General features: G+C 35.0%; 1 pseudogene; it reads right to left on the reverse strand.

Annotated features, from left to right (window-relative positions):
- Positions 1-9,720: 9,720 nt before the first annotated feature.
- On the reverse strand, positions 9,721-41,908 carry LOC100473198 (annotated as a pseudogene).
- Positions 41,909-72,089: the final 30,181 nt, after the last annotated feature.

Genomic DNA, 72,089 nt, shown 5'->3' on the forward strand with positions numbered 1-72,089 from the left:
TCTCTATAAATATCAATGAAAGAACAAATGATTTTTTTTTCCAACAAAATCAACCAAGTTCTGGAATTGCATGCCAACCACAAACTCATTTGGTACTGTGGGCATTTTTGATGTTTCCTCAATGGGAACCTGGGACATAAATGAGTCCGTGGACAAAAGAAATATTGAGCAAGCCCAAACAGCCTGCCTGACCATAGGGAAATAACTGCAGTTAATATACATGTTTAATCATGAGACAGAAGGCAATAAAATCTACCAAAGAATAAGCAAAACAATAAACTTGGTTTCAATTAAGTGTTTTAAAATATTGATATGTTTAGTCCTTCCTTCAATCAGACTCAGATATGTGGTGGAAAAAAAATCTGTCATGTCGGGTAAAGTGTGACTGTTCAACTCACTAAATTGTTTAAAAAATGCTGTGAAATTCGATTAAAAGGAAAAATGTACAACTACAAAATATCAGGGGTTTGGAAACAAGTCTATCTCCTGATTCCAGACACCACAGTTTAGTAGAGCTTATAATAAACTTATATGTAATGAGGAAGCATTATACATATTTTTAAAAGTTAGAAAATGAAAAGACATGGAAACATGGCAAGATGTGAAAATTCTGGATATATAAATTCTCACAAATCTTCACAGCAAGAAATGGCACCTTTTACATTATAAGATTGTCTGAAAAGTAAATTACACCAATGTGTCATGGAATTTTAGTTTTAGATTCCCTGTCAATTGGAAATATGGTATCTTAAAAGGGAATTGTAAATAGAATGGTCTGAAACACAATAGTTTTCAATCAAGGGAAAATGGAAAAACCTAAAATCCTTAAAATAATTTGAAATATATATTTCATTTCTGCTACCAAACATCTCAATTTGTGACTTTTATATTAGTAAAAGATGATACAAAACAGCTTTCTACCTTTTGTATATCATAGATTCCGTGATGTGAATATGATCTGGTTCCCTCAACAATCTTGATAACAGATAGGTGGTATTTTTTTTCTTAATTAGAGTTTTTCAACAAGTATATCTTGTGGTATGGTATTCTTAGTACTTAGTCCTTAATTGTCATATGACCAAAACAGAAGTCATCACTGCATTAGCAATACTTACTGTCCTATGGAGAACAATTATTAATAGAACAACCAGACACATTTAATCCAGCAAAGTACAGTGGTAGGATTTTAAACCAAGTTTACCTGAATCCAAAGCCGATGCTTGTAACTAATGTATCTATGAATTCTGAAAACTTGCCCCGGGTTCAGACTCCCCATTCTCAAGATTTCTGACCTGGTTCTCTCACTTAGATGAAGTTTCCTAATAAAAAATAAGTTTTTTTTTTCTCTTCCATTCTGATACTCTAATGTTTTATTGCTAGCCTTTATAGGCTTTGATTTATCTATTTTGATAAGATTAGATTTATATTATTTTGTTTTTTAATACCTAAGTGTGTGGACAGAAATCAAGACTATTTAACAAAGAACATATTTCATCAATATCTTGACATTTCAAGGAATAGGTACAGAAATAAAATGAATTGAATAATTTATAACATGTTTTCAATTACATTGATTTGTAAGAATTAAAAATAAATCATATTTTTAGGAAAATATCTCAAAAATAAATACTAAGTGGTCCAGATAAGTTTTTAAGTCTTTATTTTAATTATGGTGGATTTTTTTATTGAATAAAATGTGAATGAGAGGATTTGTAAATTTGTCCTGAGTCCAAAACAATCTTGAATAAACCATTTAAACATGGATGCTACTAAAGAAGATTTCATCATTGGCAATGACATGAACAAAATAATTTCATATCAGAAAATACATGTCTGGAAGTTTGAAAATTTAAATATAGATCTATCATTAAGTAATGTGCTTATTACATTTTGTTTTCTTGCTTGAAAGATTTGTCTGTATATTTATTTCATTAAAATATGATACATTCTGTAGAAAAACCTTTAACATAGCATTATTTTCTATTATGCCTTTGAAACATACTGGACTTCCAATGGAGCATATATATATTCTTTGTTCTTTTGAATCTGTGTCTTATTTAATCCTTACAGGAGAAGGTTCTGTAAGTGTTTAACAATTCTGATCAAAAGTAGTAAAAGTGTATTTACTCTGAAACAGAGATAATGATGTCTGAAAAGTTGAATATTAACAATAAAAAAGCCACTGTATTCTAAGAAAGGCAACAACACCTCTCCTTTTCTTCTCTTCCACAAAAAGACAGCAATTAAATTGAGTTCATAAAATATTTACAACAATCCAAGATGATTTGGTCTTCATAAATTTTGCCCATTAAAACAGGTGAGGGTGAGGAACACTTTTAAAACCAAACATGGAATATGCTCTTAATTCATTCAACTGTTTTACTTAGATGCAGGTAATGTATTGTGTAAATCACTATTTTCAACGTATAAGGGATATTTGATTATGAACTTTTGTCATTTTTTTCCTAGTGTCATAAAGTGTTTATATTAAAACAAAAAGGAACACACTTTATTAAACTGCAACAAGGATAGTGCACAATGCACGCATAATCACATGCACAAACACATACACACACAAACATACACAGCCATGCTTCCTGAATTCAAAGAAAACAGTGAATCTGTTGTAATTGTGTCTATACATCATGCCCATTATATGTAATCATTTATTAGTTTTCAGTAAAAAAAAATCTTCTATTTGCATTTTTCTTTCCTTTGCATAGATGCATCCAGGTGGTAACATTTATTTAGATTAGTAAGACCTCATGAAAAGCAAATATATATATATATACATATATATGTATATATATATATTTAAGATTATTTTTATTTATTTGAGAGAGAGAGATAAAGAGAGACAGAGAGAGCATGAGTGGAGGGAGGGGGGCCAGTGGAAGGGAGGAAACAGACTCCCTACTGAGCAGGGAGCCTGATGTAGGTAGGGCTTAATCCCAGGACCCTGACATCACGACCTGAGCTTAACTGACTGAGCCAACCACGCACCCCTATATTTTTATATTTGCACATTTTTATCATCTTTGTCAATACACAAAATAATACTGCATTATTTAATTGTTAGGGCTGCTGATAATTAATGACTTTTGCTTATTTTAAAACTATCTGACTTCTAGCATCATGACACTAAATTATCTTTTTCTTCAAAGGTCCATTACCTTATTGCACATGCTTTGCCCAGAAGTGTATATAAAAATGGCACTGTCTTGTGTATACCCTCAGCACATCTGGTTAAGTTCTATATCATTCTCATCAAACTTATTCTTAAAAACTCGGACTTATGTTAGAAAAATGATCAGTAAGGAAGAAAATAAAGAAGCAATTTCTTGAAATATGTAGATTTAAAAAATGGATGAAGATTAATGATGACACATACTCATTTGAAAGACAATATAGTTTAGAGGTTCAGAAAGTGGGTTATGGAAACAGACTACTTAGATTCAAATACTGACTCTACTACTTAATATCTACACTTCTTTCTCTGTACCGAAGTTTTCTTTACCATAAAATGGTTATCACACTCCATTTCATACAGGTTTTTGGTGATTCAATAAATTTCTACACCTAGACCACTTAGGACAGCACCTGGTACACTGTGAGAGTTCAAATACTACTGAAAGCTTCCATTATATTTTTCCAGCTTTATTAAGATATAATTGATAAACAAAACTGCATATATTTAAGGTGTGCAATATGATTATTTGATTTATGTATACATTATAAGATGATTATCATAATCCAGTTAATTAACACAACCATCACTTCATATTGATACTATTTTTTTGAGAAGACTTACGATCTACTCTCAGCAACTTTCAAGTACACAACACGATATTATTAATTACAGTCATCATGCTTAGATCCCCAGAACTTATTCATATTATAACTGAAATTTTCTACTCTTAGACCAATATATTCTCATTTTCCCTACCCCTAGTTCTGACAAACACTGTTTACTCTGTTTCTACAGGATAGATATTTTTAGGATCCACATATAAATGAGACCATGCAGTATTTGTCTTCCTGTGTCTGGCTTATTTCACTGAGCTTAATGTCCTCCAGGTTCAACCATGCTGTTGCAAATAGTAGAATTTCCTCTTTGTTAAGGTTGGATAAAATATGACAATTTCTTTATCCATTCACCCATTGACAGACATTTAAGTCATTCTGTTATTTATTGTAACATAATTATTACAATCTCGTCTAAAGCAGATACTACTTGTTAAGCATTGCACTATTTATTTCATGTATGTTAAGTTAGGGGAAAAAAAACACTTCAAGATAAGTAGTTAGAAATATGCTTTCCATCTTGCCCACATCTTTTCCCATATGTTTACAAACCAGACATTTTTATATCTTCTTGAATGTGTTTTTATACTTTTTAACTAACTTAACCTCTTTATCCAAAATATATATATGAACATGGCTTTGAGTATGCAGTGGAATGAAGAAATATGAAGAGGATGCAAAAAGTCCTCGATTTTAATCTGTTCATTGAGTGATATAATGAGGTAGTGAGATTTTGAAGATCACACATAGAAACTCAGTTCATACAGTTTACCAAATGTATGAGTTTACAGAGGTTATTTACTTGCCAAACCTCAATTTTATCATCTACTTGTAATGTTTGAATAATAAAACAGGTGATTTTAGTTTTGCAGGATAAAATTTATTCAGCTTTGGGTTGCCTGGGTGGCTCAGTTGGTTAGGCATTTGCCTTCAGCTCGAGTCATGATCCCAGGGTCCTGGGATTGAGCCCCACATTGGTCTCTCTCTTCGGCGGGGAACCTGCTTTTCCCTCTCACTCCGCCTGCCGCTGTGCCTACTTGTGATCCCTCTCTCTCTCTGTCAAGTAAATTAAAATCTTTAAAAAAAATAAAATAAAATTTATTCAGCTTAGTCATTTGTAACTTTCCAATATTTATTCCATACTTATATCAGAGAACTGCCTATTATGATGTTGACAGTCTATTTAAAATTCTCCAGCCTGGAAAATGTTTAACTACACGTTTTAATTTAACTTAAACTATATTCTAGGAGAAGTCAGATATACTAACCAAAATTTAAGGGTGTTCAGCAAGCTTTTATCAGAAAGTTCAAAGCTTTTGGGGTGGAGTTAAGATGGTGGAGTAGTAGGGGGTCCCTGAGATTGCCTCATCCCTCAAACACAGCTAGATCAACATCCAACTATTTTGGACAACTAGGAATATGATCTGAGGACTAAGAAAACAATCTGCACAGTTGGAGGGAGAGAACGTGGTAGATGTGAGTTTCAGAGTAGTGAATTGGGGGAGAAGAAAGCGTCCAGCCACAAATAAGAGGGAACCCTTTTCCTGGATCAGTCAGGTAGAGGGAGAGAGCACAGTGGGTAGGGATCACATAATACACTGCAGTGAGGAGATCCTCTGGGTCACACAGAGAGAGTATATTTGGAGTATATTTGGAAGAGCATATTTTCCCTCTCCAAGGACAAAAGGACAGCTGGGAGCCATTGAGTGGCACTCAACAGCAGGATCAGAGGTTTGCACAGAGGGCAAAACCTCTTAACAGATTTTCATCATGAGCCACAATAGGCATAGACCTCAGTGTGCCCACCTAGTGGCTGATTTTCTGAGGCAGAGCTGAGCAGAACAAACACATAGGCAGACTGTGGTTAACATGGCCACTGTTTTTTTGCTGTGTGCCACAATAGATTCAAGCCTCTGTTCAACTGTTTTTGTGGGACAGAACAGAGGACTGAGTTATGTGCAGATGATAGATACCCTGATTCCAGGATTCCCTGAATATTACAATAAATTTTAGCTTCCGTGTTTAAACTGTTATGACTGCTTTTCTGGGACAAGACCATGCTAGGCATGCTGTGAGGCTCTCCTCTGGGGGAAGGTCTGAACCTTGCCAGGACCTTTAAAATTTGGAGTTTTGAATCCCAGCCACCAAGCAGAGATAAAATATAGGAGTTCTGTGGTGCCATGCATGCCGATGGTCCAGGCACAGAGCGGGTAAGGGCGGGGAACCAATGAAAGCCCAGAAAAAGGAAATTGTTCACTTTTCTGTGAGGACCTCCTGAACAGTGGTGGTCAAGAGTTCTCCTCCCTGGGGAAAAGAGGGTGGAGTGACATCATATTCTTCCTCCTCCACCACCCCAAACTCCCCCTCCCCCCAGCACAGTCAGACTTCAGATAGAAATACATTGTCCCCAGTGGAAGTTGAACTCTCCTACACTCAACCCTGGCCCCCCTGTCCCTGGCAAGGGCATCTATAAGAGGGCAAGTCAGCTTGTGAGCCAGCCCATCAGGCCTCTCCCTCAGAAGATCAACACAGACTCCCACATGTAACAATCTTACTGATTAAAGAATGCTTCAAAATGTCAGCTTCAGGTGGAAATAGGTCAGGGCTTGCTGCTTTATTTTTTGGTATCAGGGTTATAATTTTTTGTTCTTTTTTTGGTTGGTTTGTTTTCTTCTCTTATTTTTTGAATTAGGCTTCTTATTTTTTTTCTCTTCTTCTTTCATTACTTTTTTCCCCCTTCTTCCTTATTCTTTGGAATCAAGCTTATAGTTTTTTGTCTGTTTGTTTGCATTTTTGTTATTTTTTCCCTTTCTCTTGTCTTGGATCAGGCTTTTTTTTTATATACTTTTTTCTTTTCCAGGCTTATCCTAACAGCACACATAGTTAAAGGTCCAAAGACTCCCCACTACAAGCAAGGAGGAACTCTATAGAGGCTGGGCCAGTGGGAAAGAGCAGCTAAAACACAACAGCAGAGTATACACAGCACACACCAGAAACATTTCCTGAAGCTTTTGTTGGTATAGTTGTTTTTCTTTTCCTTTCTTCCTTGAGATCATACCATGCATATTTTTAGACCTCAAAGCTATGAAACTTGAAGTCAAACACAATAAGAAATTTGGAAGGACCACAAATACATGGAGGTTGAGGAATATCCTACAAAAGAAGGAATGGGTCAACCAGGAAATTAAAGAATTTTAAAAATACATGGAGGTTAATGAAAATGAAAACACATTACACGCCTTCTTCAAGAAAGAAGAGCCTCAAATACACAACCTAAACTTACACCTTAAGGAGCTGGAAAAAGAACAGTAAATAAAACCTAAAACCAGCAGGAGAAGAGAAATAATAAAGATTAGAGTGGAAATCAATGATATAGATATTAAAACAAAACAAAACAAAAAACAAACAAACAGTGGAACAGATAAACAAAACTAGGAGCTGGTTCTTTGAGTTAATAAGACATAAAACCCTAGCCAAATTTATTAAAAAGAAAAAAGAAAGGACCCAAATAAATAAAGTCATAAGTGATGAAACACTTATGAAAACACAACCAACACTGAAGAAATACAAACAAGTATAAGAGAATATTATAAGACTGGGACGCCTGGGTGGCACAGCAGTTATGCGTCTGCCTTCAGCTCAGGGAGTGATCCCGGCGTTGTGGGATCGAGCCCCACATCAGGCTCCTCCGCTATGAGCCTGCTTCTTCCTCTCCCACTCCCCCCTGCTTGTGTTCCCTCTCTCACTGGCTGTCTCTATCTCTGTCAAATAAATAAATAAAATCTTAAAAAAAAAAGAGAGAGAATATTATAAGAAATTATATGTAAACAAATTACGCAATCTGGAAGAAATGAATAAATTCCTAGAAATATTTCAACTACCAAAACTGAAACAGGAAAAAATAGAAAACCTGAATAGACCCATAACAAGCAAAGAAATTGAAACAGTAACCAAAAATCTCCCAACACAAAGAGTACAGGGCCAGGTGTCTTCCCAGGGGAATTCTATCAAACATTGAAAGAAGAATTAATACCTATTCTTCTCAAAATGTTCCAAAAAATAGAAATGGAAGAAAAATTCCAAATTCATTCTATGAGGTCAGCATCACCTCAATCCCAAAACCAGACAAAGACCCCACTAAAAAGAATTACAGACCAATATCCCTGATGAACACAGATGCCAAAAATCTCACCAAAATACTAGCCAATAGGATCCAACAGTACATTAAAAGGATTATTCACCACAACCAAGAAGGATTTATTCCTGGGCTGCAAAATTGGTTCAATATCTGCAAGTCAATCAATGAGATACTACACAAGTACCATATGATCCTCTCAATAGATGCAGAAAAAACATTTGACAAAATACAACCTCCTTTCTTCATAAAAACCCTCCACCATAAGGATAGAGGATACATACCTCAATATCGTAAAAGCCATATGCAAAAGCCCCATAGCAGATATCAACAGGGAAAAAGTGAGAGCTTTTACTCTAAAGTCAGTCTCTCTCTCACCACTGTTTATCAACATAGTACTGGAAATCCTAGTCTCAGCAATCAGACAACAGAAAGAAATGAAAGGCTTCTGAATCAGCAAAAAAGTCAAACTCTCACTCTTTACAGATGACATGTTCTCTTATGTGGAAAACCCAAAAGACTGCACCCCAAAATTGCTAGAACTTATATAGCAATTCAGCAACATGGCAGGATATAAAATCAACACACAGAAATCAGTAATAGCTCTATACATTAACAATCTGACTGAAGAAAGAGAAATGAAGGAATCGATCCCATTTACAATTGCACCAAAACCCATAAAATGCCTGGGAATAAATCTAACCAAAGAGGTAAAGGATCTGTACTCTGATAACTATAGAACACTTGAAAGAAATTGAGGAAGACACAAAGAAATGGAAAAATGTTCCATTCTCATGGATTGGAAGAACAAATACTGTTAAAATGTCTATGCTACCAAACACAATCTGCACGTTCAATTCAATCACTATCAAAATACCATCCACATTTTTCACAGAGCTGGAACAGGTAATCCTAAAACTTGTATGGAACTAGAAAAGATCCTGAGTAGCCAAAGGAAGGTTTAAAAAGAAAACCAAAGCTGGAGACATCACAATTTCTGGACTTCAATTTCTATTATGAAGCTATAATCATCAAGACAATATGGTACTGGCACAAAAACAGACACATAGATCAATGGAACAGAATAGAGAACCCAGAAATAGACCTCACTCTATGGTCAACTAATCTTCAACAAAGTAGGAAAGAATATCCAATGGAAAAAAGACAATCTCTTCAATAAATGATGTTGGGAAAATTGGACAGCCACGTGCAGAAGAATGAAAGTAACCATCTTCTTACACCATACACAAAAATAGACTCAAAATGGATGAAAGACCTAAATGGCAGATAGGAATCCATCAAAATCCTAGAGGAGAATACAGGCAGCAACTTCTGTGACCTGGGCCACAGCATCTTCTTGCTATACAGTCTCCAAAGCTAAGGAAACAAAGCAAAAATGAACTATTGGGACTTTATCAGGATACAAAGCTTTTGTACACCAAAGGAAATAATCAGCAAAACTAAAAGCCACCCTATGGAATTGTTGATAGAAGATATTTGCAAATGTCTTAGCAGACAAAGAGCTAGTATCTAAAACCTAGAGAGCGGAGTGGAGGGCAAGAGATCTGTTACTACCACTGCATCTGTGCAACTATTCCACCAAGGCTAATTTATTTATTTATTTTTCACCACCAGCAACCCCTTTAAAAAAATGTGGAAGGTTGCATGTGGGGGAAAGGTTGGGGAGTGAAATATAACCATCTATAACCACAAAAAAACTCTACATGTCTAGCGTCTGGCAGAAGGGAGGGCAGGCAGGACAGTGGTGGGCAAGGACAGCCCTATTTGTAGAGGATATCCTAGTGTACAGGCTGATAGAGGAGGTACACTTTGAGTTTGGAGCCCTTGGGAAAGATGTGTGGGTTGGTGGTTCTGCCCTTGGCCTGGTCCACATACTCCACTTGGATGGAGACACTGAGGTCCTGGGCCAGTGCAATGATGTGAATGTGGTCACTTGCCTTGCACATGGGCTCCACCTCTTGCTGAAAGAACTCCTTGAGCCCCCACCCACCTGCCTCCATGAAGTGCTGGAAGAACTTGTTTTCCTGCTACAGTAGCCTGAGGTGAGCAGCCACAGGTACACCACCTGGTAGTCTGAGGTGCTCTGGTCATTGAAGGAGGCCAGCAGGTTCACTACAGTGGTCTACTTCTCCACCTGCTGGATCAGGTGCATGAACATGTTGTGGAAATCCTCAACTGTGAACTTGGTGAAGCCCTGGGACAACCAGGTCATCTCTGCTCTTGGCAAACACTGCCTTAAATTGCTGCAATTCCTTGCTGTCATCCAGCAGTGCCTCCAAGTGGGCGAACCAGAAAGCTCAGTAGAAGCAGTTTCAGTCAGGCCTGATCTTGCGAATGTACCAGTACTTTTTGTGGAGGTCCTTGATCTTCTGTCAATAGATGTTGTTTTTTATAAACTTATCAAGCTCAACATCCAAAAAACAAAACAAAACCAAATCCAGTCAAGAAATGGGCAGAAAACATGAACAGACATTTCTCCAAAGAAGACAAATGGCCAACAGACACATGAAAAAATGCTCAACTTCACTTGGGATCTGGGAAATACAAATCAAAAGCAATGAGATAACACCTCACACCAGTCAGAAAGCCTAAAATTAACAACTCAGGAAACAACAGATACTGGAGAGGATGCAGAGAAAGGGAAACCCTCTTATACTGTTGGTTGGAGGCAAACTGGTGCAGCCACTCTGGAAAACAGTATAGAGGTTCCTCAAAAAGTTAAAAATAGCAATTGCATGATTAGGCATTTATTCAAATGATACAAGCATAGTGATTTGAAGGAGAGCTTGCACCCCAACGCTTATAGCAGCAACATCAACAACAGCCAAAATAAGGAAAGAGCTGAGATGTCTATGGACGGATGAATGGATAAAGAAGATGTGGTATGTGTGTACATATATATCTGCTTGTTCCTCTTTCTCCCCTTCTGCCCTTCCCCCCACCTGCTCACACGCATGCTCTCTCTCCCTGAAATAATAAATAAATAAATAAATAAAATCTTTAAAAAATTTCATCCAGTTTTATTTTATTTTTTACTTAAGTTCAGTTAGCCAATATATAGTACATCATTAGTTTTTGATATAATGTTCAATGATTCGTTAGTTGGATATAACACCCAGTGCTCATCACATCATGTGCCCTCCTTAATGCCTATCTCCCAGTTACCCCATTCCCCCACCCAGCTCTCTATCCACAATCCTCAGTTTGTTTCCTGGAGTCAAGAGTCTCTCATGGTTTGTCTGCCTCTCTGATTTCTTCCCATTCAGTTTTACCACAAATTCATATCTAATTCTTAAAACTTGCCTCTGCCAAAGACACATACACATACACATTCTGCTTGCTCAGACTTGTTCTTTCAATATCTGAGGTAAGGAAGAGGATGTGATATGTTTTTCTATTCCACTTCCCTTACCTCTCGTAATGAAGGTGTTGTAATTGATCTGCTTCTTGTCTAGTACTACTTCATACAGCTTTAAGATAAACTCCTCTGGTATGGGAAGCTTGGAGGCAGGTGAGAGGAAAATACATGGGTCTTTCACTGAAAGTTCAGTTGATTGCTGATTGTGTTTCTTCTCTAGTTAATGTTACCAGACTAGGTAGCAGACATAGAAATAGTTTTCTTGGAAAAAGCAGTTGGGTGATTTTTAGAATTCTGACTTTGTATCAAAACTTTCTAGCATCCTCTAAGTCAGGACACTGGCAGTACACTTATCTCTAGTTTCCTTGCACAGCTGCAAACAAGATAGCTCAAGTCCAAATGGAAAATTAGCATATATAACACACATAATTTCTATGCCAAAAGATAATTTTATAAACTACTCCATTGCCACACTTTTTCTTCATTATTAAAAAAGTCTTTTCTTATTGCTCAAGTAAGTATTAGATGTTACCCAAATCAGCTGTCCCTGAAAAATTCCAGGTGAGAAAAAATATGTTCATCTTTGATTTTGCTACCATTGGCAATCTCTACAAGTAGTTTTCTTGAACTCTCCCTAATTTGCCCCACCCTGAGATAGACAAAGGGGAGTGGGTGCTGGTGCAGAGTACTCCCTTTAAGGGCCACAACTCAAGATTCTTTTTCAGGCTTTTGTTTGAGTAATGCTATTGTTATCAGACAGCGTGTAATCACCCATGAATGGTAATAAAGGGAGGTGACTGCAACCAATATTTTGCAGCTCCTATTATATATCTTTCATTATAAAAGGAATCATTTAAAACTTCATTTTTCTCAGGTTTAGGCCACAATACACAATTGTAGGGCAAGAAAAATAATCCCTCTTCACATTATCTTACATATGAATACCAATGGTGACATGGGAGATTATTTCATGTGATTCAGATGTGCATTTTAAAAATTTGTAATGATGATATATCCACTCTAACACATATTAAAACAAATATAACTGATATAGAAAACATAATTTTATAAACACCGAAGTTTAGAATGAATCTTTTAAAAAAGATCCAGTATTAAAAGAGTATTAAGAAGTATTAGAAAATGTAGTAATTAAATGTTACAGGATTTATAAGGGTGACATGTGAGTAAGTGAAGGCCAATATCCCACAAGTGCTTGTAATGTAAATCCAAAAATACTTTATTATTTCCATTAGAGAAAAAAGCCACTCAATCCACCAAATTTTTTATCAGGCAAATCAGAAACATATTATCTACAAATAGGCATTGTATATGCATCCTTATTTTTTCATGAGAATAGAGTGGTAATTTCTGGTAATTCATATGCTTCAGTACATCCAAATAATACTAAACAGAGGTTTCCTCCTACAAATAAATCATAACAGAGATGGAATGTAAAATATTATTTTTATCTTCCAAAAATTTTAATTAGAAAAATATCAAATAGTTCTTATAGATTATGACCAATAACTCAAAGCTCAATAAGGTGGTATCATTTTATTTTTATAGAGATTCAAGTGCACTTATAAATATTACTTTAAAGGCAGTCATGGGGATATCTTTAATATGCAAAGCATATCCTGACACTCTCAAAATACAAACATAAATAGGATAGGGTCTTTGCCATCAAAAGTGTTTACATATCTCCTTTAAAAAGAAACCAACCAACCAAAAACAAACAAACAAAAAATGTGTTTTCAATCATACAAGGAAAAAATGAAAGTTAAAAATTTATATAAAGGAAAAAAGTTTAGGTAAAGGAAAGAAGGGTGGGGTTACAGAGGGCTTTTTGAAACTGAAATGAACACATGGTACATTAATACTATTACATGTTTTGTATTTACCTTTCATTGTGAGAGAGTGATCAACATGACAGACACCTCTCTTGTATCTAAACACAAGTGATGTAAAATAATCTAAGAAGCTATAAGACCACTGGCTTCAGAAATTCAAATAGATATAGCACAAAAAGAAAATATTAGACTGGTTATTCCTATATCAGAATCAGTGGATAAGCAGGAGAGGTTCATGACCATCTTTAATAGTCGATCTGTCCAGAAACATAAAATTCTGCTTTGGAACAGTAATCAATTCTCTACCTAAAAGAGATTCAAATGGAAAATGGATGATCACAGAAGCACAGGCACAATGTTGCTAAGATGATTTAGGCATCAGATAAGAGTGTGGTCTTAATGGCCTCTAAAACTCTATCCATATATTTGGTACTATATTTCACTAGTACAGTAGATAAAATAAATTAAAATATTTGCACCTGGAGTTCTTGTATGCATTTGTCTCTGAAATGTAGATTGGTATGGATATAACTGCCTAACAGTGCCAAAACAGCATACATATTCCATGTGATCAGGAAAATATGGCTTATGAAGCAATCATTCAACTATTTGGCTGCATACCTATGTATGAATACTCATGCCAATTTAATCATAAGCCTTGATAAATCTAAGGTTGAGTTCAAAATAAATGCAAAATTTGCATGAAGAATGTGAAGTTGTAGTACAATGTGTGACAGATTTTGTTGAAATATCATAAAGAAAAATTATGTTACAAGCCATTTTTGAGTTTTGTAAACCTGAGGAAGGAAACCATTCTGCCAAAGGCATCTGACCTCAATGAATCTGAAATGTAATTTTAAAATAAATTTACTGCAGCCAAAGGAGAACATGATTGATGTCAGGGTACAAACCATGTGACATATAATAAATAAGGAATAAAGATGCCAGAGTATTCTGAAGTATTAAAATAATAATTTTATGTGGAAAACTTCCATGAGAAAGTAAACTTAGATTAATACTTTGGAAATGAATAGAAGTGGATTGGGCACTGGTTCAGGCTTGTGATGGGGACTACATTGAAAACAGACATTTATAATGTCAGAAATGAGCTCCCTAAGCTTTGATTTGTCATAATGCATTAAAAGGCCATGCTTAAAATTTATCAGAAGTACAATGGATTTAACCGTTTTGTGGAAGGGTATTCTAGAAAGGAAAGAAATGTAAACAAGAAATTCATCTCTCTCTTAAATCTCACAGAGTTAGAGACTGAAGAATTCACTAATTTGGTTTCTTACCTTCTCTCTTCTTTGGTTATAGAATTTTACATCTGCTTGGAAATCTATTTAAGTTATTAGTATACACTGAGCAGACACTCAATAAATATTTATTGTAAAAACAATTGAATGGATGAATAAATGAATCATTAAACTCTCTCTCTCTATATATATATATATTTAAATTTAAGATATTGATGTTCTGTATTTTGGCTTATCTCTGCAAAGATTTCAAGTGGTTATTTTATTTTCATTTAATTAAATTTATTTTATCTTTATTTTCATTAAGTTAAATTTATTTGGAATCAATGTGGTTCATATCAGTAACTATTAGAATAGTCATAAATCTGTGAAATTTTTGAAACTATAACTGATTACTAACTTTAGTACACATTAGTGCTCTGTAATAGCACTAAGAATGATCTATCAAGTATACTTATTAAAACATTGAACGGTTACATATTTCTGTAGTAAGTTTTATTGAACACTTATTTACTGCAAGATGCCATAGCATTAACTATGAAGGTTATGAGAGATCAAGACAAACTTCCATTCTCTACTTAGGGAACAAAGACTTTATAACACAAACAAAAATATTTTAAACATGGCAATATATTTTAAATTTCTACTCTGTATATTGTTCCAAAGTGACTACCTACCTTTTCCAAAACTCTCAGAGACAAGAGGATACTATAATCCCTCTATGCTATGGACCCCAAGAGATCCTACCATTGCTTTCTGCCCATCTAAATTTTTCCAATGCTGGTTAGTGCTCTGCTATTCTAAACAGATAATCTAGCATCCCCTATTTTTTACTTTTATTTTTATTTTACTTTATTTTTTTACTAAATGATTTGTCTTCATGAAAACTTGGCTTTGTCCTTAAAACTACCTTGCATACTCTTCTATAGATGCTGCATAGATATTGGTGTCATTTTTTTCCAAATTATTATCCCTTCATCTTTCTAAAACAGAATCAATTAAAGAGAAAGAAGGATGGGAATGAGATACAGAGAAACAGAGACATAGGCAGAGAATCAAAATAAATAATGAATGTAGGTAGATTTTAATTCCGCCATAGTGATGACTTCTAAATCCCCCAGATAATTCATCTGGCCTCCTAGAATTATTTTTCTTTAACCTACTCAACTTTGATTCTTCCACACTGTTCTAGAACTATGAACATAATCTTTCCATCATCAGAACAGAACTGTACCATCACTGTCATTCTAGTATAGAAAAAAGTCTTATATCTGTCATAAATCCAATCATCATAATTAATTGTTCGACTACTCTGCTGGGTAAGTATGTAAACTGATTGCATTTTTCTTTTTAGGATATATACCCAGAAATGGGATTGCTGGGTCATATGATAGTTCTAATTTTTAATTTTTTGAGGAAACTTCATACTGTTGTGTTTTTTTTTAAACTGGTTATACCAATGCTACTGACAACTTGCAGGGAGTCTCTTTTCTCCACATCTTTGCTAACATTTGTTTTATATATATCTACATCTATATCTATCTATCTAGTTCATTTGATTGTTTCATATTATATAGTATTGCACTTATCAATATTGTAGTTTATTGAATCAATCTCTTGTCGATGGACTTTTATGTTATTCCTATTTTTGATACAATTGTTTTTACCTATCATATGTATAAATGTAATATATTATTTAAAATAGATCCCCATGTTTAGAACTCTATCACATTTAATATGAGTATGTATAACTTTATTAAATTTAGTCCAATTACTCCTCAGAAAAATGAAGTTTGTAAAGTGTATATTTTTTGTTTTGTTTTACTGCTATATTCTCAAAACCTAAAGTCTGACACATGATAGGAACTTCATAAATAACTGCTTCATGAATGGATGAATACTGACCATAAATGGTGATTGTCAGATTGACCCTGACATTTCCTTGAATTAGGGCAGAAGTATAAATAAAGGCTCATATTTCATATGTCTGAATATTCAAAAATTATAATTAAGTTAATGAACTGTTACATAAAATAAGCTCAATTCTTCTATCTTGACAGATATATATATTTTTTTATTTATTTATTTGACAGAGATAGAGACAGCCAGCGAGAGAGGGAAAACAAGCAGGGGGAGTGGGAGAGAAAGAAGCAGGCTTCCAGCAGAGGAGCCTGATGTGAGGCTCGATCCCATAATGCCGGGATCACGTCCTGAGCCGAAGGCAGAAGCTTAACCGCTGTGCCACCCAGGCGCCCCAACAGATATATATTTTTTAAGTGATCTGAATGGCCAGATTCTCTTCAGGTACATGGCAACCTAGAGGAAGAAAATTCTGTGCCCAAACACCAGGTCAATATCTTGTCCTACTTCCCTTATCAACTTGGTTTGTATATTGCAGCCTTTCCCACACATATATAGACTCCCTAGTCCACAGATGCAAGTTCTTTTAATAGTCCCTGAAACATCTGTCTTTTGAACATTTTCAGAATAAGAGATGCACAAATCAGGGCTGTGATTTGCCCTTGTGAGTTCAGACCAAGAAAAGAGGCGAGCAGAGGATTTGGAAGTGGTCTGGGAACTTTTTGGTAGGGAAGTCAAAGGTCTCAATTTCTAGGGATTTTTGTTTAGCAGAGGAGGTTGTGGGTTTCTGGTGGGTACATTTTTGCTTTATCTTACAAGAAAGCCTTTGGCAAGAGGAGGGCCAGAGCAGGTGCCCTTTATGGATTATTGTTTAAATGTCTGTGATAAGCAGCCATTAAAAAAAAAAAAATTCCAGTCTGTTCCATTTCCTTATAACATATAAAAAATTACTTGCTGGAAAACATCAGTTAAAAAACAGAAGACTTACAAATTACAAGAAGATTTTTTTAATTATAAAATTCTACAAAGAGAAAATTGCACTTTAAAAAATAGTACTAGGTAACAGAAAACTGTAAATATTGTTATTTGGAAGAGCACAGCACACATAGGCAATTAATGGAAGGAATCACTATGATACTTGAAACATTTCATTATTTTGCAATTCACAAATTATAACTGAAATAATGATTTATCATATTAAATAAATATACACACTTTGAACAAACATTTTGTGTCAATATTTAAAGTGGTTTAATGTAATGATGAATTTGCTTTTTGTACATTAACCTATCTAATCTTGCGTAGATTGATGAGAGTGGTATTCAGAAGGGATAATGTATATCTAAATTGTTTCTATGTTTTGTTTTACTGGCATTTAATGAGGAGAAATCATTCTTACATGTGTATATTGATGGGATTGGAGGAAGAAATTTAATGTAATTTATTCACAAAAGAAGAAAATGATGCTGTGTTTTCAAAATTAGTATTCAATCATTTGTCAGTAGCCACTTCCAGCTATTTAATTTGTAAATTATATTTAAATGTTTATCTTTCCAGTGAAAGAAATGGATCTTGGATCTATAAATTTTTCATATGTTTTCTTTTAATGCACATATAATTTAAATTTAAAAATTCTATGATTTCATCTTAACGGAAAATACAATTTTTAATACTTTATCAAATTTATAAGGTGTTAATTGAGAATTTTCATAGATCATCACCTACGTCTTTGATAATTATTGCTAAAAATTATGACAGAAGCAACAGAAATCTAGAGAAATTCTTTTTTCTAACTATGGGGTCCTTTTAAATCTTATCTGTCATTAAAAAATAAATTATATCCCTTATTTATATGAAAGTATAAGAATCATTAAAAATACAAAAGACAGGCAATGAAGCAAATCTGCATGTCTGGTTCAAATCATTAAAACATTAAGAACAGTCTGGTTTCTTATTCTTCATAAACTCAATTGCAAAAGCTTTTTGTAGTTCAAAATTTTCAACATAAATTATTTCCTAAAAAGCCACTGGTACACTGAATGTACCTCTACAAGTGTGTAAGATTAGCTCTCACATAATAAAAGAAAAATTAAAATGTATTAGCTTTAAATAATTCACAAGTATTACTCTGTTACTAAACACTATTCTGTTGCTTTTTTTTTCCTTCTTTTTCTTCTCTCTCTTTTTTCCCCCCTTTTTTTAAGGAAGGCAGAAAAATGGAGCAGAAAGGAGGAACAAAGCTTTCCTTATGAAAAAAAGCACTATCAGTACATACTTCTACAAAAAACCTAAACCCTAAAGACTTTTTGCACACATTGGGGCTACAGTTGATAAAACGACATTAAAATATTAAACACTGCAAAACGTCTCCTGTGATTGACTAATAAGCAGCTAACATGTGCTCTTTACTACATAATTTCAACAAGTCCTACTTAGTCTATCCTTAGGATGCTACAGCAACATCAAATTGTTATAAAATGTTTCAATATTATTCTCAACATTTCAATTATTAAATTGATAAAAGATAGGGTAGTCCTACACTTTAAAAATGTATTTTGATTTTTTATTTCCTTTTTATTTAATGATGCATATTTTCATATACTAAATGTCACTTTTTCATTTGTACCTTTTGATGTCTGTTAATATATGTGAACAATGTAAAATTTTATATAGTTCAGACTAGCTGCCTTGGTCATCAAGACTGAAATAGAAATGTGTCACCATTAAGAGTTTCATGGAAGTGGTACCTGTGCTTTATTGAGTAGCAATGAAAAATACTTTCTAATTTTATTTTTTTCAAAGAGTTGATCTACCACATACTGTTTAGTTTTGGAATACATTATGACATATATGTGTCACTCTAAACTGGTATTTGAACTTCCTTCTTTGACACCCTTTCTCTAAATAATATTAAGAAAATATTTCTGATACAATATTTGACTATTAGCAATTTATTATATAGATATTGATATAAATATTTAATCACAGCAAGTGGAAGTAATGCTTTCAAGAAACCACAAATCACTGAGGTTTTATGTAAAATATTAAACATCTGTTGAATGTTTTTAAAAGAGATTTACTGACATACAATGCAAATACCATATAATTACATTTAACATGTACGGTAAGTAGATTTTTAGTATATCCTAAGTTGTATAAACATCACAACAATATAATTTTAGAAAATTGTTCTCTCTCCAATTAGAAGTCTTATTTCCTTTAGCAGCCTTATAACATCTATTCCTCACTCAACTATGTCATAAGTCAAAACTAATTTACTTTATGTGATGACAGATGTGCCTATTCTGGACCTTTCATATGAGTGGAATCATAAAATACGCAGCATATTGTGACTGACTTCTTTAGCTTAGCATAATATTTTCAAGATTTATGCATGTTGTATTTAGTAATGATTTTTATCTATACCATGTGAAGATACCATAATCTGCATATCCAATCATCAGTTGAGGAAAACTTTGTTTTTACCTTTTTGTTCTTGTGAATAATCCTGCCATGAACATTAGTGTACACATTGCTGCATGGCCATTTGATATTATTTCTCATGAGTATATACCTAGGAGTGGAATTCCTGGGTTACATGTATTTATATTTGTAGGAAGTCACAACCTATTTTCTAGTGTTTGAAGCATTTTACATCCCCATCAGCAATGCATGAGTATACTAAATTTTCCACATTCCAAAGAACACGTTATTGTTTTTAATTATAGACATCCTAGTGGGTGTGATGGAGTTTCTCATTATGATTTTCATTTGCATTTTCCTAATCAGTAGTGAGATAGATCATATTTTCACTTTACTGGCCATTCATATATCTTCTTTGAACAATAGGTATTTGTGTCCTTTGCCCGCTTTTTATTTGGGTTCTTTGAATACTATTGAATTGCTAAAATTCTTTATAAATTGTACATACAAGTCCCTTGTATATGCAAATATTATTGACATATATTTCATTTCCTTCCTTTGGTTGACTTTTCACTTACTAGTGTTCCTTAAATATATAATTTTCTATTTAATTGTAAAATTTTATTTGTTTTGTTTTGTTTTAATTTAAATTCAATTAACATATAGTGTATTATTAGTTGCAGTGGTAGAGTTCGGTGATTCATCAGTCCTATATAATACCCAGTGCTCATTATATCACGTGCCCTCCTTAATGTCCATCACCCAGTTACCCCATCCTCCATCTTCTTCCCCTCCATCAGCCCTCAGTTTCTTTCCTGTGATTATGTCTCTTACAGATTGCTTCCCTCTCAGGTTTAGTTTTTTTTTTTTCTCTCCCTTTGCCTATGATCCTCTGTTTCATTTCTTAAATTCCACATATGAATGTGATCATATGATAATTGTCTTTCTCTGATTGACTTATTTTGCTCAGCATTACGTGCTCTAATTACATCTACATCATTGAAAATGGCAAGATTTCATTTTTTTGATGGCTGAGTAGTAATCCATTGTATATATCTTCTTTATCCATTCACCTCTTGATGGACATTTCAGCTCTTTCCATAGTTTGGCTATTTTGGACATTGCTGCTGTAAACATTGGGGTGCAGGTGCCCCTTCAGATCAGTACATTTGTATCATTGGGGTAAATACCCAGTAGTGCAATTGCTGGGCCATAAGGTAGCTCAATTTTCAACTTTTTGAGGAACCTCCACACTGTTTTCCAGAGTGGCTGGAATTCCCACCTACAGTGTGAGAGAGTTCTGCTTTCCCTGCATCCTCACCAACATCTGTCACTTTCTGACTTGTTAACTTTAGCTATTCTGAGTGGTGTAAGGTGATATCTCATTGTGCTTTTGATTTGTATTTTCCTGATGCCAAGTGATGTGGAGCGTTTTTTCATGTGTTTGTTGGCCATTTGTATGTCTTCCTTGGAGAAACTTCTGTTCATGTCTTTTGCCCATTTCTTGATTGTATTATTTGTTCTTTAGGTGTTGAGTTTGATACATTCTTTACAGGTTTTAGATACTAGCCCATTATCTGATAATATATTTGCAAATAGGGGCCCAAAGGTGGCTCAGTTATTAATCATCTGCCTTTGGCTCAAGTCATGATCCCGGGGTCCTGGGATCAAGCCCCAGGTCAGGCTCCCTTGCTCAGGGGGGAGCCTGATTCTCCCTCTCTCCTCTGCTCATGCTCTTTCTCTTGTCATCTCTCTCTCAAAAAAAAAAAAAAACATATTAAAAAAAAGGTACTTGCAAATATCTTCTCCCATTTTGTCTGTTGTCTTTTGGTTTTGTTGACTATTTCCTTTGCTGTGCAAAAGCTTTTTAACCTGAGGAAGTCCCAGTAGTTCATTTTTGCCTTTGTTTCCCTTGCATTTGGAGACGTGTCTAGAAAGAAGTTGATGCGGCCGAGGTCACAGAAGTTGTTGACTGTGTTCTCCTCTAGGATTTTGATGGATTCCTGTCTCCCATTTAGGTCTTTCATCCATTTTGAGTCTATTTTTGTGTATGGTATAAGAAGATGGTCCACTTTCATTTTTCTGCATGTAGCTGTCCAATTTTCCCAACACCATTTGTTGAAGAGACTGTCTTTCCCCCCATCCCCCCCACTGGGTATTCTTTCCTGCTTTGTTGATTAGTTGCCCATAGAGTTGAGGGTCCATTTCTGGGTTCTCTATTCTGTTCCATTGATCTGTGTCTGTTTTTGTGCCAGTACCATATTGTCTTGATGATTATAGCTTTGTAATAGAACTTGAAGTCCAGGAATTGTGATGCCTCCAGCTTTGGTTTTCTTTTTAAACCTTCCTTTGGCTACTCAGCGTCTTTTCTGGTTCCATACAAATTTTAGCATTACTTGTTACAGCTCTTTGAAAAAAGTAGATGGTATTTTGATAGGATTATACTAAACATATAGATTGCTCTACATAACATAGCTATTTTAACAATATCTGTTCTTCCAATCCATGAGCATGGAATGTTTTTCCATTTCTTTGTGTCTTCCTCAATTTCATTCATGAGTGTTCCAGAGTTTTCTGAGTACAGATCCTTTCCCCTTTGGTGAGGCTTATTCCGAGGTATCTTATGGGTTTTAGTGCAACTGTAAATGGGATCAATTCCTTAATTTCTCTTTCTTCAATCACATTGCTAGTGTATAGAACTGCAACTGATTTATGTGCATTGGTTTTATATCCTGCCATGTTGCTGAATTGCTGTATAAGTTCTAGCAATTTTGGGGTGGAGTCTTTTGGGTGTTCCAAGTAGAGAGTATCATGTGTTCTGTGAAGAGTGAGTTTGACTTCTTCTTTGGCAATTTGAGTGCCATTGATTTATTTTTGTTTTCTGACTGCTGAGGCTAGGACTTCTTTTACTATGTTGAACAACAGTGCTGAGGGTGGATAGCCCTGTCATATTCCTGACCTTAGGGGTAAAGCTCTCAGTTTTTCCTCATTGAGAATGATATTCGCTGTGGGCTTTTTTAGTGGCCTTTATGATATTGAGGTATGTACCCTCTGTCCCTACACTGTGAATAGTTTTAATCAAGAAAGAATGTTATACTTTGTCAAATGCTTTTTCTGCATACCATTGAGAGGATCATACCATTCTTTTCCTTTCTTTTATTTGTGTAGTTTATCACCTTTATTGATTTGTAGATGTTGAACCAACCTTGCAACCCCAGAATAAATCCCACTTGGTCATGTTGAATAATCTTTTTAATGTACTGTTGGATCATATTGCCTTGTCTTCATGAGAATTTTTGCATCTGTGTTCATCTTGGATATTTGTCTGTAATTCTCCTTTTTGGTGGTTCTTTGTCTGGTTTTGGGATCAAGGTAATGCTGGCCTCATAGAAAGAGTTTGGAAGTTTCCTTCCTTTTCCATTGTTTGAAACAACTTCAGTAAAATAGGTATTATTTCTTCTTTAAATATGTGGTAGAATTCCCTTGGGAAGCCATCTAGCTCTGAACTGTTGTTTGTTGGAAGATTTTAGATTACTGCTTCAATTTCCTTGCTGGTTATGGGTCTGTTTGGGTTTTCTATTTCTTTATGGTTCAACTTTGGTAGTTTAAACATCTCTAGGAATGCATCTATTACTTCCAGAATATCTAATTTGTTGGCATATAGTGCTCATAATATGTTCTTATATTTGTTTATATTTTTTCAGTGTTGGTTGTGATCTCTCCTCTTTCGTTTATGTTTTCATTTAGTTTGGGTCCTTTGTCTTTTTTTGATAAGTCTGGCCAGTGGTTTATCAATCTTTTTAATTCTTTCCAAGAACCAGATCCCAGTTTTGTTGATCTGTTGTACTGTTCTTTTGGTTCCTATTTCATTGATTTCTGCTCTAATCTTTTTAATTCTCTTCTTTTGCTGGGTTTAGGCTTTATTTGCTCTTTTTAAAAAATAATTTATTTATTTATTTGACAGAGAGAGACAGTGAGAGAAGGAACACAAACAGGGGGAGAGGGAGAGTGAGAAGCAGGCTTCCTGCTGAGCAGGGAGCCCAATTCGGGGCTTGATCCCAGGACCCTGGGATAATGACCTGAGCCAAAGGCAGATGTTTAATGACTGAGCCACCCAGGCACCCCATATTTGCTCTTCTTTCTCTAGCTCCATTAGGTGTAAGGTTAGGTTTCACATTTGAGACCTTTCTTGATTCTTGAGAAAGGCCTGTATTGCTATATAATGCCCTCTTTGGACTGCTTATGCTGCATCCCAAAGGTTTTGAACAGTTGTGCTTTCATTTTCATGCATTTCCATGAAGTTTAAGTTCTGTTTTTTAAATTTCCTGGTTGACCCATTTGTTCTTTGGTAGGATGTCTTTTAACCTCCATGTATTTGAGTTCTTTCCAACTTTCCTCTTGTGATTGAATTCAAGTTTCAAAGCATTGTGGTCAAAAAATATGCAGGGAATGATCCCAATCATTTGGTACCAGTTTGATCTATTCCAGAGAATGTTCCATGTGCACTCAAGAAGAATGTGTATTCTGTTGCTTTGGGATGAAATGTTCTGAATATATCTGTGAAGTCCATCTGGTCCAGTGTGTCATTCAAACCCTTCATTTCCTTGTTGATCTTCTGTGCAGCTGATCTGTCCATTGCAGCGAGGGAAGTGTTAAAGTCCCCTACTACTACTGTATTATTGTCGATGTGTTTCTTTGATATTGTTATTAATTGGCTTATGTATTTGGCTGCTCCCATGTTAGAGGCATAAGCACTTATAATTGTTAGATTTTCCTTAGATAGAACCTTTAATTATGATATAGTGTCCTTCCTCATCTCTTATTACAGTCTTTGGTTTAAAATCTAATTTGTCTGATATAAGGATTGCCACCCCAGCTTTCTTTTGAGGTCCATTAGCATGATAAATTGTTTTCCATCCCTTCACTTTCAATCTGGAGGTGTATTTGGGTCTAAAATGAGTCTTTTGCAGTCAGCATATCAATGGGTATTGCTTTTTATCCAATCGGATACCCTGTGTCTCTTGATTTGGGTTTTTTAACCCATTTACATTCAGAATACTGTTGAAAGATATGAATGTAGTGCCATTGTATTGCTTGTAAATGACTGTTACTGAATATTGTCTCTGTTTCTTTCTGGTCTATGTTACTTTTGGGTTTTCTCTTTGTTTAGAGGATCCCTGTTAATATTTCCTGTGGGCTGGTCTGGTGATCACAAATTCATTTAGTTTCTGTTTGTCCTGGAAGCTTTTTGTCACTCTTTCTATTCTGAATGTCATCTTAGCTGGATGACGTATTCTTGGCTGCATATTTTTCTCCTTAGCACACTGAATATATCATGCCAGTCCTTTCCAGCCTACCAGTTCTGGTGGCTAGGTCTGCTGCCAGTCTAATGCTTCTACCCTTGTAGGTTACAGACCTCTTGTCCTGAGTTGCTTTCAGGATTTTCTCTTTGTCTCAGAGATTTGTAAGTTTCACTATGATATGTTGGGGTGCTGTCCTGTTATGGATTTTCAGGGGGGTTTGCTTTGTCTCCTGGACTTTAATGCCTCTTTCCTTCCCCAGATTGGGAAGGTCTGTGATATAATTTGCTTCAATATGTCTTCTGCCCTTCTCTCTCTTTCCTCTTCTTCTGGGATCCCAAATATTATAATATTGTTCTGCTTTATGGTATCACTTATCTGTTGAATCCTCCCCTCGTGATCCAGTTGCTGTTTATCTCTCTTTTTCTCAGCTTCTTTTTCTCCATCATTTGGTCTTCTATATCACTAATTCTCTCTTCTGCATCATTTATCCTAGGAGTTAGATCCTCCATTTTTTATTGCATCTCATTAATAGCCTTTTTGATTTTGACTTGGTTAGATTTTAGTCCTTTTATTTCCTCAGAAAGGGATTCTTTAATGTCTTATATACTTTTTTCAAGTCCAGGTTGTATTTTTATAATCATTATTCTGAATTCTAGTTCCAACATCTTACTAATGTCCATATTGATTAGGTCCCTGACAATCAGTACTGCCTCTTGTTCTCTTTTTTGAGGTGATTTTTTCCATCTTGTTATTTTGTCCAGAGAAGAATAGATGAACAAGAGAATAAAATACTAAAATGGCAACAATGACTCCAGAGAACTATACACTAAACAAATCAGAAGAGACCTGAAAATGAAAAAAAATAAAAAAAATTAATAAAAATTTTAAAAAATAAAAAGAAAGGCAATATATTCAGATGGGTGGACAGACCAGGCCACACTGGATCCTTTGTGTATTTCAGTGTGTTTGTTAGAAAATTAGATCCCAAAATTGTAAAGAAAGGAAAACTTATATATGTATAAAAATAAAATTGAATAAAATGAAAAGTTTGAATGTATCTGTAAAATTGAAAATTAAAAGAGAAAAAAACCCAAAAAACATAAACAGGTGAACAGAACAGAGCAATACACTATATCCTTGGTATATTTTGATCTGTTTGTTAGAAGAAAGTGTACCCCAGAATTGTAAAGAAAGAAAAACTTTATGTATATATTAAAAATATATATTATATATTATAAAATATATAAAATTTATATGTATAAATTATATATAAATGTATACAAAAATAAAATACAATGAAAGAATGTAACTGTAAAATTGAAAAAGACTTATAAAAAAGAATTGATAAAATAAGAACTTGGTTAAAAAGTAAAGACAAGGAAATATTGAAATTGAAAGACTAAAGAATCATGAGAAAATAACCATGAATTCTATATACTAGTTTCCCCTAGCACTAGAGTTTTGCAGTTCTGTGTGATCCTTAAACTTGGTCTTAGCTGGATGTTCTTGCTTATCTTATGGGGGAGGGGCCTGTTACACTTATTCTCAGGTGTCTTTGCCCCAGTCAGAATTGCACCACCCTTGCCAGAGGGCCAGGATAGGTATCAGCTCTGGATAGCTCTATGTGGCTTTTTTTTCCCCTGAAGGCTTTCCACAAGGCTTTAGAGGATGAGAATAAAAATGGCAGCCTCCCAATCTCCAGCCATGGAGCCAAAAGCTCATGCCCCCCCCACTCCTCAGTGCACCCTCAGGGAAAAGCAGTCAATAATTCCTGTCTCCCTGGTCTCCATCTGCACTCTGTGCTCACCCAGACTGTGACAAAGTGTTTCTATCTCAGGCACATGACCCCACTTTGACTCTCCAAACCCTGCAGACTCCTGTGGCGTGCACCTTGCCACTCCTCCTGGGGGAAGATGGGGGATCTTGCTGCTGTTCTGCTGATTGCTGGATCCCTGCTTGGACAGCAGTCACCTGCCTGTATGTGGTTTGTGGTTTATGGCACGGCAACACCGAGCTGAAAGACCACTCCTGGGCTTGCAGATTGCATCTGGCTTCCCTGTTCTGATAACTGGGAACTCTGCCACACTCAGGCACCCTCATTCTTTCTGTGACCCCTGGGATCCTGAGACCACACTGTCTCACCCAGGATTCCAACCCGCTTTGCCACCTGAGCACTTTTCAAGCAGGGATGTCCCTCACTGGAGCAGACTTCTAAAAATTCTGATTTTGTGCTCTGCTGTTGTATCACTTTTTGGTAGCTGGCTTACAGAGGTTCCCTCCATTCCCCCCCCCCNGGTTCCCTCCCCTTCCCCCCCCCCCCGCATGGTTTATCTTTCAGTATATCCCCTCAGATTCACATCTCCGTGCTCCCTACCTTACAAAAAGTGGTCACTTTTCTATTTGTAGAATTGCAGCAATTCTTTTCTTAGATCTCTGGTTGAGTTCGCAGGTGTTCAGAATGATTTGATGACTCTTTAGCTGAATTCCTGGGACCAGATAAAACTAATGTCTCCTCCTCCTCCACCATTTTAGCTCCTACTACAAAACTGATATTTTTAAAACAATTTTGATGAAGTCCACTTTATTTATTTATTTATTTTATTTTGTTGCCACGCTTTTGGTGTCTTATATTATAATCCACATTCTATCCAATGTCATACAAATTTTCCCCTATGTTTTCTTCTGCCAGTTCTTTCTCTTAAATTTAGATCTAGAGCTCATTTTTTGTTAATTTTTAAATGGTGAAAGATAGAAATTCAAATAATTCTTTTACTTGTGGACATATAATTATCCTAATACTATTTATTAAATAAACTATTTCTCTTCATTTAATTGTTTCCTTACTCTTGTCCAAAATCAATTAACCATTTATTTCTGATCTCAAGTCTGTTCTATTAATTTACATATCTGCCATCATGCCAATACCACAATATTTTGATTATTGTAGCTTTGTAGTAAATGTTGGAATTGGAAGTCCTCCAACATTGTTCTTCTGTATAAGGACTATTTTGGCTATTTTGGGTCCCTTATAATTTCATATGAACTTTATAATCAGCTTGTCAATTTCTTCAAAAGAGGTAGCTGGAATTTTTAAAGAAATTGTTTTGAATCTGTAAATCACTTTGGGTAGTGTTGTCATTGTGATAGTTAATTTTACAGGTCAACCTGACTGGATCATGGGATGCCCAAATATCTGATTAAGTATTATTTCTGAGTGTGTGAGGGTGTTTCTGGAAGAGATTAGCATTTTAATTGGTAGACTGAGTATAAGGAATTGCACTCCCCAGTGCAAGCATGCATCATCTGGTCCACTGAGGATCTGAATAGAACAAAAAGGTAGAAAAAGGGTGGATTCTATCTTTCTCTCTGACTGGTTGAGTTTGGGCATATAACTTCTGTCCTCAGAATTCCTGAATCTCAGGTCTTCTGACTTAGACTGGACTCTATATCACTGGCTTTCTACCTCTCAAGCTTTCATACTACACCGTTGGCCTTCTTTGGTCTCCAGCTTGTGGTGAGCAGGTTATTAGACCTCTCAGCCTCCATAGCTGGGTAAGCTAATACCTTAAAATAAATCCTTTTATAATGAAATTATATATTTATTTCTTTATGTATATATATATACATATATGTAATCTATATAAATATACAAATATATATAAATTTATATATATATACATATACATATATGTATTTTTTTATATGTACATAAAATCTCCTATTGGTTCTGTTCTCTGGAGAACTTGACTGATACAGCTGTCTTAACAATGTCAAATCTTCCAATCCATGAACATGTGATGTTTTTACTGTGTTTAGGTCTTTAATTTCTTTCAACAATGTTTCATTGTTTTTAGTACACAAATCTTGTACTTTTGTTAAATGTATCCTAGATATTTTATTTTTTTGGTGTGTTGTAGGTGGAATTATTTTCTTAATTACATTTTTCAGTTGTTCAAGTGTATGGAAATGAAATTTGTGTATGATTGATCTTGGATCATGCTTCTCTGTTGATCCTGCATTTATTAGTTCTAATAGTTGATTAATGTATACCTGATGATTTTTTATACATAAAATCATGTTATCAACAAATAGGGATAGTTTTATTTTTTCCTTTCCCATCTGGATTCCTTGTATTTCTTTTTTCTTGCTTAACATATCTGGCTAGGACCTCGAAGAATATAGACTTGTAAAGTGTTCATGTATCTGATAGCATAAAGATGGGACTGGGGAACACAATATTCACTATAACTATCATAGTACAAACCACAGTCAATTATGACCAGAATTATAGTAGCTTTCATTATAATATCCCACTATTCTTTCCTCTCACATGCCAAACCACCTGAAACATGCCAAGGTGATTCTACAGAGCCATAAATTTGGGCATGTCATGTAAAAAAAAAATGGCTTCCCAATGTAAAAATTTGAATTTGTGCTATATGTAAAGAATGATTTAGCTTGATAGTAATTCTGAGATCATGTGGGTAAAAGCAAATAATAAAAATATATATATTTATAACATTATAACAATAATATTAAGCACAGGATCTCACATATATTAACTAGGTACCAATTAACATGTACTGCAACTTCAGTGACTGAATTGCTCCTCACAACTTGACGAGGTAAGTGCTGTTTATCATTATGTTTATTTATAGATGAGTAGAATAAACATGAAGAACTTAAGGTCCTATGTGACAGAATTCAAACTCAGATTTGTCTAATTTAAAAATCTCCTGAAAAAAAAAGTCCCATGTGATAATAACAACACCAATTGCAATGGATAGTTGAAGTTTACAATTATTTCATTTGATTCTCAAAATATTGTGAAATAATGTATAACAAAGGCTCAAAATGTCTAAGTGATGTGTCCAATGTCTATAGAAAATACTAAATAGTTTAAGACAAAAGTTGCTTTTCTAATCAATAAATGCAATCATTTCAATTTTTAATTTTGTTATTCAATAGTGTATGAAACCTTTCACCTGTAGGTCATTATTTTCTTTATCCAAGCCAAGTTAATGATGTGTAAAATTGATCTTTGGAAGCTAACGGGATTTATTATTAATGAGGCAGTATATGGTTTTGATGCTAAGAACACAGGCTTTGCTATTAGAAAGCCTGTACAACCTTGAATAAAATATTCCATTCCCCCTTCCCTAATATGCAAAATGATGTAAAATGGGAATAAAAATATGACCTGTTAGTGATGTTGTGGGAGACTCAAAGAGATAATATATGCTAAAATTTGGCACGCTTGCTGACACATAACATAGCCTGGTTGGATGATAAATTTTAATAATGGTTAAATAATAAGGTAAGATGGGGTGAAAATAAAGTAGGATTGCTATTTTTATAACTCATTCAATAAACACACATTAAATATCTCTTACTTGTTGGCAGTTGTGGCCAAAATGGGAAAATAAAATGAAAAATTCTCTTTATTCTTTGCAGAATTTAAAGTAAGACAAACAAAATGCAAGCATATTTCTAAATGTAATACATGCTGATAGGTGCTATAAATTAATGTATAAACAAGAGCATGACTAGTTATGAAGGAGATAAGGATGGTTTTGAATGAAGTGATGGCCTTTAAGATGGGTTCAAGGTGCAAGGAGTTTATTATGTTTTATATGAGAAAGCATGCATTCTAACTTGAGTAGCATTGATGAAGTGTCATAAATAATGAGGGTATTATCATAGAATAGCTAGAGTGAAGAAATAAAAATAGGAATTGTCAAGAATTTAGAATCAGGAATAGGAATTTAGAAGCAGATCTTAATGCCCTTAAATACTTTTCTTAGGAGCCTGAAGTTTAGCTGTGGGCAAAGGTGAAATACCAAAAGTCATGCACCAAGTAAATGATTTTTCACAAAGATAAGTCTTGTGGAATGTGAGTGTATTAAAGTTAGGAGACACTGGTGAAAGGAAAAGCTAGATAAAGCCTATCTAAATAGTACAGGAAATAGATGAGAATAGGAATTATGATATTAATAATGGATTTGTAGAGAGGTAATGAATTTGATAGATATTTAGGATTTATTTGTAACTTGATTTAATGTCTTATTGGATTTGGAGACTGATCATAGTGAATATGTGACTGGCATCAGATTTTCTTGTTCAGGAAGTTAAATGACTGATGATGCCATTTAATCCTATTTTAAGGGAGTATTTATTGAAAGCCAACAGATTAATGAGTTTGTTTGAACTATGTTGATTTTCACATACTTCTGGGATAGTCACCAAAGATATCTAGTGTGCATTTGGAAATACAATAATAAAATGTAGAATGAACATTGGAGTTGGAAATACATATAGACAGCTGTTAGTATAATGTAGTTGCAGCATGGAAATGAAGGATACTGATCAGGCAGGATGCATAGGAAATCATGACAGAATCTAACATAAAGCTACACAAAATACGCCAGTGCTGCTTCTTTTTTCCATTGATCATTCCAATTATGTATATGTTGTGGTACAAGATCAATCTTAGCCTGTAGAATTGGATTCAACTATCCTAAAGAAGAGAAAATTTTCACCAGTGCTTTTGCAAACAAACAAACAAACAAATAAAATAGAAAATTTTCAGTTCTCTCCTTTCTCCTTCTTTCAAATATTTGGCAAGCAGTTTCCTTAATATTCATACTTTTCATATATATTTCTGAAATATAAACTATACTAGTGATAACAATACAGCATAAGTATACTTAGTGTTTTCCCAGATGAGTATTTTAAAATGCCCACATTCCAAGCATTTGTATTTCCTGAACCAATTTAAAAAAAAATGCACATACATACATTCTTACACAAACACTTCTGGGATTCTGGGACAGCCATAAAATTGGAAATTTAATTTTGCCAAGTATGAATACTAAAGGGAAAAAAGCATGAGGTAAACTGAAAATCTGACATCCACTTTGGTGATCGTTGTGCAAAAAACATTTTAATATTCCAAAGAGAAGGCATTAACTCAAGATTAGAAGAGTTCTTCTCAGGAAAGGGCAATTATAATTTGTAAATTGACAGAAGACTTTTAGTTTTACTCATCTTATAGTTTGAATACCTTTCCAAGGGTAAGACTTTTGGTGTTCTTTCTGTGGGGAATCCTCCATAGTGCTTTTGCTGTTTTGTCCTTGACGATAGCTTCTCCAAAACTGAAAATGTATTCATCTATAAATATCCAATCTACATAAAAATAATGAGCTCACCATTTCAATTTTTTTTTGGTTTTGTTTTATTCATTGTTGTTTCTGTTGCTGCTGTTGTTGTTTTGTATTTCTTAGGAAATATATTATGGCCTCTAACCTGATGAAATAATTTTACTAACACTTCTTCATAGTCACGACTGTGACTTATTTTAACCTTTTGCTTATGTATAATTAGTTCACTACATAAAAAATTCTTTGAAGATGTTCATATGGCTCAATTTGTATTCTCTTTAGTGCCTATAACAATAAGTTTTAAATTGAAAGATAATTTCTTTCTTAGAAAAGCAAACAGGATATTCATTGCTTGCAGATATGGTCTATAAGAAATATTTAATATTCTTCAGGAAGAAGAAATATGATATAGGTCAAAAATCTGCATCTAATTAAAGAAATAAAGAGTGTTGAATATGGGGGTAAAATAAAATCATTTATATGTTATTCTTAATTGCCTTAGTCTTTTTTTCAAGATTCTATTTATTTATTTTAGAGACAGAATGAGAAAGCAAGAGAGAGAGAGCACAGCTGGGGTAGGGGAAGAGGAAGAGGGAGAAGCAGACTCCCTGCTGAGCAGGGAGCCTAATGTGGGGCTCCATCCCAGGACCCTGGGATCCTGACCTGCCAAAGGCAAATGCTTAACTGACTGAACCACCCAGGTGCCCCAGAAGACTAACTCTTAAAATCAAATTAGTAGTTTTGTGTGTATATACATTTACAGCATTACAGAATAATGAAATGTATGAGAATAATAACACAAAAGCAAGAAGGAGAAAGAGATAATATAACATTATAAGGTTCTTAAACATATATGTAGCATGAGAATATCATTTAAAAGTACATATAGATTATAAAAAATGTATATTACTAGTATTTGGAAAACTAAATAATAAAGAAAAACAAATGGCCCAACTTAAAAATAAAAGGCCAAAATATTTTAGCAGAAATTTCATAAAAATGTTTGGGGGATGGCAAATAAACATGTGGACATGTTCAATGATATTAATCATTAGGGAAATAAATGCAAAACAAAATATATTTAATAATCCTGCATTGTTAGTAAAAATATATAATGGTGCTACTTTACTATTTAAGAACAGTTTGCCAATATAAATTTATCATATAAGAAATAGAAATTTCCTAATGGTGGAAAAAAGACCTTCAAATATCTGCTCCTCCATAAAGCAATGAGAGCATTGGCCCAAACTGTCAAAATAATATTTTTTTCCAAGCTTAATAATTAACCAAAAACTTGTTCATAAAATATTTACAAAAATGGTGGAATCTCAGGATAAACACTGATTTTTTTTTTTGCATTTTGACATTATTCCTTTAACAAAAGGTCATATATACATGCAATGAAATACTATTAAGCAATAAAAAGGGATAAAGTATTGATACTATGTTACAATATGGATGAAACTCAAAAATATGTTAATTTAAAGTAAGCAGACACAGAATGTCCGGTGGCAGAGTTGGTTGAGCACCTGACTCGGTTTAGCCTCAGGTCATGATTTTAGGATTGTGAGATTGAGCCCTGCCTTGGGCTCTTTTTCAGTCCAGAGTATGCTTGGATTTCTCTCTCCTTCTTCCTGTGTCCCTCACCCCAACTCTCTCTCTCTCTCAAATAAATAAACAAATCTTGAAAAAAATAAAGAAATTAAGGGGCATCTGTGTGGTTCAGTCAGTTAAGCATCTGCCTTCCAATCAGGTCATGATCTTGGGCTCCTGGGATTGAGCCCCACATTGGGCACCCTGCTTAGTGGGGAGTCTGCTTCTCCATTTCCATCTGTCCCTCCCCCTGCTTGTTCTGTCTCTCTCTCTCTCAAATAAATCTTAAAAAAAAAAAAAAGGAAAGTAGGCAGAGACAAAAGATTACATATGATTCCATTTCTATGAAATGTCAATAAAAAGTCAATCTGTAAATTCAGAAAGTTGATTGTCATTTGTCTAGGGCAGAAGGTGGTAACAGGGAATGATTGTAAAATGCATAAGGGATTGGAGGGGGCAGTTATAGAAATTGGATTGTGGCAATGGTTGCACAACTTTGTAAATTTACTAAAATTCACTGATGTGTATACTTAAAATTAGTGTATTGTGTGGTCCGTAATTATATATCAATAAAGTTCTCAACAATAATACACACATACATGCACATACATATTGCAATACCATTGCCAACTACTAGAATGTGTATGTTTAAAAAGAGCGGGCATACTAAGCATTGGTAAGGATATGGAGAAACTCTCATGCTTCTAGTGAAATATAAATATTACAACATCTGTAGAAAATATATTGCCTTTTTTAAAAAGTTGAATATACAGCTATCATATGATCCAGTCATTTAAGTTCTAGGTATTTACCCAAAAGAATTAAAACATATGTGCATATAAAAATTTATACTAGAATATTTGTAGAGCTTTATTTGTAATAAACCCAAATGGGAAACATCCAAATGAACATTAATGAAAAAAAAATTGATGAACATTTGATGGCATATTTTTCAATGGAACAATCCTCAACAACAACAACAACAAAAAATGAACTATTGATACGTGGTTACCATGAATGAATCTCAAAATAAGTATATTGAGTGGAAGAAATGACACAAAGAAGTATATACTGTATAATTTCATTTCTAAAAAATTCTAGAAAATTCAAACTATAGTGACAGATACAAATTGGTTGTTGCCTGAGAAATGTAGGAGTGGTGGGGAAAGGAGAAAATAGAGAATACAAATGGGTACAAAGAAACTTGGAATAATTAATATATTCACTATTTTTACTGTAATGATGGGTATATGCATTTGTCAAACCTTCTTAAAGACTAGGAACCCTTAGATTTCTAAAAGTTACACTAAATTGTTCAAGCACATCCAAAAAATGTCTTCAAAACCTTTCAGAAGTAGTGTTTCTTTCTCCCTCACTTTTGGCTACTGTTCATTATGTTGTAATTTATATTTTAAGCCTATCTTCAAAGTCGTATTATTTTCAACTACTACAGCTGTTCTTTCATCTGTTATTTGCCCTAGTTCTTTAGTTTAAAAATTTAGTACCTATTTATCCAATGTATTTAATTATCATGTTAAAAATTTTAAATGTTTTCAGATATCATATTATTTGATCTTCATGGGTGTTTAATTATAAAGAATATTAATATACATAGATTTTATTTTTGATCAGTAGATAAAATTTCTAAATATAAATATCAGTATTTTATAAACTCAACTGAGTCACATATCTATTGTTTTCCTTACATTTTATTCTTTCATCTTATTATTCTATGCTTTCATTGCCCATTAAACATTTAATAATATTAATTACAGTAATTTGTATTCTTACTGTTTTTCTGGTTATTTTTACCTATTATCACATAGGATTTTTATGATATTCTCCTGAAGAAGATATCATATCCTAATTTTATAGATGAGGAAATTGAGGCTCATTATAGTTGAAATAATGTTCTTCAGTTGACATGAAGGATACGTATTTAGTTTGGTTTGATTTGAAGATTAGGGCTACTAAATTCTAAGGTATTATTATACCATTTTAACTCTTTCTTGCAATGATAAACTGTATTTCTACTCTCCAAAACATTGGCTTTCTTGTCATATCATGATTTTTTTTTTGTAGATTTCCTTCTGCTTTGGGATAGTATTTTTCAGTTTTTTTAAAACATAATCTTGGCCAAATGATCTCCAAAGTACTTTTCTATTTGATATTCATCACTATCAATGAACTCTCCTTACCCCCTTATACCTCCTCTCTTTTCAATAGCCTTCTCCTACCTATTTTTCTCTCATACTTCTGATCATTCTACTGTTTTTCTCCATGTGTTTGCTATGTGAGAGTCTGGTTTCTTCTAAAAAATCTTTCAGCCTCAGAATGATCTATTTAATTTTCCCGTTCTTTCAAATTATCAAATTTATAGTCCTCTCTGTTCTTTACTTCAATATACCAGCTACCATAGTAAGTGACATATTTTTCTTAATTGATGATGAAAATACTGAAATAAAACACTTATACAATAACTTAGGAGCCAGTCACTGTTTTAAGTGCTTCACACATTTTTATGTATTTTAATCCTACAGTACACCTATGAAAATAGATAATACAACCAGCCCCAACTTTATGTGAGAAAAATATGAACAATTATACATATTACCCCAAATCACCATGTTAGTAAGTGAAGCTGGGTTTAAATTCAAGCAGATGCCTCCAGATTCTGTGTGACTAATGTCTTTGTTATACTGACTCTCATTAATGGAAGAATGTATTTTTTTTAGCCTATTGTCAATTTTTCTTTTTCAAAAATAATGTTAGAGCACTTTGTGTCTATTTTTGTCTAGGAAGGTAGAATTTAAAGGCTGTTTTACAATTTTTTTTCTGAGTTCTAAAAAAATACTGATACTGAAATCAGTACCTTCCCCACAAAGACCCCAAAATGACCCCATCATATATACAAGTATATTAAGTTACAAGGATGATATCAAAGTCTCCCCCCTTACACTAGTTGCCCCCTTGTGTCCTTGTTATTCCAAGCAAATTTATTAGATTCTGCCTCTTTTTCCTTCCATTGGAGGCACACACATATAATATTCCAAAACACTAATGCCAGCAAATACATATTCTACCTTCCCTAATGGTGATTTTTGCAAACCTTCATTTGACAATATTCTTCCAAAATGTTTATATTCTTAGTTTTGTAAACTATATGCAGAATTGTCTCACCATTTTTTCTTCCATTTTTTTTCAAGATCGTTTCATCTTCTCCACTGTTAAAGCATATCATTTCTTTTTAATCTTGTTTTCTTCTGTTACACATTCAAAGCAAGGGTCAAGTTCTTCAAAACTTTTTTTTTATTTTTTTACCAAATCATCAGACATTTATAGAATTCAACATTGAGTGCTGTCAGAGGGGTGTTTCTTTTAATTGACAATCATATTGTTACATCAACTTTTAAACATTCAAAAGATTTTATTAAAAGATCAGAGAGAACAATAGCAAAATAGATCAACAGACATTACAAAGCATCAAGGCATCCAGTTCACACCTTGTAGACTTGGCTTGAGAATTTCAGATGCCTTCCTCTAGTGTCCCAAAATGACTGTGTTATAGATCCTTAATAGTTGGGTTGCATCTTTCCTGGAAAGGTGTGCACAACTAACTACACAGTCTCCTTTTTGACCGGCTTATCTAGTTCTTAAACTATCTGCAAGAAGGTAGCAATATTTAACATTCATACCTCACTGTGTGCTGACTAAACAATCTGACATTTCCAACATCAAGAATAATCCCATCCTCTGGGCCACCTGAGACATCACCTTTCACTCCCAAATTCAGACCTATGAGACACACTGCTTTTCAAGGTAAGTATATGTGTGTGTGTGAGTGTGTGTGTGTGTGTGTGTGACTCTTCTATGTTTAAGGGTATAAGATAAGTGACCTAGAATTATATTTTATTTATTTTGGAACTAATGGTATTAATGCCCTCTTTTCAATATATATTTATAATGTCAGAGGTATATGTATTTCCCCAGGAGAAGTTTAACTGAGTATTCTGTTACACCTAATAAGTATTGTTATGCACGTGTGAAACTTAATATTTAGAACTCTTCAGGACAATCTAAAATAAGAGAACAAAAGACAGAAAATTGAGGGAGAAAGAGGAGATTAAATCAGTACATAATGGGAAGTGTTGTGGTTATAGTGTCTTCCCTCCCCCATGGCATCGGAATAGTTAAGTCTAATAAAACTTTGAAATTCTTGATGAGTGTTTATATTGTTTTTACTGGAACTCCAGAGGTGTGGCTTACTTTCATCTTGGGTTAATATATTAAGAAATAAAACAGAAATCTGGAAAACTGTAACTTTAGAAGAAGAAAAAAAAAGAACAGGAGAAAATAAGCCAGTATGAATTAGCATAAGTGATGGGGGATTATTTAGGGCTCTCACTGATTATAGAATTATACTTTGATCTCTGAGAGACAATGTAACTTCCAAATTATGTCTGGTTTACGTGTATAATGTATAAGGTGCATATTATATATTCATATTGTATTTTATGAAATTCTAATATTCTAATTTACCTAGATATGTCATTCTTGGTCTATTCCAAACAACATATGAAAATAACCATAAAAATCTACTCATTAATCATCACCACTATTTGTTTTCCAAATGAGGTAATTAATGAAGATTTAATTACAAAGTTAAAAATATAAAAAAAATTCTTTCTAATGACACAAACAGGCAGTTAGCAACTTAGATACATGGGTTTTCTCAGCATTATGTCTCAGTATGTCTGAGGAACAAATAAAATTAGCTGAGAATTTTCAGGAATATATCTGTAGAGTCATAAATTTGAATTTAAAAACCTCACAGTTTCTTTTAATTAATTGCACAAAATAGCAGAAGGCTTGTTAAATTTTCCCAGAGAAACCAAATAAATAGTAAAATGTTAAACTATTTCTACCTATTGTGAGGGCTAGACTTGTCACAGGACAATTTCATCTTTTAGTTTTATCATCACTTTTGCTGGTTATTCTCATGTAATAACAAAAATCCAGCTCATTCTGCAGGGACCGTGGGGGGTGGGGAGTGGGTGGTGGTTGGAGAAGCTGTGGTGAGTGCTTGCATGCTTTGTTCTTTGTAGTCCCCAGGGTACTTGTGTATGCAAGTCTTGATCAGCTCTCTGAAACAGATGGAGTAGAAACCAATTCTTCCGGTAACACCTGGAAAAGTTGAAGTCTTAGATGTGAAGCCCAACTCCTTAACCACTCAGGGAGCATTTGGGAAGGGGGAGGGGTTCTCTCCTAATCACGTGACACTACCAGATGTGGATAGTTTTGTAAAACAGCATCTTCACTCATTCCACTTGTTTCTATGTGGCTGACTTCACACTTCCTAGGGCTGCCGTAGCCTCCCAATTAGCTTCTGAATTTGTCATGAAGGAAATTGATCTATGTGAGGAGAGTTGAAAGCTGTCTATTCAGCCATCTTGCTGACCCTGGGTAAATTATTTAAACTCTGTAAAATTCAGTATTATAGTGTACAAAGTGGCAACAATAACAACAACAACAACAACAACAATAATAATAATAATACTTACCTCAGAAGGTTGTTATGGAGATTAAAAGATCACTGAAACTCTTTAAGGCACTTGGCACAGTGTCTGACAAATAGTAAGTGTTCAAGGAATATGAAGTATTATTAGGTATCAATATTGACAGTGCTTAAGATATTAGCTCGATTATAACAGCTTTTGAATCCCTACTGTAGACATATAGTCTCTGAATGGACAGTAATGAATTGTTTCTTTTTCTTTCTCTTTATGTTGCATCAATTCTTCTCTATTTTTTTTCTGAAAATTAGTCTGCTGTGTAAATGACCAATCTGGTACCTAGTCCATTTTGTAGCTTTTATATTAGGAAATTCTTGGAGAAGAAATGTTTGGTTAGGGTTCGTATTGAATACCACATATTTCCTATTTGAGAAGAATTGCTTTTTCCATGAGTATACAGTGAAAAAGGAGACAAAGGGTAATCTAACTAACACTGACATTGTATGAAATCCAGATCAACCTAAGAAGAGGTTTAGAAATTATGTAACCTTAAGGCAAATGCCATACTAAACACCCATAAACTGCAGAAAGCTAGTTAGGACAAATGGTTTAGTGTGCAATCTAGAAAAATATCTAAGTTTTGTATCAAAATATGAACAATTTTATGTCAATGCAAGGAGTTTTTCACTATTGCTGTGAAGTGAAAGAACTAACTCACAGCTAATTAGATTCAGAAGCAGCAGGGAGAGATCAGGCATGGGATGAAAAAAAAATCCAGAAAAGTGTATTTTTCTGAACTCATCAACCTAATGGGAATGGAAGCCAATACAATTAAATTCCTTTAAAATGCACTAAAAAAACACTAGAATAGATCAATGAAACCAGGAGCCGGTTCTTTGAAAAATTAATAAAATTGATGAACCCCTAGCCACAATTATTAAAAGGTAAAGAGAAAGGACCCAAATAAATAAAATCACAAATGAGAGAAGAAAAATAACAACCAATGCCACAAAAATACAAATGATCATAATAAAATATTATTAAAAACTATATGCCAACAAATTGGACAAACTAGAAGAAATATATAAATTCTTAGAAACATATAACCTACCAAAACTGAAACAGGAAGAAATAGAAAACTTGAACAGACTAATAACCAGCAAAGGTTTAATCAGTAATCAAAAAACTCCCAACAAACAAAAGTCCAGGACTAGATGACTTCATAGGCGAATTCTACCAAACATTTAAGGAAGAGTTAATACGTATGCTTCTCAAACTATTCAAAAAAAAAAAAAAAAGGAAGGAAAACTTCCAAATTCATTCTATGAGGCAAGCATTATTCTGATACCAAAACCAGATAAACACTCCCCTAAAAACTCTGAAGAACATGGATGCAAAAATTCTTAATAGGAGCACTTGGGTGGCTCAGTTGGTCCACCCTTAGTTCTGGCTCATGCCATGATCTCAGGTTTGTGGGATTGAAGCCCATGTCAGGCTTTGTGCTCAGCAGGGAGTCTGCTTGAGCTTCTGTCTCTCCCTCTCCCTCTGACTCTCCCCTGACTTGTGCCCACTCTCTCTCTCTCTCTTGCTCTCAGAAGTAAATAAATAATCTTTAAAAAAAAATTTCAGTAAGGGATGACTGAGTGGCTCAGTTGGTTTAGCATTTGCCTTCGGCTCAGGTGATGATCCAAGGGTCCTGGGATCAAGTCCCACATCAGGCTTCCTGCTCAGTGGGGAATCTGCTTCTCCCTCTCCCTCTACCCCCCCCCCGCTTGTGCTCTCTCTCTCTCTCTTTTTCTATCTCTCAAATTTATAAATAAATAAATAAATAAATAATAATAATATTTTTAAAAATTCTCAATAAAATACTAGTAAACTGAATCCAGGAATATATTTAAAAATCATTCATGGGGATGACTGGGTAGCTCAGTTGGTTAAGCATCTGCCTTTGGCTCAGGTCATGATCTTGGGGTCCTGGGATTGAGTCCCACACTGAGGTCCTTGCTCAGCTCCTAGGAGCTAAGTGGGGAGCCTCCTCAACCCTCTGCCTAACACTCCTCCTGCTTGTGCTCTCTCTCTTCTCTCTGACAAATAATTGAATAAATCTTAAAAAAAATTATTTCACCATGATCAAGTGGGATTTATTCCTGAGTTACAAGTCTGGTTCAATTTTCACAAATCAATCAACATGATACACCACATTAATAAAAGAAAGGATAAGGGAGGGAAAAAGATGGCAGAGGGATAGGGGACATTTTTTCAGCTGGTCCCTTGACCCGAGCTGGATATCTACCAGATCATCCTGAACGCCCATGAAATCAGCCCGAGACATAGGAAGATACATCTGGAGCTCTACAAACAACTCCAGTGCTGAATATTGAGGTACAAAGCAGGAGCCATGAGTCCGCGCACAGATATCAGAAGATCGACGGAAGGGAGAGGGAGCTGCCGTGCTCTGGTGCCGGGAAGCAGTATCCACCTGCACTGGGGAGCAGGCCAGACTCACGGACTGGCACCTGGGAGAAAGCAGACTGAGACTGCAGGCCCGGGAAGGTGTGTGTGACCAGATTGAAAATCGAAGCACCGGAGCACACACTCGAACTAGAGTGAAACCAGGAGCTCCGGAGTGCATGCACGAACAGACTGAAAACCATCACTCTGGAGTGCACGTGAACCACACTAAAACAAGGAGCTCGCATGGGAACCAGGGAGGCAAGTGGTGTGAGAAGCACAGAGGGTAGAGACGAGTCGGCCCTGGAAGCAAAGCCTGGGAGAGTGGCTGTGGGGCACACAACCAGAGATGCTGTGGGGTTTTTAGCAACGCCAACAGAAACAGAGTTAAAGTGGCCAAGAGAGCTCAGTGGAGAGTGGACTGCGTTCTCTCTGCTCTGAGAGAGAGGATTGGATATGGCCACTGCTGCTCTGACTCGCAGAAGAGTCCCAGAAAGCCACCAGGGAAAGCCACCAGAGAACAAAAGCCCAGAAATACTGGTCTGCATTGTGCCCATTCCCACCCCCCCTTGCAGGGGACTGCGCAACTCTATGAAAACAGGGTTGCCAGAGCAATGTGGCAGGCCCCTCCCCCAGATGTCAGGCTGAAAAATCAAGAATCCCACATCCCCAAGGTCCCTATAAAACAAGTGCACACTGCCTGGGTCCTGGTCCATAATTTGGGCTCTGGGCATCCCCACAACCTCTCCTCATCAGAATGATGATGAGGAGGAACCCTCAGCAGAGAAAGGAAACAGAGACTGTGGCTTCTGCCACAGAACTGATGGATATGGATATAACCAAATTGTCAGAAATGGAGTTCAGAGTAACAATGGTCAAGATGATGTGTAGGCTTGAAAAAAATATTAAAGAAAATATTAACAAGAATATAGAATCTCAAAGGGTGGAAATGAGAGCAAATCTGGCAGAAATTAAAAATGCTATGAATCAAATGCTGTCTAAACTGGATGCTCTGACAGCCAGGGTAAATGAGGCAGAAGAACAAATTAGTGAATTGGAAGATGGGATGGTAGAAGAGAAGGAAAAAATGGAAACTTGGTTCAAAAAAATCCAATCTCAAGAATGTAGATTACGGGAGATTACTGAATCAATGAAACATTACAATCAGAATCATTGGCATCCCCAAGGGGGTGGAGAAAGAGAGTCTAGAAGAGATATTTGAATAAATTGTGGCTGAAAACTTCCCTAATCTGGCAAAGGAAAGAAGCATTCATGTCCAAGAGGCAGAGAGAACCCCTCCCAAGATCAATGAGAACAGACCTACACCTGGTCACATTATAGTGGAATTTGCAAATATTAGATCCAAGAATACAATCTTGAAAGTGGCCAGGAGGAAGAAAATCCTCACGTACAGAGGGAGGAATATCAGAATAATGTCAGACCTGTCTACAGAGAACTGGCAGTCCAGGAAGCGTTGGTCAGGCATATTCAGAGCTCTAACTGAGAAGAACATGCAGCCAAGGATCCTTTCTTCAGCAAGGCTGTCATTCAGAATTGATGGAGAGACAAGGACCTTCCAAAACCAGCAGAAACTGAAAGAATATGTGACCACCAAGCCAGCCCTACAAGAAATATTAAGGGGGGTTCTATAAAAGTAAAAAGACCCCAAGAGTGATACAGAACAGAAATTTAAATCTATAGAGACAAAGACTTCACAGGCAGCATGACATCATTAAAATTATATCTCTCCATAATCACTCTCAATGTGAACGGCCTAAATGCTCCCATAAAATGCCACAGGGTTGCAGATTGGATAAAAAGACATGACTCATCCATATGCTGTCTACAAGAGACTCATTTTGAACCTAAAGATACATCCAGACTGAAAGTTAAGGGATGGAGAACCACTTTTCATGCCAATGGACTTCAAAAGAAAGCTGGGGTAACAATTCTCATATCAGACAAATTAGATTTTAAACTAAAGACTGCAGTTAGAGATACAGAAGGACATGATATTATTCTTAAAGGATGTATCCAACAAGTGGATATGACAATTACAAATATCTATGTACCCAACAGGGGAGCAGATAGATACACAAGCCACCTCTTAACCAGAATAAAGAGACATATAGATAATAGTACTTTAATAGCAGGGGACCTCAACACTCCACTGTTGGCAATAGACAGATCACCTAAGCAGAAAGTCAACAAAGAAATAAGAGCATTGAATGACACACCGGATCAGATGGACCTCATAGCTACACCCCAGAACAACAGAATTCTCATTCTTTTCGAAGGCACATGGAACTTTCTCCAGAATAGACCATATATTGGGTCACAAAACAGGTCTCAATGAATATCAAAAGACTGAGATTATTCCCTACATCTTCTCAGACCACAATGCTTTGAAACTGGAACTCAATCACAAGAAAAAAATTGGAAGAACTCAAACACTTGGAAACTAAGAACCATCCTGGTCAAGAATGATTGGTAAACCAGGGAATTAAGAATGAGATTAAGTAATTTTTAGAGACCAACAAAAATGAAAACACATTGGTCCAGAAGCTATGGGACACTGCAAAGGCAGTTCTAAGGGGAAAATACATAGCCATCCAAGCCTCATTCAAAAGAATAGAAAAATCTAAAATGCAGTTTTTATATTCCCACCTCAAGAAGCTGGAGCTGGAACAGAAGAACAGGTGTAACCCATCCACGAGAAGGCGGTTGATCAAGATTAGAGCAGAGATCAATGAATTAGAAACCAGGAGCACAGTAGAACAGAACAACAGAATGAGAAGCTGGTTCTTTGAAAGAATAAATAAGATCAATAAGCCACTGGCCAGACTTATTCAAAAGAATAGAGAAAGGACCTAAATTAATAAAATTATGAATGAAAGGGGAGAGATCACGACCAACACCAATGAATTAGGAAGGATCATTAGAAACTTTTATCAACAGCTTTATGCCAATAAATTAAACAACCTGGAAGAAATGGATGTCTTAATGAAAACCTATAAACTACCAAGATTGAAACAGGAAGAAATGGATTATTTAAACAGACCAATTAATTATGAAGAGATTGAAGCAATTATTAAAAACCTCCCCCAAAACAAGAGTCCAGGGCCTGATGGATTCCCTGGGGAATTCTACCAAACATTCAAAGAAGAAATAATAAAGAAATGGATGTCTTAATGAAAACCTATAAACTACCAAGATTGAAACAGGAAGAAATGGATTATTTAAACAGACCAATTAATTATGAAGAGATTGAAGCAATTATTAAAAACCGGAGAATTACAGACCGATATCCCTGATGAATATGGATGCCAAAATTCTCAACAAGATCCTAGCTAATAGGATCCAATGGTACATTAAAAGGATTATCCATCACACCAAGTGGGATTCATACCTGGGATGCAAGCGTGGTTCAACATTTGCAAATCGATCAGTGTGATAGATTATATCACCAAGAAAACAGTCAAGAACAATATGATCCTCTCAATTGATGCAGAAAAAGCATTTGACAAAACACAGCATGCTTTCCTGATTAAAACCCTTCAGAGAGCCGGGATAGAGGGTACATTCCTCAATTTCATAGAAACCATCTATGAAACACAGTAATGTGGCAGAATTCAAAATCAAGGCTCAGAAATCATTTGCATTTCCATATGCAAACAATGAGCCTGAAGAAAGAGAAATTAAGGAATTCAATCCATTTACAATAGTAGCAGAAAACATACGTTATCTCAGAATTAACCAGAGAGGTAAAGGATCTATACTCTAGAAACTATAGATCACTCTTGAAAGACATTGAAGAAGACACAAAAAGATGAAAAACATTCCATGCACATGGATCAGAAGAATAAACATAGTTAAAATGTCTATGCTACCCAGAGCAATCTACACTTTCAATGCCATCCCGATCAAATACCAATGACATTTTCCAAAGAACTGGAACAAACAGCACTTAAATTTGTGTGGAACCAGAAAAGGCCCTGAATCGCAAAGGGATTGTTGAGAAGGAAAAAACAAAGCTGGGGCCATGATATTGCCAGATTTCAAGCTATACTACAAAGCTGTGATCACCAAGACAGCATGGTACTGGCACAAAAACAGACACATAGACTAATGGAGCAGAATAGAGACCCCAGAAATAGATCCTTGGCTCTATGGGCAACTAATGTTTGGCAAAGCAGGAAAAACCATCCAGTGGAAAAAAGACAGTCTCTTCAATAAATGGTACTGGAAAAATTGGACAGCTCTATGCAAAAGAATGAAACTTGACCACTCTCCCACACCATACACAAAGATAAACTCCAAATGGATGAAAGACCTTGATGTGAGACGAACCCATCAAAATCCTAGAGGAGAACATAGGCAGCAGCCTCTTTGACATCGGCCTCAGCAACTTTTTTCATGACACATCCCCAAACATAAGAGAAACAAAAGAAAAAATGAATTTGTTGGACTTCATCAAGATTAAAAACTTCTGCACAGCCAAGGAAACAGTCAAAAAAACTAAGAGACAGCCCACGGAATGCGAGAAGCTATTTGCAATTGACACTACAGATAAAAGACTAGTATCTAAGATCTACAAAGAACTTCTCAAACCAAATACACATGAAACAAATAATCAAATAAAAAATGGGTAGAAGATATGAACAGACACTTTTGCAATGAAGACATACAAATGGCTAATAGACACATGAAAAAATGTCCCAAATCATTAGCCATCAGGGAAATTCAAATCAAAACCACACGGAGATACCACCTTATGCCAGTTAGAATGGCAAAAATTGACAAGGCAAGAAACAACAAATGTTGGAGAGGATGTGGAGAAAGGGGATCCCTTTTACACTGTTGGTGGGAATGCAAGTTAGTAAAGCCACTTTGGAAAACAGTGTGGAGTTCCCTTAAAAAGTTAAAAATTGAGCTACCCTACGATCCAGCCACTGAACTACTGGGTATTTACCCCAAGGATACAGACATAGTGAAGAGAAGGGCCATATGCACCCCAATGTTCATAACAGCATTGTCCACAATAGCTAAATTGTGGAAGGAGCCGAGATGCCCTTCAACAGATGACTGGATCAAGAAGATGTGGTCTAGGTATACAATGGAATATTACTCAGTCATCAGAAAGAACGATTACACAACATTTGCAGCAACATGGTTGGTAGATAATGCTAAGTGAAATAAGTAAAGCAGAGAAAGATAATTATTGTATGGTTTCACTCATTTATGGAACACAAGAAATAGGTGGATCGGTAGGAGAGGAAGGAAAGAATGAAGGGGGGGTAAACAGAAGGGGGAATGAACCACGAGAGACTATGGACTCTGGAAAACAAACTGAGGGCTTCAGAGGGGAGGGAGGTGGAAGATTGGGATAGGCCAGTGATGGCTATTAAGGAGGGCACATATTGCATGGTGCACTGGGTGTTATATACAAATAATGAATCATGGAACATTGCATCAAGAGCTGGGTATGTACTGTATGGTGACTAATATAACAAAATAAAAATTATTAAAATATATATCCAATAAAAAAATAAGATATGAACAGACACTTTTGCAATGAAGACATACAAATGGCTAAGAGACACATGAAAAAATGTCCCAAATCATTAGCCATCAGGGAAACTCAAATCAAAACCACACTGCGATACCACCTTACACCATTTAGAATGGCAAAAATTGACAAGACAAGAAACAACAAATGTTGTAGAGGATGTGGAGACAGGGCAACCCTCTTACACTGTTGGTGGGAATGCAAGTTGGTACAGCCACTTTGGAAAACAACGTGGAAGTCCCTTAAAAAGTTAAAAATTGAGCTACCCTATGATCCAGCAATTGTACTACTGGGTATTTACCCCAAGGATAGAGACCTAGTGAAGAGAAGGGCCATATGCACTCCAATGTTCATAGCAGAATTGTCCACAATAGCTAAACTGTGGAAGGAGCCAAGATGCCCTTCAACAGACAAATGGATTAAGAATATGTGGTCCAGGGGCGCCTGGGTGGCACAGCGGTTAAGTGTCTGCCTTTGGCTCAGGGCGTGATCCCGGCGTTGTGGGATCGAGCCCCACATCAGGCTTCTCTGCTATGAGCCTGCTTCTTCCTCTCCCACTCCCCCTGCTTGTGTTCCCTCTCTCGCTGGCTGTCTCTATCTCTATCAAATAAATAAATAAAATCTTAAAAAAAAAGAATATGTGGTCCATATATACAATGGAATATTACTCAGCCATCAGAAAGAATGATTACCCAACATTTGCAGCAACATTGACGGGTCTGGGAGGAGATTATGCTAAGTGAAATAAGTAAAGCAGAGAAAGACAATTATCATATGGTTTCACTCATTTATGGAACATAATAAATAGCAGGGAGATTGGTAGGAGAAGGAAGGGAAGATTGAAGGGGTTTTAAACAGAAGGGGGAATGAACCACAAGAGACTATGGACTCTGGGAAACAAACTGAGGGCTTCAGAGGGGAGGGAAGTAGGGGATTGGGATAGGCTGGTGATGGATATTAAGGAGGGCACATATTGCATGGAGCACTGGGTATTATACACAAATAATGAATCATGGAACACTACATCAAGAACCAAGGGGATACTGTACAGTAACTACCGTAACATAATCGAAATTAATATAAAAAATAAAAGAAAGGATAGAAAATTACAAAATAAGAACAAAAGATGAGAACCATATGATCATTTCAATAGGTACATAAAAGGCATTTGACAAAATACAGGCAAAATATGAAAATTCATGGCTAATATCATCCTCAATGGTGAAAAGGGAGATCTTTTCATCTACAGTCAGGAACAAGACAGAGATATCCCTTTTCTCCATTGTTATTTAACATAGTACTGGAGAGCCGAGCTTCAGCAATCAGACAACCAAAAGAGGTAAAAGGTATCCAAATCATCAAGGAAGAAGTAAAACTTGCACTGTTTACAGATGATATGATACTCTTTATGGAAAACATGAAAGACTCTACCAAAAACTGCTAGAACTGGTAAACAATTCAGTAAAGTTGCAGGTTACAAAATCAATGCAACAGAAATCTGTTGCACTTCTATACACCAAAAATGAAATAGCAGAAAGAGAAATTAGGCAAACAATCGCATTTACAATTTAACCCAAAATAAACCTAGCAGAAGAGGAGAAAGACCTGTACTCTGAAAACTTTAAAACACAGATGAAAGAAATTGAAGATGACACAAAGAAATGGAGAGACATTCTATGCTAATGGATTGAAAGAACAAATATTGTTAAAATATATATATTACCCAAAGCAATCTACACATTTAATGTGATCCCCGATGAAATTCACCAGCACTTTCACAGAATTAGAACAAACAATCCTAAAATTTGTGTGGAGCCAGGAAAGACCCCAAATAGCTAAAGCAACCTTGAAAAAGAGGAGCAAAGCTGGAAGATCACAATCTGGACTCAAGTTATATTACAAAGCTGTAGTGTTAAAACAGTATGGTACTGGCACAGAAGTAGACACATAGATCAATGGAACAGAATAGAAAATCCAGAAATGAATCCACAATTATATGGTCAATTAATCTTCGACAAAGCAGAAAGCAATGTCTATTGGGAAAAGGACAGTTTCTTTAACAGTGTTGGGAAAACTGGACAGCAATATGCAAAAGAATGAAAGTGGACTGTTTTCTTACAATAAGCACAAAAATTAATTCAAAATAGATGAAAGACCCAATTATAAGACATGACACCATAAAAATCCACAGTCAATAACCTCTTTGACATTGGCCATAGCAATGCTTTTGTGCATATGCCTCTTGAGGCAAGGAAAATAAAAGCAAAAATAAATATTGGGACTTCATCAAAATAAAAAGAACAGCAAAAGAAACAATCAACAAAACTAAAGGCAACCTACAGAATGGGAGAAGGCATTTGCAAATGACATGCCTGATAAAGGGTTAGTATCCAAAATATATAAAGAATTTATAAAACTCAACACCCAAAGAATGAATAATCCAATTAATAATCCAAATTAATGGTGTTTCCAAAGAAGACATATGAAAAGGTACTCAATATCACTGACCATCAGGGAAATACATATCAAAACTACAATGAGGTATGACCCCATGACTGACAGAATGGCTGAAAGCAACAACACAAGAAACAACAGGTGTTGGCAAGGATGTCGAGAAAGAGGAACACCCTTGCAATATTGTTGGGAATGCAAACTGGTGCAGCCACTCTGGAAAACAGTATGGAGGTTCTTTTAAAAGTTAAACAAACAAACAAAAAACTATGATCCAGCAATTGCACTACCAGGTATTTATCCAAAGTTTGAAAAATGCTAATTCAAAGGGATACATGCACTCCTATGTTTATAGTTGCATTAGTTACTATAGTGAAATTATGGAAACAGCCCAAGTGTTCATTGACTGATGAATGAATAAAGAAGATGTGGTATATATAATCAATGGAATATTACTCAGCCATAAAAAGAATAAAATCTTGGGGTGCCTAGGTGGCTCAGTTGGTTAAGCATCTGCCTTCAGCTCAGGGCATAATCCCAGGATCCTGGGATCAAGCCCCACATTGGGCTCCCTACTCAAAGGAGAACCTGCTTCTCCCTCCCCCCCTGTTGCTCTTCCTGCTTGTGCTCTCTCTCTCTCTCTGTCAAATAAATAAATAAAAACTTAAAAAAATCCATTTTTAAAAGAAAATTGAAATCTTGCCATTTGCAAAGACATGGATGGAACTAGAAAGTATACAAAGTGTAACAAGTCAGAGAAAGACAAATACTATATGATTTCACTCATATGTGTAATTTAAGAAACAAAACAGATGAACAATAAATAATAAAATAAAAATAAATAAAATGCACTAGAAAAAGATAACGATTATTTTAGAAAATATGAGGTACTAGATCTATAAGAGAACTTATTGAAATGTGTAGAAATTAAAGGAAATAATGAACTGAATAAGCATACCATGATAACAACAGTTTATATTCATATTCACTAGGTATTAAATTTAATGTCTTATTTGACACATGTGAAAGTCCTCTTTATGTTGAGAAATAATTACATCCTACAACCTTTCAAAATATTCTCAATAGTGGAAAAGATCAAGCTCTCTTAACATTATCATATATTCATATCCACATTCTAGTGGCAAAAATAAAATTGATATTTTTGATATAATCATTAATTTCTGAAATGAATATTTTTTTAAAAAATGTTTTACAGTCTCTAAGATGATTATTGAATTTTCCAACATATTAAAGTAAAATTGTTATTAGAGGAAAAGAAAGGGTGGAGGGAAAGTGAGAAGAAAGAGAGATTGATTTTACGGAATTGGATGACATGATTGGTTAGTAAACCCAAAATCTATAGGATGGGCAGCAGCCTAGAGACACATTCAAGTCCAGAGGCACTATACTGGTAGAATTCTTGGGGAGATCAATCATCTTCTAGAGGAGGTCATTCAGTCCTCTTTCTTGGGAAGGTCAATATTTTTCCTCTTAAGGCCTTCAAAAGATTGGATGAGGTCTAACCACAATATGAGAGGATAATTGCCTTTACTCAAAATATATTGATTTAAACGTATATCTCATCTAAAAATTTCTTCGCAGCAACATCTAGACAAGTGTTTGACAAAGTATCTGGGTACTGTGGCTTAGCCAAGTTGACACATAAAATTAACCGTTCCAGTAGAAATAGAAGGAAGGTATTTCAGGTGGACAGGCCATAACAAAAAATATGGAGAGAACAATGTATAAAGTTTGTTCTGAGGTAACTTTGTTCTAGGAAAAGTTACGAAGTATGTTTCACTGCATCATAGTGGAGTGTGCTATTAATTGGATAAGCTGTTAGAAATCATGCCTTTTTTACTTGCTAAGCATATGACTTAAGAAAAAAAATAATATTTATAAACCTCTATTTTCCAGATATTTAAATTGGCATGACATTGATATAAGGATTAAGTGCACTTAAGTATGGAAATCTGTTAGTATACTGTGTGGCACATACTAAGTGTTTAATAGTCGATAGCATACCATAGCATTGCAGTTAAAAGTCCAGACTTTGGAACAATTCTGAGCTCTTATCCTGGTTCTATCAGTTTTTAGTTGAACAGCCTTGCACTAATTACTTATTCTCTCTGTACTTGATTTCTCCTCTGAAAATAGTTATAATAAGAGTAAAACACCCAGCTAGTGTATAGTGATGGCTATATGTGTTAACTATTAGTATTAATAGGGTGGCAGTATAATTTTCTAGGTTAGTTTGTGATGTTTTCCATCATCAGCATTATTCCTTACTTTGTCTTGCCCTTAGAGCTAATAGGAGACAAAAAACATGAAAAGATAGACAAATCTTTGTATTCTGACTTGATGGGTTACTGAACCCAAGGAATCATTAGTGGCTTGTATATCTCAGTGCCTAAAACAAAGGTTGGCAGAAAACATTCGTTATCCAATCCTCTATTTGGAAGTTTCACCTCACTTAAAGGGATAAAGCTGTACTTGCCATTGAAATAGAAGATTAAAGGAGGCTAGAAGGATGTAGCTTTAACAGAGTTAGATGGGGAGGGTGTTTTGGGGATTTCTATGAGTGGGCTAGGTGGAATCTCAAAGATTACTGTGGTATGCATCAAAGCAATAACTCCTGATACCTTTTCCAGACAATATCAGCAAGTCTTTATGCTAAATATGTTTAGTGGTGAGGAAAGCAGAGCGAACACCTTTGATGCTTCCAATAGCAGCAGCGCTATATTGTGTATAGATGACCAACATTTGGCAGCAGTACTAACAGAAGGACTAATGGTGATGATGGAAATATCAGGAACTAAATACTACAGCCATGTCCCATTTTTCCAGGTATTATTTAAGCCCCAAGACCCTTTCTAACCATTTCAAGGTGATGCTAATAGTGATGTTCCATGGGTCAAACTTCGAGTAGCAAATTATTAGATTCTCATTTGTCCTTTGGGACTATCTTTTAATATCTAGATATTTTCTATTCAAGTTCTCTAACTTTTATCCTCATTTTTTGAAAAGAACCTAGAAGACATGGTCTCATTAGCTGTACTTTTAAGTGTTCTGATTCTGATGAAGCACTCTACAATACTATGTAGATATTTATCATTTATTTGCTTATCATACATTGATTAAATAATTAAATATTAGTGATTAATCTCTTAAGATGTGCCAGACAGTATTTTAAGCACTGAAGATAGAGTGAAGACTGGGAGAAGGAGTAACATCTTTTTTTTTCTTTAGAGGGAGAGAGAAAGAGAGCATGGCATGAGGGGAGGGACAGAGGGAGAGGGAGAGAGAGAAAGAGAGATTCTTAAGCAGACTCAATGCCCAACATGGAGCCCAAGGCAGAGCTTAATTTTACAACTCTGAGATTATGACCTGAGCTGAAATCACATCAGATGCTTAACCGAGCCACACAGGTGCCCCTGGAGTAACAGCTTTTAATTTAGACATTAAAAAAATAACTTTTCAACCAGTACATAAAAAGATACTCAATGCCACGAGTAATTAGGGGAATGCAAATCAAAACCACAATAAGATATCATTTCACATTCACTAGAATGACTAGAATCAAAAAGTGAGATAAATACTTTGGTGAGGATGTAGAAATCAGAAATTTCATACACTGCTTGAAAATGTAAATGTTGCAAGTGTTTTGGAAGACAGTGTGGTAGTTTCTCAAATGATAAACTCAGTTACCATATGATATGATAAATATTTCCAGTCTTTGGCATATACTCAAGATAAATGAAATCATATGCCCACACAGAAACTCATACATATATATTCACAAAAAACATTAATAATAGTAAAAAGGTAAAAGCAACCCAAATGTCTATTAATGGACAAATGTATAAACACACATTATTTATCTATACAATAGAATATTATTCAGCCATAAAAAGAATGAAGTACTGATAATATATTATAATATGAATGAACCTAAGTTCAGTATACTAAGGAAAGGAAATTAATTTCAAAGGACCACGTAGCTACATTATTCCCTTCCTATGAACATCCAGATCAGGGAAATCGACAGACAGAAAGTAGATTAGAGGTTGCTTAGGGCTGAAATCAGGGATGGGGGCATATAGGAGTGATCGCTGAGGAGCATGCCATTTCTTTTTGAGATAACAGAAATTTTCTAAAATTGACTGTGATGTGGTTTCACGTATCTGTGAATATACTAAAAAAACACCGAGTTGTACACTTTAAATGGGTGAAGGCTATGAGAATCGTATTTCAGTAAAACATTTTTTTTAGATCGCTTTTCCTGTTTGGTGAATTGACTAGGGGAGGGAAATCATGGAAACTGGGAGGGTACATAGGAGATAATTTCATCAGCCCAGTATGATACAAGTAAAATACTGACCACAGGACACCCAGTTGGTTAAGCATCTAGTTGGTTAAGCATCTGCCTTCGGCCCAGGTCATGATCCCAGGGTCCTGGGATTGAGCTCCACATTGGGCTCTCCACTCAGCAGGGAGCCTGTTTCTCCCTATCCCTGTTCCTACCTCTCTGCCTGCTTTGATCTCTCTCTGTGTGTTAAATAAATAAATAAAAGCTTTAAAAAAAAAAACAACATTGACTAGAGTGGTAGCAATGAGGATAGAAAAAGGTGAATTAATTCCAAATTTATTTTGGAGAAATAGCTGGCAAAACTTGCTAAAGGATTTGTTATTGATAATGAAGGAGAGAGTGAGACGGAGAAGATCAAGGTTGACTGACATATTTTTGGCCTCAGCAACTGGATAATAAGGATGTGGTTATTGAGAAGAGATTTTCTAGGAATGAAAGCAAGGTGACACAGGTTTGGGTTAGATATCCTATGGGGGAAATCTAGTTTACTTTTTAATAATAACTAGCCAGATGAATATATGAATCTAAATCTCAACTAAGATTAAGGCTGGTATATAAATGTCATTTATTTATTGGTTATTCATATTAGTAATTTTTTTTCTGCACATCAGTGGAACACTAATAAAAACTAGATGCATTCCTGCCTTAAAGGAATTTACACTGAAGGACACATCCTCTTTAAACCAAAAAATTAAATAAATGTGTGAGTACATTAAGTGTGATGCAGTAAAGCATTTGCTATTTAGTAATACTTTATTTAATCTGAGCTTGGTTAAGAGACTCTAAAATCTAGCACTAGGGATCTTTACAGCATGGAAAGACTCTAAACATTTCCAAACTCTATGCCTATTCCCTGGAGCTATAAACAGGAATGATTGTGCAAAGGCTCTCTTACAGCTGCACACATCATGCAGAGATGAAAAATAAATAATAATGTTCAGATATGCCTCTGTACCCACGGATCCAGATACCAATTAGATCTTGTTTTTATTTTTTTAAATTTTTTTATCATCTCCTTTTTTTTTTTTTAAATCCCTTAGCCCCAACTGATTCTAATTTTATTTAGGGCTGAAAAAACACTTGCTTAAGGTAAAGGAAATGATGTTCACAGAGCAGTAGAGATAACTGGGAAGCAAGTTGAAAATTGAAAAAAAAAAATGCCTACAGCAGAGTTGCTCTAATTCTACTCAAGATTTAATGTATTCTCTAAACTAATCACTCCCCAAACTATGGTTTCACCCTCTCAGAAATGTAAGGTGCTTGTTTTAGCCCTGTTCTAGTGAGGGAAGTACAGGGCATTGAAACATTAGGTAGGAGCCTACTTGTTTATAGAGCAGAAAACTAGAAGAGTCCTGTGTGCCCTAAGAAAAGTTTATCTGAACTCAATGTTGTTTTCCTTTTAGCTAAAGTCTGTTTCTATCCATTCAGACACAGCATCAGTCATGATATTGTCAGTGCCCTAAAGGCAAAGAAGTGAGGGCAGTAATGTCAGAGTGACAATGTCATCACCATAGATAGTGTCAGTGACAGGGATGGATGTCAATGTGGTTATGATGAGGATGACAGTGATGACAATGGAGAAAGTATCCAAAAGCATCATGGATTTGTCACTGTCCCCAGAGATGAAGACTTGACTTCAGTGACATTTCTAACAGAGGGAAGAGTCTCCTGAACACAGCCTGGATTTGGTGAGGGGATGACTCAAAATACTGTCCTTTTTCAGTAGTATAAAAGGAATCAGATAAAACTTAGGGCTTATTAAATTATGGGAACAGTGAACAATTTCAGTATCCCCAAGAGTTTTATTTTTTAACATAATTTGTATATATGTATGAGAATAATTATAAAAATAAAGATAGGAATGATAAAGACAAATGATTCTTCCTATATTTGTCTATATTTAAAGGTTTCAAATTTATCAAATAATAAACACACACTGTAAAAAATACATAAGGGGCACCTGGATGGCTCGGTTGGTTAAGTGTCTGCCTTTGGCACAGGTCATGATCCCAGGGTGCTGGATTGAGCCCCACACAGTAGCCCAGCTTCCTGCTCAGTGGGGAGCCTGCTTCTCCTCCTCCCTCTGCTGCTCTCCCCCACCATGCACATGTGCTGTCTCTGAAATAAATAAATCTTTAAAAAATAAAAATAGATAAAAAGGACATAATTCAGTAGTGTTTATATGTGTGTTTGAAAATAATGCAAAGTCATTGCAAATATTAATAAAGAAATAAAATGAAACTAGATATTAAAATACCCTGAAAGCTTATTAATTCAAATATTATTGTTATTTTGCTCCTGTTTTTGTCATTTCTTTAAAAAAAACTTCGTTGTTTAATTCATTAATTATTATTCTTTTCAAAAGTAACATATTTTGTTTTTGTTTTTGCTTTTTCTGCATGCTGTTTTACCAATGGATTTATCCCAGATGTTATGATATATAATGTTTTCATGACTGTTCTTTACTAGGAAATTTTACTCAGTAGTTAGAATTTTTAATTTCCATATGAAAATTATTTGTTATTATTTAGTTTATTTGCTATTTGATTTTGTTATTAATTAGATGCTTCATTACACTATGGTCAGAGAACATTTTCTGGATTATTTCTACTCTTTGAAATTTATTGACATTTCTTTGAGATTTCTTTTGAAATTTATTGAGATTTCTTTTTGAAATTTATTGAGATCTTTCTTTGGGCTAATGTATGGAAATTAAAGAGAATACATCATCAAACAGAAATAAGTTGTTTTTGTTTGTTTGTTGTTCATTTTTTTAGGGTATAGAGTTCCATATATACCCACTAAAACTGTCCAATGAATCGTATAATTGTGCCATTTACATTTTTCCATGTGGGACTCTTACTCTGTTGGTTTAAGTGCTATCAGCATCACTTACACAATTTGGAGTTTGCATTTTCTTACTTTGTTTCACTAAATATGTGATTTGTGGTTTGTTCTGCTTTTAGATTTCCTTCAATCCATGAAAAGTGAAATGACTCAAACCTAATATTATATGCTTACTGAAACCTAATAAGATCCTGCTAATTGGAAAATTACTAAAAAATGTAAACAGTGACTGAGTTGAAGCTTAGCTATGACTGATCTAAAGAATAACAAAAATAATTTCCAATTTCTTAAAACTGCTAAGGTAGAATGGTTTCCTACTGATTTGATATGGCTATATTGTTAGGTTTATCCATATTCTTAAATTAATAAATATGGATTTATTTTAAAGTATATCTTATAACACATATGTTTTTACTAAATTAAATTCCCTTTCCATTAGGGCACCTGGGTGGCTCAAATAAGTGTCTGCCTTCGGCTCAAGTCATGATCTCAGGGTCCTGGGATTGAGCCCTGCATTGGGCTCCCTGCTCAGTGGGGAGTCTGCTTCTCCCTTTGACTTTGCCTCTGCCCACCCCTCCCCACTATTCATGCTCTCACTCTCTCTCAAATAAATAAATAAATAAATAAATAAATAAATAAAATCTTTTTTAAAAAAATTACCTTCCATTGGTTACTCTGAGATAGATTCTCACCTTCATTTATTGTGTGATGCGTAAGAATGCATATAACAGAGCACCACGGTTCTCAACATAATAGACCAAACCAAATCTATATCTTGATGATCAAATAATCTGTGAGTTGACATCAGATTTTTCAGGGAACTTTTCTTAAACTATATGGGAACAAATTTTCCACTGTCGCTTGGTTAAATAACCAAACAGCATCAAAATGCTAAGGATATTCAAATAATTCTGCTGAATTATAATATGAATCTGAAAACCAAGACAACACTTGATCCTTTTTTCTCTACTTATATAATTATAATTACTGCCATCATTAAGAATACCAGTGTATGAGGGAAAAAAAACTTAGAACTTTAGATTGCATATTCCTTTTCTTCAGCTAAACAATTAGGGACATCTCTAAGTTGGTTGATTCAAGCAGGACCAATTCTTTAAGTGACTTTCCTGCAGTTGCTATTTCTTCACCCCTTGGCTGAGCCAGCCTTTGCCAGTGGCATAAGCATTTTGTTGCAGTCAATGAAGTTGATAAATGAAGCACCCTTATGTAAGCAGAAACTATTAATAAAACTGCTCTTAATGGGTGGTCTGACTGCTTGTACCATGCAAGCTCATATACTGACATACAAGAAGAAATAAAAGACTTATTCATCATTGTTTTTTATTGATCAGCGTGACAATCTCACTTTGTGGACAAATACTACAGCTAAATTTTGTAGTTTAATGTCTTGGTCAAAATGTTGCTATCTTTCTAATAAATGCAATAGATTATTTCAAAAAAAATGAAATGTACTTTACTGTGTCTATATGAGGCAATGATAGCATGTGATTTGTTGCAAACAATTCTTTCTTCGTTCTGTTTTTTTGCCAGTAGAAGAAAAGAATTTATATAGTTCAGGCATAACTTGGTGATTTAATAGCCAAACCCCACCTATCATTAAAACAGTATATTCAGTTACATGGTGTATATTATTTTACAAGTTCCTTTGACTTATAGATCAGCATTGAGATATAAATTCTTAGTTTTAGTAGTAAATTGTTATTTTTCCCCTGATACTTTTTGCGAGTGTGTCCCACTTCAAAACACTTCATTTACAAGGTCATAAAAATAGCCTTTTCTACAACATTCTATATATATATTTTTTAACTTTCAAATTTGGATTTGTAATCCAAACTGTTGTAAATTGTTTTATGACCAGAAAATGCCAATTTCTTAAATACCTCATGTGTACTTGAAATGATAATATTCTCAGCAGTTGCTAAGTATAGAGTTCTATGTAGGTAAGTTCAGCCAAGTTTGTTACTTGAGTTGTTTAGAACTTTTAATTATTGCTGTCTATGTATCTTATTAGCTAATGAGAAGTATATTAAATTTTCTTACTGTGTTTTTAAGTTTATTTCTTCTACATATCTGTAAATGTTTTCATTATATAATTTGATGTTATTTTGTATGAACATTTAGAATTTTGATTTTTTTAATGGATTGATCCTATTATAGTTATTAAGTATCCCTCCTTTTATGTAGAACTGCTTCTTTTTTTTAATTTAAAGATTTTATTTATTTATTCGACAGAGATAGAGACAGCCAGCGACAGAGGGAACACAAGCAGGGGGAGTGGGAGAGGAAGAAGCAGGCTCATAGCGGAGGAGCCTGATGTAGGGCTCGATCCCATAACGCTGGGAGCACGCCCTGAGCCCAAGGCAGACGCTTAACTGCTGTCCCACCCAGGCGCCCCTATGTAGAACTGCTTCTTGGCTGAAAAACTGCTTTATCTGATAGCTAGTCTCTTTTTCATAATGTTTGCAGAGTTGCTATTCACTTTCAAATAATCTTTGTTTTATGTATTTAAAATGTGTTTCTTAAAAATCAGTATATGGTCATTTTGTTTTATTATCCAGTCAGTTAGTCTTTGTAATTTGTTTGGATTATTTTATCCTCTCACTCTAATGAGATTACTGATTTATCTATGCCTTAATCTATGATTTTACTATTTGTTTTTTAGTGTCCTTTCCTTTCCCGCTTTTTTCTATTAATGATTTTATTTTATTATTTAATTCACTCTCGTATAGATTGTTGGATATACCATAGAGAATACAACATGCATTCTTGACTTATTAGAATATATTAAAAATTACTTTTAGCTCTTTTAGACAATATCATGGACCTCAGACACTTTAGTTCAATTATGCTACTACCTTTGATGTTATTATCATGAATCTCAATATATATAACAAAATATAACTTAGTAATATTGTTTTACAGTCAACATTTGTATATCTTTATCCAAACATTAATAGTAGAAAATTCGGATGAATTCTAAAGTGGCTGTTTCATTTTATAATCCTATCAGTAATGTAGGAGAGTTCGTTTTTCTACATTTTTGCCTATGATTGGGTTTATCAAGTTTTAGAAGTATGCATGCACACGTGCATCAAAATGGAGATGGAGTCTCATAACATACTTTTCTTAGTGGTTATTCACACATCTCCTTTTGTGAAGTGCCACTTCATGCTATTGCTCATTTTTTTAATTGGGTTATGGGCATTTTATTATTGATTCGTAGGAGTTCTTTGAATACTGAGGAAATTCGTCTCTCATCATATAAATGTATATTTATATGTACATATAAAGAGAATGAATATTTATTACATTAGATGTTACTGTATATATATTTTTATTTTATTTATATATTTTATTTATTTATTTATTTATTTATTTATAGAGAGGGAGAGAGAGAGCATGAATGGGGTCAGGGAGTGGCAGAGGGAGAGGGAGTGAAAGAATCTTAAGCAGGCCCCATGCCCAGCAGGGGTCCAACAAGGGGCTTGATCTCACAACCCTGAGACCTTGGCCAAAAGAAGAGTTGGACACTTAACACTGAGCTACCCATGCATCACTATATTTTCATTCTAAAATTCATTTTCTAATAACTTTTTGATAGTAAATAAATGTAAGATTAAATTTTGTATGTTGACCCATTATTCATCAAATTTTTCAATTCAATTAAGTCTATACATTACTTGTAGATTCTTTTGTATGTTTGTTGTACAGAATCATCACTTACAAACACAGACAGCTATACTTCTTCCTTTCTAATATATAAACTTCTTTATATATATATATATATACACTAGCTGGGAATTTCATCAAAGTTAAAATGAACATAATGGTAGTAAACATCTTTGTCTTATTCCAGACCTCAGATCTCAGGGACAAGTATTGAATTACTACATCATTGACTATTATCATAGAATTTTTGTAGACAATATTTGTCAGATTGAGTTCCCTCTATTCCTATGTTGCTGAAAGTTTTCATAATATAGTGGTCTTGAAATGTGTCAGATTTGTTTTCTACATCTAACATTATGATACAATTTTTCACCTTAACTGTGTTAATATGTTGTATTATACTGATTGACCTTTTAAAAATTATAAACCTTCTTTGCATTCCTGGGATAAACATTACCATTTTAGTTAGTTTTGCCTTAATGTTTAACATCTGTTGTGTTATTAGGAAGTTTCCAACTTGGAAATCAGTATTCACTTAAAAAAAAGTTTCTAATCTTTTTACTAATATTTTGTCTAAGATACTGACATCCTTTTTGCATGGTGTTTGCCTGTAATTTTCATTCTTAAAATGTCTTTCTTGTGCTTTGGTACTAGAGTTTTTCTAGCTACATAAAATAAATTGGGAAATGTTCCCCCTTTGATTGGATGTATTGGTAAAAGACTGATATTTCTCCTGAAAAGTTTTAATCAGAAAGTTTTAAATTTATATGTTTAAAATTTTAATAGTTTATAAGACCGCATCTATTTTTTGGTTTTATTTTAATGCCAGTTAGTTAACATACAGTGTTATATTAGTTTCAAATGCACATGTAGTGATTCAACACTTACATAACAGCACCCAGTGCTCATCACAAGTGCACTCCTTAATTCTCATCACATATTTTACCCATCCCCTCCCCTTCTCCCCTCTGGTAACCATCAGTTTTTTCTCTATATTAAGTTACAGATATTATCTAGTTTTTTTCTCTAGTATTAGGAGTCTATTTCTTGGTTTCTCTCTCTCTCTTTTATTCCTCTTTGCTCATTTGTTTTGTTTCTTAAATTCCACATGTGAGTGAAATTATACGGTATTTGTGTTTCTCTGACTAATTATTTTGCTTAGCATTACACTCTCTAGATCCATCCATGTCCTTGAAAATGGCAAAATTGCATTCTTTTTTATGACTGCATAATATTTCATTACATATACATATATGTGTGTATTTCATTACATATACGTGTGTGTGTATACTTCATGTCTTTTTTATCCATTCATCAATTGATGGTTACTGGGGGGGCTTCCCTATTTTGGCTATTGTAAATAATGCTGCTATAAACATCAGTGTGCATGTATCCCTTTGAATTAGTGTTTTTGTATTCTTTGAGAAAGTACCTAGCAGTACAATCACTGGATCATAGGGTAGTTCTATTTTTAACTATTTGAGGAACCTCCATACTATTTTTCAGAGTGGCTGCACCAGTTTGCATTCTAATAGAGCACAAGTGTTCCTTTTTCTCTCACAAAAACCTATTGTTTCTTTTGTTGATTTTAGCCATTCTGACAGGGGTGAGGTGATATCTCACTGTAGTTTTGATTTGCATTTCCCTGAAGGTAAGTGATGATGAACATCTCTTCATGTGTCTGTTGGGCATCCAGATGTCTTCTTTGGAGAAATGACTGTTCACATCTTCTGCCCATTTTTTTAAATTGAATTATTCATTTTTGGTATGTTGAGTTGTATCAGTTCCTTATATATTTTAGATACTAACCCTTTATCAGAAATGTAATTTGCAAAGATCTTCTCCCATTTCATATGTGGCCTTTTAGTTTTATTGATTGTATCCTTCACAGTGCAGAGGTTTTTTTTTTTTTTTTTTTATGTAGTCCAAAAGTTTATTTTTGCTTTTATTTCCCTTGACTCAGGAAACTTATCTAGAAAGAAGTTGCTATGGCTGATGTCAAAGAGGTTACTGCCCTGTATTCTTCTAAGATTTTTGTAATTTTAGGCTTCATATTTAAGTCTTTAATCCATTTTGAGTTTATTGTTGTATATGGTGAAAAAAGTGGTCTAGTTTAATTCTTTTGCATATTGCTGTCCATTTTTTCCAACACTGTTGAAGACACTCTCTTTTTCCCACTAGACATTCTTTCCTGTTTTGTCAAAGATTAATTCACCATATATTTGTGGGATTATTTCTGGGTTTTCTGTTCTGTTCTATTGATCTATGTGTCTATTTTTGTGCCAGTACCATACTGCTTTGACTACTACAGCTTTGTAATAGATCTTGAAGTCTGGAAATGTGATACCCTCAGCTTTGCTCATCTTTTTCAAGGTTGCTTTGAATATTTGGGGTCTTTCCTGGTTCCATACAAATTTTAGGATTTTTTATTCTATCTCTATGAAAAATGCTGGTGGTATTTTGATAGGGATTGCATTAAATATGTAGATTGCTTTAAGTAATATAGATATTTTAACAATATTTGTTCTTCTAATCCATGAGCATGGACTGTCTCTCCATTTCTTTGTCTCATCTTCAATTTCTTTCATAAATGTTTTATAGTTTTCAGAGTACAGGTCTTTCACTCCTTCACCTCTTTTGTTACGTTTATTTTGATTACAATTGTAAATGGGATTGGTTTCCTATTTTCTCTTTCTACTGCTTCATTGTTGGTGTATAGAAATGCAACAGATTTCTGTAAATTGAATTTGTATCCTGCAACTTTACTGAATTTGTTTATCAGTTCTAGCAGTTTTTGGTGGAGTTTTCAGCTTTTCTATAAACATTATCATGTCATCTGCAAATAGAGACGGTTGTACTTCTTTCTTACTGACTTGGATTCCTTTTATTACTTTCTTTTTCTTTCTTTCTTTTTTTTTTTTCTGATTACTGTGGCTAGTACTTCCAGTACAATGATACATAAAACTGATGAGGGTAGACATCCTTGTCTTGTTTCTGACTTAGGGGAAAAGCTGTTTTTTCCCCATGAAGGATGATGTAGCTATTTTTTTCCCCTGCACATATGGCCTTTATGATATTGAGGTATGTTCCCTCTAAACCTACTATGTTGAGGGTATTTTTTTTTAATTATGAAATGATGTACTTTATTGAATGTTTCTTCCACATCTATTGAAATGATCATATGTAATGTGGGGCTGCTAGCAGATGGTCAAGAAAGAATTCTAGAGACATTTTCAGTGCAGAAAGGTGCTTTTATTATAGCTTGGGGAATGGGAACCATGGGCAGAAAGAACTGAACTTTTGCGGTGTGAAGTCAGTGGTTATATACTTAGTGCTCAAGGAGGAGGGAACATGCAGGGACTTAGATCATAAATGTCTTCTTTGAATTTTTACTCATAAAACTACTTTTGTAAGATTTCTGTGGTCCTTATCATTTAGGTCAGTATTAACTATTTGGGAGATTTGCAGCAGTCATGAGACCCTTTAAGAATATAGCAACCAGCACTCATTAGATCCTTATTGAAATGATGTAGGCTATAGGACAGCCTTTTGGGTTCATAAATTTTGGGGCCATAAATCTTTAAGGTTGTTGAAGGGTGAAGAGCTCATTTCATGTAACTTCGTCAAGCTGAGAGGGGGCATAGAGATGTCCCTACTTATGGGCTGAAATTGATCACTACCTGTCCTTACAAGTAACTATTATAAGGGGCACCTGGGTGGCTCGTTGTGTCTGACTCTTGGTTTTGGCTCAGGTCATGATCTCATGGGTCATGAGAATGAGTCCCATGTTGGGCTCCACACTCAGTGGGGAGTCTGCTTGAAGTTTCTCTCCCTCTGCCCCTCTCCCACTCATGCTCTTTCTCTCTTTTCCTGTCTCTCTCTCTCAAATAAATAATATTTAAAAACAACAAACAAAAAATAATTATTATGGAAGGCAATTACTACAGAGTCAGGAGTAGACACTGGGGTGAATTAGTTTCTAGTAGTAAGGAACAACTGTTGGCTTGGTGAAGGAATCAGGAACTGCTTGCATGTATCTTGGCAATAGAAGAGAACAAAGCAAAATAGACAAAACATTAGGATTATTATTACAATAAAAATAAGAGCAATGAGAAGCCCTTTCATCATGGACCATAGTCCACCTCCTGACCAGGAAGGTAACCAATCATAAAGTGACAATGTTGGGTCTTCAGGAGCACCAGTTTAATTATTTATGTCAGTAAATAATCCTGTTATATTTTTGTTATAATCTGGAATGTAGACACAACAATCTACTTTAATAATGACACATGTTCCTGCTTGTGCTGATTTTAAGAATACTAATATCGTTCTATTTTGTAGGATTTCTTACACATTTGAGTGACTTTAGTTTTTAATAATGTAATGTTATTTTGAGAGTCATTTAAGGCCTTCATTGTGTATTTATCAAGTGCTTCCATGTGCCATATGATGTCTTCTAAACCTATTGATGGAAGAAAAAGAGATGTCAGAATGTCATACCAAATGAACACAGATTTTGTCCATCATTGTTTTAGATGTGGAAGATTACCTGGACTTGTGATAATCTTAGTGTTATAGCCATGCATCTAGGAATAACCTATAGTACATCTTCCAATCCAGCCTGGTGTAAGCGATAGCCATAAATTTGACCCATATAACCATTGTGTTCCATTAGGTGCCAGCCATTTGATGCCTGGTGGCCTGGTCTAGTCAATAGCAAACCAATTGGTTGCCTGTAAAATAATGGCATTTTCACAAGTTTCTGGGGGGAGCCATCTCATATTTGATATAATCCTTGGGTGTATCAGTAAGAAGGACTACATAGGAAATTTGTCATGAACCTATATGTGGGTTGGCATATTCAACTAAAATTTTGATAGTTTGAGGATAAGAGAAAGGCCTTTTAAAGCCTGGAGAGTTCCATGTGATATTTACCATAGGCTAACAAGAAACTATTTTTTTTGTAATAGAAATATCCCTATATGCGCTGGTATTGTGGTGATATATCATATCAGTTATTTATTGATATAAATAATACCAGTCTGTAGCTTTTAATGGAGAAACCCACCAAGGGAGGGCAGAAGTGCTTGATATGGGCAGTAAGCCACAAATCCAGCACAAAGATAGGTTTTATAGCTCAGCATAATGTTGTGCCCATTGTTTACAACCCTTTTTTTAAAAAGGGTTACCACTAAGGCCTGATGTGCATGTTTGCTAAAACTTTGGATACATTAGCAGAGTCATCTGGGATATATACACAATGTTTAATCTCAATATTTGCATAGTAACTTTTTCTTTGACTTGCAGTCAGGATATCAAGGGCCATTAGGTTTTAGAGGGCCAATTTTCAAATTTGTGGGTGACTTCATGTTGGGTTTGGCTAAAGGTGGCTGCTATATGCTTGGCTAAATCCCTGACTTTTTTACATCAGTAGATATGACCCCCAAGACTAATATGGCTAAGGGATAAGGAAACCATCTTTGCCTGATGTCTAGTCTTAATATCCTAATTATGAAGAATCACTGGCAAGTGAGAGATGACTTGTTCTGGGAGATAAGGGCATCTCCAAGTACATTATCCTATCCAATCCAATGATAAGGAAGATGAGGTCATCTATTATTTCCATAAGTCCATAGTTAACCACATGGAGTGAGGTATGCCTTGGTTTTTAAGGAGCAATTTTGTTATACCAGCAACATAGAACTGATCAAGGTGACAGCTGAGGTATATAATTGCTGGGGAGTGCATCCCATTGTCCAGCTGTTTAAATAATCTTATGCCCATAGGGTCCCTTTTATTTATCTACAAAGTAACAAGCAAGAAGATTGTCTGTACATGAGCTGTTATGGCAAACTCTCTGAAGTTTACCTCAAGTTGTCTAGCTTAGGCAAACATTTAAAGGCAATCAGAACTAGTATCTAACATCCATAAGGACACATTATTGAAATATAATTTTTCTCTCTAAGTTCACCCTTATTTCCAAAGATAGCCAAATCAAGACTAATTTATAAAACAAGTCCAGTTTTAACAAACTTTGCCTAATTATTTACTTTAGGTCAGCAAGAACAGTGATTAATCATATAGATCCTTTAAAATCTGCTTTGCTGGAATTTTTATAATGAATCTCTAGATTGACATTTTGATAGCCTCTTGAGGCCAAAGCCAAGCCAAATACTTGTTATCAGATTTGCCTGCACCACCTGTTGAGTTGGGTGAATTCCTCTTCCTGGGGTCCCCAAAGTATCCTGAAGTTCCTATACTTTCCAGGAAGTGAAACTCTAGGAACTCTGTAAATAGGGTATCTGGCCAATATTTCCATAGTACTCCATTGGCTATTTAAAGTCAATCTTAATTCCTTAAATCTGTCTGGTCATATCTAAGTCTATGCATGTCTCTCTCAAATATGACATTACAGTCAAAACCTTGATAATATAACCAATGTTTCCAATGGTGTCCTATTACAAGGAGAACAAATTCTTATTGAACTTATGCAAATAACTAATGCCAATAACTGCCATACTCACTGAGAATTTCTGAATTCTGGAGGGTTCAGATAGGGAGAAAAGTTAAATGCTTCAATTTGTTCACAAAGGAATATTCTATCATCTTCTTCAATTCATTCAGTCTTATGTTATTAATTTTTGCTCTATTTCAATGCAGCTTTCCCATTAGTTCTGGAAATTCTTACCCAGTTCAGTTTTATGATTTTAAAGATATCAAAACCCTTTATTTGTCAAAAGTCCTTTTTTATGAATCTCCTTGAAGATGAAACACATTATGTGAGAGCATCAGAAAAATAAGTGACAAAAAAAAAACAACCCTCAAAAATGGACATGATTAAAGATCTAATATAAGAGTTCATTATAATGCAATTGACAAAGGAATCCATTTATTTCTGTGATACAACATTTCAATAATTCAAGTAATGACCTTATACCAGGACAGGTTAAAATTTCAGGAATTTCATATATTTTCTTAAATACTTATAGCATCTATCCATATAATACAATCTATTGCTCATCATTATTGGTTTGATAGTATTTTCCAAGTAACTTAACATACCAAATTAACAAACCTAATTAATTAAAAGACTTAATTTACTATTTATTATTTATTTATTTTTAAGATTATTTATTTATTTATTTGTCAGAGAGAGACAGTGAGAGAGGGAACGCAAGCAGGGGGAGTGGGAGAGGGAGAAGCAGGCTTCCCGCTAAGCAGGGAGCCCAATGCGGGCCTCGATCCCAGCTGGGATCATGACCTGAGCCGAAGGCAGATGCTTAACGACTGAGCCACCCAGGCTTCCTTCATTTACCATTTAAATCTTGGAAACTTTGTTAAAATCCCAAGAAAATTTTAAAGCATGTACACTAATAGGATTACAGATTATTATGAATTTAATATTAATTATCTATTTACCCAAGCTGGCAACAAGAGATTCTACAGAAGGTTATACAATTGTTAGGAAGCTTAGCTCCTTTAATATTGAGAAGTTGCAGTCCTCTTAAGTAATCAAAGTTCTGATACAGACAAAACATAAAACTTTGGCTTTGGGGCAGATAAAAAAAATTATTTTCTTACCAAGAGCAGACCCACAATCCAAGAAATGTTTGTCTTCTGAAGAGAGAGAAAAAAATAGAATTTCCATCTTATGCCATTGTATTTTTAAAATCTATTCATTTCAACCTTTATTCTTGGTCATACATTTTTCTTTTCCCAATGCTTTCCCTTCACAAACCTTCTACAACTTTCTTTTTCACTCAGATTTTTTCCTAAATCTTTTCTTTCCAAACAACCAGTCTCATTTTAGGACAAAATTACTTTCCTTTTCTTCAACAAAATGTATCCCCATTCCTTATATCTTTCTTATTCAATGCACATCTTTTCTTGCATATAGAGCTGTTTCTCTTATTTCCATCTGTCTTTTTTTTTTAATGATTTTTTATTATATTATGTTAGTCACCATACAGTACATCCCTGGCTTCTGATGTAAAGCTCAATGATTCATTAGTTGTGTATAACACCCAGTGCACCATGCAATTATTTCCACCTGTCTTAATTACATTTGGCAGAATTTGAACTCTTAGAAACCTTAGTCTCTGGTGAAAATTAAGTAGCAACCAATTGTGAACTGTCTGTCACATCACAATTCTTCGGATCAGCATATTTAAGAATATATTTCATAATTTCTAAAAACATATGTTTTTCCATAGTATGATCTTTCAGTAAAGCATAAAGCATATTTATCATCAGACCCAATTATCCTCAGCTTCTCTGCAATAAGAAGCCAAACCTATAAACCTATATTCAGTAACCAGAGCTTTAGTATTTTATCTTACTTAAAAGGCTTAGATATTCAATGTCTTTAACCCAATTTGTTATCTAACTTAGAAAAACTTAAAAGTTTCAGGTTACCAAAGATATCGAAAGCTATCTTAACAATTGCCCATGAAAACTTTGAGACAGACAAACCTAGCCATCATTTTAAGTCATCTTTTTGCTGACACATTGCAACAGAGATAACATGAACTTATTTGACTTGTAGTAAACATTGGTAGAACAAGAGCATTAAATTTAATGCTAATAACTCCAAAGGCATGTCTACTTTAATTAAACTAACAAACATAAATTAGTTTTAATACATAATAGGTTGCAACTGTGTCCACTCAAAAGTTAATCAATTTGTTCCCTCCCCAATGTCAATTTTTACATGGGGCACCAGTAAGAAAATATGAAGTGGGTTGTTTAAGTCCAGGGAGGGTGCTCTTTGGTCTTTGATACTGAGGGCAGGAGGAGCAGGAGCTGATGGCACTGGGGACACAGAGGATAGTATAGGAGTTTGTTATGCAAGCCTTGCCCATGGTGGTACAGAAAGAGAAGGAGGGAGGGGGAGGCAGAGGAGGTGATTTACTGCCAGCAAGGCTGAAGGCAGATAAGAGCACAGAGGGCAAAGAAAGAGGACTCCTGGTCTCAATGTTCATCAGCTCACACAGGTGAGCAGAGGCATGTTTTTTTCCACTAACAAAAAGTGAAAATAGGCAGTTCATGTTGGAACAGAGAAGACAGGAAACTTCCTCAAAACAAGAGGGGTTCTGGCAGTTTCTGGGAATATTCCTTAAAGTCCCCATTCCAAGGTAGACAACACAGATAATTGGTTTCAATTATCATAGCCATTACCCCGGAGATGAATGAAGGAGAAACCCCCACATACAACAACAGTAACTTGGGTCTATTAGGAGGAGGAACAGTGAGAGAGTCACTGTCTTCTTTGTTAGGGATGGACTGTGTTTCCTCTGACAACCTGGGTTTGTTAGAAGGAGGCCTATTTTGATAATCATCATCCAATATGATAGGAAGGCATTTATTAGTTTGGTTAGTGGCCAAACACATTCTTCAAGAGGCCCTTAGGTTGGGATCCTGATGTAGGACCATGAAGACTTGGTCATAGGATACCTCAGTCCACTTGCTCTGTTTTTTACAGAACAGATCTAACTGATAGATCATATTGAAGCTTAATATCCCATTAATGGGGCATTTTTCCTTGTCTCCTAAGGAATACTGAGGCCATGCAGTGTTACAGAAGATCAGTCTTTTCTTTCTTAAATCGTGCAATCCAAATTGATAACATTGGGTTAAAAGGTATCTCAAGAGAGAGAGTCCTTGAGGACTGAGAGGAGAACCTACATTCTTAGAAAAGTAGAGAAGGTCCCATTACCAAGAAAATCCCCTCTTACTCCCAGGTGACATTCCAGAAAGGATATGTCATAGGTTCCTAGTGTCAAACTGACTGGAGATGTCCCTCAAATAAAAATTGCTAAGAACACAGCCTTGTAGGAGGGATTTCAGAGTCTCCACTTCCCCACTGCATTCTAGACTACAAATGGGTGCCAGTGAATGGACCAAAAGACCACGCAGCGCAATGAAGAACTTTCCATTTTTAACCCATAGAAAACACTAGAGAAGTTTTAGAAGGGGAAATTACCCAGTGTTATAATTTAAGTAGTCAATAGGAGGCACTTATGAAAAACAGTAAAGATAGAAATCCATTATGGTGTAAGCGACATTCCAATATATGTAGTCTTTAAAACCAACTACCGGGGCTCCTGGGTGGCTCAGTCATTAAGCGTCTGTCTTCAGCTCAGGGTGTGATCCTGGTGTTCTGGGATTGAGAACCCACATCAGGCTCCTCCACTGGGAGCCTGCTTCTTCCTCTCCCACTCCCCCTGCTTCTGTTCCTCTCTCTCTGGCTGTCTCTTTCTCTGTCATAAATAAATAAAATCTTTAAAAATATAAAATAAAATAAAACCAACTACCTTAGGAAACAGTCCCCAGTTGAGTTTTAATTCAAATGGATATTGGTTTTAGCCAATTCTGAGCAGATATCTTGTGGCCAGAAGAGACTAGATATCTGGAGGGAATCACATTAAACCAATGAGGAGGAAATCTTACATGGGAGTCTTAAGATTGGCAGCTACCCTATTGGCTTAGGTGGCTCTCCCGTGCCCAGAAAAGACAACTTTCTATAAGAATAGGGATAAAGAGAGGGGATCAGTTTTCTGGGTCTCACTACCGTTCTGTCCAGGGTACTAGTTTCCAGTCAAAAGATACGGCTTTTTTCTTCCCTGTAGAGTAGCCACAGGCTAGAGGAATGCAGCCTGAGCCAGCCACATGCAAGTGCTCCAATAAGGCCCTACTCCTTGAAAAGCCCCTGGAATGAAAACAAAAGAAGTTTGCCCTGAGTTGGCACCAAGAGCTTGAAGTCCAGATGGAGAGGACAGTCCTACATCAGGCACCAAAATGATGTGGGGCTGCGAATGGATGATCAAGAAAGAATTCTTAGATTTTTTGGTGCAAAAAAATGCATTAATTATAGCACAGGGATAAGACCCATGGTTAGAAAGAGCTGCACTTTTGGTCTATGAAGCTGCTGGCTATACACTTGGTGCTCAAGGGAAAGGAATGTGCAGAAAGTATTAAATCATAAATGCCTTCTTTGAATTTTTACTTATAAAACTACTTTTGCAAGATTTCTCTGGTCCTTATCATTCATCTCAGTATTAACTATTTGGGAGATTTGGAGAAAGTCATGAGGCCCTTTAAGAATATAGAAACCAGCACTTATTAGATCCTTACTGAAACGATGCAGGCTATACGTCAGGCTTCTGGGCTAAAGGTGAACATTTTTCTGTTTCTATCCCTCATCAATATGGTTCTTATCCTTTATCCTATTGATGTGATGTATCACATTGATTGTTTTCCAAATATTGAATGACCCTTCTAACCCAGGAATAAATCCCATTTGATTGTGATGAATGATTTTGTAAATATATTGTTGAAATCAGTTTCCTAGTATATGATTGAGGATTTTGTATGTGTATTCATCAAGGATATGTATCTATGTTCATCTGGCCTGTAGTTCTCTTTTTTAGTGGTGTC

The sequence above is a fragment of the Ailuropoda melanoleuca genome, chromosome 8, assembly GCF_002007445.2.
Source record: "Ailuropoda melanoleuca isolate Jingjing chromosome 8, ASM200744v2, whole genome shotgun sequence".
Taxonomy (NCBI): domain Eukaryota; kingdom Metazoa; phylum Chordata; class Mammalia; order Carnivora; family Ursidae; genus Ailuropoda; species Ailuropoda melanoleuca.